The sequence below is a fragment of the Hibiscus syriacus genome, unplaced genomic scaffold (assembly GCF_006381635.1).
Source record: "Hibiscus syriacus cultivar Baekdansim isolate YM2019G1 unplaced genomic scaffold, ASM638163v2 tig00110777_pilon, whole genome shotgun sequence".
Classification (NCBI taxonomy): domain Eukaryota; kingdom Viridiplantae; phylum Streptophyta; class Magnoliopsida; order Malvales; family Malvaceae; genus Hibiscus; species Hibiscus syriacus.
Window position 1 is genome coordinate 1,519,138 of NW_024062858.1, and position 72,089 is coordinate 1,591,226.

At 35.7% G+C, this 72,089-nt stretch overlaps 3 protein-coding genes and 2 pseudogenes across 4 annotated transcripts; 3 read left to right on the forward strand and 2 right to left on the reverse strand.

Annotated features, from left to right (window-relative positions):
- The first annotated feature begins 9,158 nt into the window (after positions 1-9,158).
- LOC120139873 lies at positions 9,159-13,607 on the forward strand (annotated as a pseudogene).
- Positions 13,608-14,380: 773 nt separating this feature from the next.
- Positions 14,381-34,746, reverse strand: LOC120140038 (annotated as a pseudogene).
- Positions 34,747-37,252: 2,506 nt separating this feature from the next.
- On the forward strand, positions 37,253-41,656 carry LOC120140037 (oligopeptide transporter 7-like). 2 transcript variants are annotated; one of them, XM_039155098.1, is made up of 8 exons: positions 37,253-37,395; positions 37,506-38,038; positions 38,126-38,223; positions 39,617-40,186; positions 40,271-40,526; positions 40,603-40,785; positions 40,868-41,488; positions 41,523-41,656. In XM_039155098.1, the coding sequence occupies exons 1-7, from the start codon at positions 37,359-37,361 to the stop codon at positions 41,477-41,479; spliced, it is 2,289 nt and encodes a 762-aa protein (XP_039011029.1). In that variant the 5' UTR covers positions 37,253-37,358; the 3' UTR covers positions 41,480-41,488; positions 41,523-41,656. The 2 variants fall into 2 exon arrangements, with proteins under 2 accessions (XP_039011029.1, XP_039011028.1); XM_039155097.1 differs by having other exon boundaries at positions 40,868-41,656.
- A 16,296-nt stretch (positions 41,657-57,952) lies between these two features.
- Positions 57,953-63,512, reverse strand: LOC120140053 (protein HLB1-like). Its single transcript, XM_039155113.1, has 14 exons — positions 63,062-63,512; positions 62,330-62,452; positions 62,149-62,218; positions 61,855-61,968; positions 61,533-61,616; positions 61,098-61,148; positions 60,919-60,948; positions 60,723-60,785; positions 60,516-60,581; positions 60,217-60,342; positions 59,994-60,029; positions 58,911-59,030; positions 58,453-58,641; positions 57,953-58,266 (listed from the first exon to the last, which is right to left on the reverse strand). The coding sequence occupies exons 1-14, from the start codon at positions 63,397-63,399 to the stop codon at positions 58,156-58,158; spliced, it is 1,521 nt and encodes a 506-aa protein (XP_039011044.1). The 5' UTR covers positions 63,400-63,512; the 3' UTR covers positions 57,953-58,155.
- A 6,302-nt stretch (positions 63,513-69,814) lies between these two features.
- On the forward strand, positions 69,815-71,290 carry LOC120139999. The gene is made up of 2 exons (XM_039155075.1): positions 69,815-70,492; positions 70,577-71,290. The coding sequence occupies exons 1-2, from the start codon at positions 69,815-69,817 to the stop codon at positions 71,288-71,290; spliced, it is 1,392 nt and encodes a 463-aa protein (XP_039011006.1).
- Positions 71,291-72,089: the final 799 nt, after the last annotated feature.

The window sequence follows — 72,089 nt, forward strand, 5'->3', positions numbered from 1 at the left end:
AAATTCGCAATGCGATTTCCACATTCGCAACACTCAATTTCAAATTCGTAACTCAATTTCTGAATTCGCAACTCGATTTTCGAATTTGCAACACAAATTTTAATTTCGCAACAGGTTTTATTTTCGCAACACAAATATTTTGGGTATATAACTACGCAACAGCAACAACTCATAACCTAAATCCCTAAATCGCATCTCATTCCATCTCCATCTATCACTCTCTCTGGCGACATATGTTCCTATATCCAACGACATCCTTCCCCATCTCTGATTTTTTTATATAATTTTTCAATGATTTCTCTCCCAAATTATCAACTATCAACTTAATAAAGGTATGTTTTTCTCTAAGTTAGTGATGATATGTAGTTTATAGCTCGTTTGTTTAGTAAATTAATTTACAATTTGTAGAATGAAATCATCTAATGTTGATCATGTTTGGATAGATTTGTGTTTTGGAGGGTCATGGAAGAATGTTCATGGTGTTTTACAATATATGTCTTTACCCATGAATCTTCAACTAAAATTGTCATTAAAAAAAGTTAACTTATGAAACTCTAATGTTACGTGTTGTAAAGAAATTGAATTTAGAGCCTCTAAGTGGATTTAGGATATCTTATCAGAGAAAATGTAAAGTTTATTTGTTAACCGACAATGAAGATGTTGAATGATTCATTGCTTACATTAGTGTTTCGCAAGAAGATAATGTTACATTGTATATTGTTGAACCTAGAAGTAGTGAACTTGGGTCAGTAGCGGGTAGTAATCAACTAAGTTCTTCAACCCTAGTTTATGGTGCTCACAATGTACAACGTTGTTATCAACCTCAAAATTTAATGGTTCCACCATAATTTCATCACCAAGAAAATTTTGTTTCACCACATTTCTAATACCAAACACAATATCAAACAAAATCTCTAAACCCACAACATTTTCCTAATCCAAATCCCAATCAACTTTCAACACCAAATTCTGGTTTTCGTATTGACCAGTTAGACGATTATGAGCCAACAGAAAAAATTGTGAGTACTAGTCAGTATTCGAAATTTGATCTTGGCCAATACCCGGACTTTGATCTTGGTCAATACTCGGTTTTTGATGATGTTTCAGAAGAAGAAACATACCATGCGTGTAATGATTTTGATATTGGTCAATACCCAAATTTTGATGATGAAACAGCCGCTACCGAGGAAGATGTTGATAAAAATGAGAAGGAAGTTACGGCTGTGAATGAACATGTTGAACATCTATTGTGTAATTCATATAACCCTGAAGAAGAAGAAGAAGAAGTCCCCGAAGAAAAGAAAAAGAAGAAAATGCCACAGTAGTATAACTGGAATATACCAGAATTACTTCAGATACCAGAAGAAGAATTGGTAAAGATTCGTATCAAGAAAGATGATTATTTTGATAAAAAGGAAGACTTGAAGATAGCATTGTATACGAAATGTATGGAAGATGGCTATCAACAAAAAGGTTAACAAATCAAGCAAAGATCGTTTCGAAACAAAGTGTATGATTGACAAAAATTGTACATGGCGCATGATTGCAAAGAGGATAAAGATTACGAAATGTTTCAAGTTATGACTTTTATTGATAAACATACATGTTCAAGAACCCAAGTTTTTCCTCACCATAGACATGCAAACAAAAAGGTATTGGGTGGTTTTCTAGCTGAGTTAATGTTTTTGAATGGCAGGGTATATCGGGGACATGAAATTATGACTGATCGGTTCAAGATTAGTATCTCATATTCTCAAGCTTGGAGAGCCAAATGTTATGCCTTTGAATTGTTGAGGGGGTCTCCAAAAGCATCGTTTGCCCAACTGCAGGCTTATTGTCACAATTTAAAGCTAAAAAATCTTGGGTCGGTAACTCATATCAAAACAGATAGAGATGGACACTTTGAGTTGTTGTTTATTACCATTAGAGTTGCGGTTAGTAAATCAATATAATTTTGTTGACTCATTTTTGTTAGTTACATGCATTTCACATTTAAATGATTATATTTCTTGTGTATATTATTTTGTAGATTCATTCATTTATTACTTGCATACGCCCAGTTATTATAGTTGACGGAGCATATTTGAAAGGTCGATACCTTGGAGTAAACTTATTAGCAGTAGCCATGGATGCTAACAATGAGATACTGCCAATAGCTCACGGGGTTGGCAAATCTGAAACCTCTGATTCATGGACATGGTTTATGGGGCATCTTAGGGATTACATAGGTTCTATTAGCAATCTGAAAATCATATCCGATAGGGCAAACTCAATTGACAACGCTATTAGAACGTGTTTCCCATATGTTTTTCATGGACTTTGTGGTGTTCATTTGTACAGAAATCTAAAATCAAGGTCTGCTGGTATAAAAAATCACAAATGGACATACTGGAAGGCTGTAAAAGCTTATCAGGAAGTGGATTTTAATAAGCATATAAATTGTTTAAGACGTGTTTTGCCTTAATGTGCTCAAACACTAGAAGATGTCGGGTTTGAAAGATGGTTAAGAGTACATCAACTTGGAGAAAGATATGGTTTCATAACGTCTAATAGTGCAGAATCAATCAACGCTCTAAGTCGTCATTCCCGAAAATTACCCATTACTATGTTAATCGAGTTTTTTCGAGCCTCTATTCAACAGTGGTACTACATGAAAAGAAACCATTCAGGTATTATTTCTTTAAATTCGTAACTTATCATATTTATATATTTTACTAAGTATTATTTATTTAAATTTACATGAACATTGGAACGTCGTGTTACACCATGGACTAAAAAAAGGATAACGAAATGTGTTGTGAAGTCAACATCATGGAGAGTTGAACCATGTTCAAACACTTTGTTTGAAGTATTGGATAATAACTTAAATGGGCTTGTCGATCTAAATGCAAAGACGTGTAGTTGTATGAAATGGAAAACATATGGTTATCCGTGTGGCCATGTTATAAAAGTTGCTCTTCATCTAAACCAAGATGATTCAAGCACATACGCTATGGATTGCTACACTAAAGAAGTAAATCGGCATACTTATGTCGGGATTGTCTACCCTATTCCACATCCTTCTGAGTGTGACATACCAGATGACTTACAAATAGTTTTGCCACCAGTCATGGACAGCAGGCTACCTGGCCGAACAAAAAATCACGATCGTATACCCTCTAAGGGTGAAGAGAAGAGGATATCGACATGTAGTCGGTGCAAGGAAAATGGTCATATAAGGTTGACCTATGGATCACCAATGCCATCACAATCATCTTTTCCTCTACCAAAATATGGATCCTCATCAAAATCCAAAGCTAATATGGTGCCAAGCAAAAAGAAATCAAAATTTCAATCACAACTAACTTCACCTTTTGGGACTTATTAACTTAGGTGATTTTTAAATGCAAACATTGTATTATGTGTATTTTATGTGTGAATGCATACATTTTCAGTTAGACATGCATTAGTAACTTGAGTTTGAACATTGCTATGATATGTTCAGTTGTTATCACTTATCAGATTGTTGTTTGTTATCTTTTTGAAGGTGTTTTCCTTAAATTCGCAACGCAAAAGTCAAATTCACGTTGCGATTTTTTGTTGTGATTGTTGTGAAAGTCAAATTCGCAACGCGAATTTGACTTTCGCATTGCGGATTTAATTTTTACGTTGCAAAAGTGTACCTTCAACAGGTCTTTTTTTTAACTTCAACATAATGCAGATTGAAATTTTCTTAAACAACAAATCAACTTTTACAAATCAATTAAACAAGCAAAAAACAATTCTTATTTACACATCTAAAAAAACAAATCAACAACACATTAATACAATTAGCCCCAGACAGCAAATTTCACATAGCTCACTTCAGGATTAACCTGCATAAACCAAACATTTGCTCAAACAACACTTTCTACACATCTAAAAACCAACAAACAACAAATTATTGAATTCTAGGTACTTAACCAAACATTTTCAAACCAACAAATAGTACATATGTTAACAACTCAAACTTACCAATAACAAATGGTTGTTTATACACACTTTCAGCATATGGATGCAGGTAAGCAACGTCTCGAATGTATCGTTTTAGCCATAAAATGACGAAACCACAACCCTACTACACCTCTATCTCTATTTGTGGGAGGTAGAAATTGTTTACCTCCTATCATCAAACGTTCCAAGCTCATGCAAACAAGAGGACCATAATCCCCTCTGGCTCCCGTTGTTTGTTGTGGCGATGTCTCATCTCTCATCATTGTAACTTTGAACTTTTTTGGCTTCTTGTTTCCAGAATTAGTCCAATAATCAATCGCATCCAAGTATTTAGCCAAATGAACGCTCAATCCCTTACAAATAATATCTTTCAAATCAGACAATGATATGTAATTCAACACGCTGTCATATACTATCGTCTTCAGGGATGGGAGCTGAAGCTTGACGAGAAGCCAATGACGACGTTCCATAACAGGGATAAACACCTGCAATCACAAATAATAATTCAATTGCGCACATCAAATAAAATTTATGAACACCTTTAAAATATTCAAAAATAAATACTAACCTTATCGACCTCCCACCACGCAGGATAAAACTTAGTTTTTCCATTACCCAACGCATATGAAGCGTCTCTCTGATCCTTCAAGTGAGCTACGTGAAAAGACGAAGACATAATAGTCCATCACATCTTTTTTATTTTCTTCAATTTCCTTATAATCTGAAGACGTGACACCCATGCATCAATATGATGTGAATAAAAAATACATATATTAATGAATTTAATAAATTAAAAAAAATAATCAAAATGCAATATAAGAAGAATATAAGACTTACCCCCCATTCGAAATAACCATTCTCTTCAACCCCTAATAAAACACCCCACCAAGACCGATCAAGAAAAAAAATGCATACTATCATCGATTTTGTATATGTCAGCGTAACACCCCTGGCTCCGCTCATGTAGATAAAAATCAACTGCGGTCTTAGCCCAGAGGGTATTATCCATAATTGTGTATGGTAGTGTTCTCCTCTCCTGCTGAGGAATGGTACTGGCTGGTAACTCATACGAAAGCCAACTCTCATCCATCATATCGGGCACGTGAGGGGGTTTATCAATATGTCAACATAGTATGTCATGTGAATCGGGCTCTTGAACGGTGTGAGGGACCTCTTGAATGGTAGGAGGGGCCTCTTGAACGATGACAGGTGAATCGAGATTCTTCTTTCGGAGTCTTGACACTATTGGGGTGAAAAGAGACGTAATGGAACGTGCATGACATTTGATGCGTGAACCCCGTCGTATAAGAAAAACCCAACGTAAAGCATCTACCTTATTGGGCCGCTAAAAATAAAGTAATACATAAATCAGTAAATAAATAAATAAATAATGTCGAAAAAAGGTTATTTGCATTTTTAGTATAATATTAAACAAACTTATCTCATTGCGTAGAGTATGAACCTCATTTTGCAACGATGAAACACTCTCACGTAGAACGGCTACCTCATCACGTAAAGTAGATACCTCACCACGTAAAGCACCATTGTCATCGCGTAAAACATCTACTTCACCACGTAAAGACCGTACCTCATCACGCCATGCACCATTGTCGTCATGTAAAGTACCGACCTCATCACGCAAAGCACTGACCTCATCACGTAACTCCCCTAACTCATTTCGTGGAGGTGGAGAACGGGGAGATAAATGTCGTGGCATCTTTGCCGGTCGCCTATCATGAGGTGATGGTGGAGAAGAGACTCGATGATGTGATGGAATAGGTGATGGGGAGATAATTAATTATAATTTTGGAAACATTATATAGAAATTCTTACCTTAAAAGCCCAAATAAAGCCTACCAAAGTGTATTTGGAACCATCGCCACGCAAACTACGACGGTCCTCAAAGGCAGACGATAACTTTTTCCAGGTAGCTTTTCATATATATGAACCCCAGGGAAACACGTTCCATGCATTTAGGTCATTTACCAATAATATTAGGTCCTCATAAATAGGTTGTTTGACCTCTTTGCCTAAAAAGCCGACATTCAAAAGTAATAAAAGGCATACTCGGACAACATCAAGGTCATCCATCCGAGTAAAACCATCTTTAAGAAGTAATCTTTTCAAGTCGTCGACGTGTAAACTGGGCTTCGCCTTTGCCAACTCAGGAAAAACCGAGATAACCATGATGGGCGGGCGATATGACTAGTGTACCGACCTACTTCATCGTGTCCGAAACGTAGACCAGTGATTAAGCAAAACTCCTCCCGCCCAAAACAAGTATACGCTGGTGGAAAATGAAATCATATCTCTTCATCACCACGTTGTATCCTCTTGGGTAGATCGTTAGTCATGGTCTGAAGAAACAAATGGGTCAACATAGCATCTCCACCTGGATGTTGTACTTTCAGCCATGGCCCGAAGCAAGTATCCTCAAACAAATTTTTTTGTACAGGTGTAAGTGTCGACGCTATTGTAGTGGCTAGGCTTAATTTATTCCTTAGAGTCAATGGATCCAAAAAAATTTCTAACAAAAACAATAAACATATCAAGTTGGATATACCAAAAACTACAAATTATACACTATAAACAAACATGATATTAAACAGTGAAAACAAAGCCAAATATGTTTCAAACTAGCACGGTATTCACCCAAGTCATTATTCTATCATAGTTTTTTGGTTGAAGTAATGCAATTCATTCAAGTTTCAATTTGCAGAAGAAGAGTAGTTTCTGAAACTTAAATTCGCAACGCGAAAATGAAAATCACAACGCGAAACTAAAATTGTGTTGCGATTTTCATTTTCGCGTTGCAATTTTCGTGTTGCAAATTTAAGTTTCAAAATTCTTCTGCAAATTGAAACTTGAATGAATTGCATTACTTCAACCAAAAGACAAAACAAAGACAAATACTAACTTCACAGGGTTAAAGACTAAACAGTTTCACAGTATTGACAGCAACAAAATGAATTTACTAAGCTATCTAAGTGAAATGGTTAATCTATATATATTGAAATTACCAGTAAATTTATCATCAATTTAAATATGAAAAATCTAATAATAATAAAAAAAATTCAAAATAAAAATAATTAAAAAAAAACTAACCCTCGGTGGTTGATTTTTCATTTGTGGCCGTGAATGGTTGTGAGGGTTGCTCTAAGAGATGGAGATAGACGGATTTCACCAGAGATGGGGACGAATTTCGCCGGAGATGGGGACGGATGTCGTCGTAGAGAGTGAGAGATGGAGATGAGATTGAGTTGTGATTTTGGGTTTTAGGTTATGAGTTGCGATTATACTGTTTACATTTGTGTTGCGAAATTAATATTGTGTTTCGAATTCGAAAATAAAATTCGCGTTGCAAAAATAAACGCGCTTTGCAAATTTGGAAACTGTGTTGCGAAATTGGAGTTCGCGTTGCAAATTTGTTGGTCATTTTCGCAAATCCAAAAAAAGTTAGTTAAAATCGTATATTATAAGGCATTTTCGGTCACTTAAGTTATTTTCTCTTTTTTTTAAAAAAAATCAATTTAAAGTAGTTTGATTTTCTCAATTAGTGTCTATATAGACCCCATTAGCTTTTTACCAGTAAGGATTTCTCAATTTATTAGCATAAATTGAACCTTCCAAGAAAATGTTTAACCTTTACAACTCTATCTTTTACAATGACTGAAATGAAACCACTATATTTTTTTCTAACACTAAACTAGAAATATTTTCTTTTTCAAGGTTTGATTCGTGTAAACAAATGATATCTCACTAGGTGATTGTGTTATAAAGAATGGAGTGAATTTCTAACTGTTTATGGTTATTGAGAATGAATTACAACCATTATCTACAATGAAACAAAAATTTTAAAGCATGAAAAATCAATCCATTTTCAAATTATTTTGATTGTTGGAACCTAAAGTATTGAAAATTATAACGGAGCTTCAAAACTTTTGTATAAATATTGAAATTTTATAGAGAATTCTGAAACTGTGAATCTTTTTGAATTAGAAGTTTCAAAATTTTAGTGATAGTTTTAAAAACGGACTTAAAAAGATCAATTATTTAAAAAAAAGAGTGATCTTTTATACCTAAAAAAAGGAGGAAATTTGAATGGAAGATATGTGCATGTAACTAATTTATGATTAAGTTAAATTTAGGGACGGACGTAAGATTTTATATTGTAAGAGATAAACTTATAAATTTTAGGGGTAAAAATATTTTTTTAATAAAAAATATCTAAAATATACAATAATGCAAAAAATTTAGGACACAATCACTTCCACCCACTCTTTTCGCTCCATCCTGGTTGAATCTTTGAATAATATTGGTACGGTGTGGTTCAAACTGAAAAAGGAAAAAAAAAGAGGGGTTTGTGTTACGAGTGCCTCTAACCCCCATGTGCTAAGTCCACGTTGCTATATATCTACCGCACGCCTACAAGGCCTCGGGTGGCTCTATGCTCTCTCCCGCCGCTTAGGTTTGAGCCCTCGTCAGTTGCGCTACTTAAAACTATCTCATATTCGATGATTTGGGTATAAATATGCAATGTATTTATGAATAATATATGTCAAAGTTGATGTCATGATTAAGAATGAATTTTATTGAAATTTGTACTTTTTCTTCGTTATTTAAATAAAGCTAAATTCATTGAATAGTTTTATCGATAAAAAGAGAATATTTTGTAAATGACTCGAATTCGATCAATTATATTTGTAAGATATATACATATTGTAAGTGATTAAAAAATTCTGAATAAATATTATAATTACTCTACACTTTTCTAAAAAAATAATGTTAAAAATAAAATTTTGATTAATAACGGATCAATGGTTGTTCACTCGTTTTTCCCTTGATCCATCCCTGATATAAAATATGAAAAATATCTTCCACACCCATCTTGCACCACACACGTATCGTCATTTGTCATATGCCTTCGTACTCTCTCCACATTTGTGAGGAGGCATTCATGAACCACTAACCATAAGAAGGACATACACATTATAGCATATATTTATTGGAAGATATAGAGAGAGATCACAGTGAGACAAAAATTAAAATCCATCACCACCCATCGCTCTTTTTCCTTTGCCTCTATTATTATATATTTATATATTGAGCTCTTTATCTTAATATCTCTCACCGACTTTTCATTTCTCTTTGTATTGGTCTTTAGAGCAGAGAAACAAAGATTAACGAAATGCTTATTCTTTTGTACCCTTTTGCTCTTGTTTCTCGGAAGTTTTCTGGGTGTTGAATTTTGTCCAGGGTTTTGGTGGTTTTGTGTTTCTGTTGCAAGAAAAAGAAGAAGAGAGAGCTTAGTTTAACTGGAGTTTAAGTTTAGGTTTCTTTTTCTCAAGAGGACTGCAGTCATTTAATGAGGTTCAAGGAAATGAGTTTTGGATTGTGAAGTTTAGTCTTTTCGTGAAAATGGGTGAAGCAGTGATGGGTTCATCGTTAAAGCAAACACTAAAGAATCTTTGTTGCAGTAATGGGTGGTCTTATGGTGTTTTTTGGCGCTTCGATCACAGATATTCCATGTAAAGTTTTTTTGTTTCTTTTTATGGTTTGTTTGTTCTTGCAGTATTCGCTGGATCTTTCTTTTGTTCTTTCTTCCATTTCACCATGTTTTAGTTGCTAAAGCATGCATGGATTTTTCAATTCAGAAAACAAGTTTTCTTTGCTCTGAAAATTTTCTAAATGGAGGAGGTTTAAAAATGGTGATTTTCCTATGAAAATTTTATCTATTTTTGCCTTTCTAATTATAGGTTTTCATTCTTGGAATTTTAACAGGTTAACAATGGAAGATGCCTACTATGAACAGCAAATGGGTCCATTAGTTGACAATATGCTTCTAAAATTCCACATCCTTGGTGAAGGGTAATCATTTCCCCCCCAGCATTTGTGTTTTCCTGTTGTAAATCCAGTAACTGTAGTGAAAAATACATTAAAAAATTCTGTCAATTTGTTTTCTGTGGTTCAATTAGTTTCAAAACAATAAGAGTAAATTTGGAGTTATCACAAGATCTCTAACAGGGCCAACCTTGTTTTCTCAACTCTAGAATAATTGGCCAAGCCGCTTTAACGGGAAAACATCAATTGATTTTCTCAGACTCCATCGGTAAAGGTTCAGACTCCACTGGAAATGAAAATATATTTCAGGTACCTTTTTCCTATTAATAAAATATTCATATATATATATATATATATATATATATATATATATTGTTTCATTTAATATGAATGTTAGATTATCTTGTCTCTTGAATCCGGGAAATATGCTACTCAGAGAGGCATTATATTGTCTTTTTGCAGGATGAATCTGAGTTACAAGACCAATTTTCATCTGGGATCAAGGTACCTTTCAAATTAACCTGTTTCATCTAAGAATCTTTGCGTACGATCTGCATTTATTTACAGTCAAACATTATCTGCAGACAATTGCAGTAATCTCTGTAGGAAGACGGGGAGTGGTTCAGTTTGGATCCACACAGAAGGTTAGTACATATCAAAATGATTGATATATTTCATCCTTATGAAAATTGTGTTTAACTGAATTACAGCATCCTATTTAGTAGTGGCTGGAGCCATATGTTGAATTGCGAGATATTAAAGTAGTCATTCCTGTTAATCTTTAAAGTATTTAATTATTTGAACTAGTATACATGATTAGTGTTTTCAACGTTTAGATTTCTTCTTAAGAAAAGCATGATTAATCGATAAGTTAATCTGTAAGGGGAGTTGCTGAAGAATGCTAAATTGTTCTTTTGCTGCTCTTGCAGATTTTCGAGAGGCTCGAAATTTTGGCTGAAATGGAGAAATTGTTTTATGACATGGGAAGTTGTCATGAGTTTACGCCTTTGGAAACTGAAACTTGCAATCTTGATGGATCGTTTGCTTCCCTCACGTCAGGTGGCAATTTTTACAATGAGAATCTAACAATTGAGCAAGGTGACTCTTCTAACGAGCCAATAGGATGGTCGTGTTCCGTACAAAATCTATCCGATTCCTCATGCTTCATGCACGAGATTCAAGACCAGAATATAAACTTTGCTAAGAACTCTGGTATTAACTGCTTGGCTGCTAGTACCCCTTGCATAAGTCCCTGGAATAGTGAGGGTTCAATTTTGACTCCATATGAGACATCATTGCCATCTGACAGGGGTGTGTGGGATCCTTCCATTGCACTACCTAAAAAGGAAAATGGTCTTGAGCTTACCGGAAATACAGAACAAAATTTACAGGGTGGTTCAGCATTTACATCATTTTATTGCACAGGAGAATTGGTTGATGCGGGATTTCATACTCTAGATAGCTTTGGCAAAACAAAACAGATACATCGTTCTTTTTCTGCCAACGCTGGACTTGTGGATAGTGTAATTAGCCTACAGAGAAGCGCAGAGGAGGTTAACCTAGCAGACTTTACAACAGACATCTCCAGCTCCTTTACAATGGATGATCTCTCTCTGTGGTTTTCTCCTTTACCCCAGCGACACATTCATGGATCAGGAGCTACAATGACTAGTGATCCTCCGTGTTCGGTAGGGGTTATCTCTGTGCCATCCATTCATACAGGAGGTGATGCAGTTATCGACATTCCAGTCCGAAAAGCAGCTAATTCATCAGTAAGCTCCATCACTGATGCATTCATATGTAATATAGAGAAATCTTCAATTTTTCATGATAATGGAAAAGATCTGTTTAATGGCATTGGAATGGATTTTGGATTTCGAAAAGCTGGGGAGCCCTCAGAAGATATCGTTATGCCTTTGTTGCATGGTGATAACAAGGATGTTGCTTCTGTAATTTCTTCATTGACTTCAGAATTGGATGTTCATTCCATGACTGGCAAACGAAAAGGGTTACTCTCTGAACTTGGCCTTGAAGAGTTTCTAGGTGGTGTTAGTAATTCTTATTATGTTACCAAATCTAGTGTTGAAGATCAATTTTCCACTATTAAAAGAAGGAAAACTGAAAGCTGTTCGTCTAATTTTCATCAAGATCAGCCTGAAAGTCTGTCTTGCTCTGGTGGGAGCATGCATCTGGTACAACATTCACATACCTGGGACAAGAGTGATAATACTATTTTCAACAAAGAGATTCACCGAAAATCACATGTAGGTTTATGGATTGATGATAGCTATAGTGTAAACGCTGGAAATGCTGTTGTTGCAGCATTAAAGAAGCCCACCAGAAAAAGAGCTAAACCTGGTGAAAGTACTCGACCAAGACCGAAAGACCGTCAGCTGATCCAAGATCGTATCAAAGAGCTCAGAGGGATTATCCCTCATAGTGGAAAGGTACCAATGACAAGTCTTTGCTTTAATTGAGTATATACTGGGATAAATTGTGCTTTCTCTTGTTACAATGAAGCATCTGTTTCATTGAAAAACTGGCTTACATTATTTTCATAATGCAGCAGTTGAGCATTGATCATTTATTGGAGCGGACCATCAAATACCTGCTTTTCTTGCAAGGTGTGACAAAATATGCAGACAAGATTAAACAAGCTGATGAACCAAAGGTAACAATTTTGTTTCATCCAATGAAATATGATACTGAAGAAGCTCATAGTTTGGTGATTGCAGTTCACTAATGTATTAACAACTTGCTTGAACTTCAGCTTATTGGCCAGGAAAATGGAAAGCTTCACAATACAGTGAGTGGGGGTGCTACATGGGCATTTGAAGTTGGGGCTCAGAGTATCCCTATTGTAGTTAAGGACCTAAATCCCCCGGCCAAATTCTTATAGAGGTATGAAAAGGCACTTAGCCTTTTCCTTTTTAATGTAAAAGCCAAATAATGTCTCCTCAGAGATGGTTAATTGAATGATGTTGATGCTTTCGCTGAGCCTTCTATCATTTATTTGATACAGGTGCTTTGTGAAGATCAAGGATTCTTTCTTGAGATAGCTGAAGTTATTAGGGGCTTTCCATTGAATATCTTGAAGGGAGTGATGGAGCTCCAAGAAGATAAGATATGGGCACGATTCGTCGTTGAGGTAAATGCCAAAGTTAAGACTTGAAAGCAATTTACTGAGAAAACTAAAATATGATTTCAATGAATTGATCCTAAAATGAATGACAGGTGGACAAGCAAGTCGAAAGGATAGGTATAATTTGGTCTCTTCTCCCGCTTCTGCAGCAAAAGGAGAGCAGTGGGATTGATTCTGCAACTCAGCCGAGTGGCAACATGGATGGCGGAGTTCCATATTAAACAGTTACCAGCAACCTTTGCTGTCGCCTACTGTCGGCATCGCTGAGAGACTTCAATAATTAGAGCACACATGTAAGGGTTCCAGTAGTACCTTGAGCATTCACATCTAAAGGACCTGCTGCAGTTGGTGTTGTGGAAATCGAAGAGCCAAAACTGAAGATAGAGGAGGTTCTTCATTCCAGTTTCAACTGCCTTAGACACAGTACAACACAGTACGGGGTTGATAGGCTAGCAAATATAAATCTCAAAGGAGTAGCAAGTGATTCGTTTGCTCCCTATACAGTTTCTGGAAAGGGATGAGAAACTCCGCCCGCACAAAGAACCAAAATCTGATAGAAACTTGTCTCATCATACGGCGTGGGCCAATCTGCTTTGCATGTAAGACTGGTAACTGATGAAGATTAAACTCTAGTTCTTGGTTTTCCGATCCTTCCATGCTGATCCTGCAATAATTTTGTTTATAATCCAAAGCAGGTGGCATAGCTGTTGCCCAACCGTGAAATTGTTTCTTGATCCTTCGGTTGTTGTTTGATTAGCATAGCTTGCTTGCCATTCTAAATGTTACATCTCCCGGGCAATTCTTTTAAACCACCGAAATATATACTCCTTTTTGGAACAAAACAAGTCTTTACCATATAGTAAGGAAAATCCACTAGTAACCTTGTTGATTAAAAAGAAGGGTTATGGCGGCTATAGGCGATTTAACCCTTCTGATTTAGACGAAGAGTTGTAATTAGTGAAAAAAGGGTTGTTGGCTGAGGATTTTACCGATAAAGATGTGAGGGAGAAGGATGGATTTTGGAGATATCAGCACCGCCCATTCTCTTGATCTTGGTTGAGAGGTTTTATAGTGTTGGTATCAAGCATAGGTTACTATGACTGTTTATAGGTTGACAGATTTGATTGATGTTACCAACCGTCAATTGATTTTGATTATGACAGACCACGTCAATTAATTTTGATTCTGACAGATCACGTGTTGTCTGTTAGGAGTCATGTCAAAGGATCCTAACTTCCTAAGAGATGTAGAGGTCTTGCATTCGGAGATGTCCTTAAGTGGTGTAAACAAAGCTAATCAAATAGACTATCAAATAGACTATCTGTATCATGGATTTATCATTGTTTTTGCTTAACCATGCAGTAATGAGATTTCTCAAGTGTAAATTATAGCGAAACCAGAGACTAATGTATATTGCTTAACCATTCACAATTTTATTAACAAAATGAATAACATACCGTCAAGGAACATAACAAGAATGCACAGGGCAAAATTATGCATACAAAAATGTTTCAAACGGGAAGAAGAAAAACATAGAAAGGCATCCACATACTAGGTAGATGATCAGGAGAATCATCCATGAAAAAAAGGAGAAACATGGGTAATATTACCAGTTCTCTTTGACAATTTTTGACTTCTCAAGACTGAATTTCCCTTCCTTGTACTTCTGAGTTTCCTCATAAGCTCGCTCGTATTTGTTGGAAAATAAACGAGTAACAAGTAATTTTCCTATAACCAGATTAGTGAGAATGCGAAATAAAAGCGGAAAAATAATACCCGAAATTGATAACGGAGTTCAGCCAATTATGCCTACGTCTCCGGACTACTGCAGATCTTTTACTAAGAGAAAATTTACAGGCGTTTACAAAACACTCAATACTCACAAGAAATCTCTATAGTATTAGGAGAAAGAAATGATTTGGGATGATTTTGAAGCTAAATGAGCTAGGGTATTTATAGTTGAAGCTTAGAGACTAATCTTTGAAAATACCCTAAAGTGCAATGACTAAAGTGTAATTTAGCCATTACCAAATTTCAAAAATTGATGCTTTGCTGCCACCGAAAGTGGCCTCCAAATCCACCGAAAAATTGCCCACAAATTTTGACATTAAATTGCCCACCAATTTTGACTATTTTCCAACAATCTCCCACTTGAAGACTGATTTTAATCTGTCTTCACACCTCGATCAATCCAACAGCATTTATGGTCTTGTTAACCTAACATGCCAACTGAAGCTGAACACCTTCAGTTTGTCCGTGATCACCGTCTTTGTCAACATGTCTGCCGGATTTTGAGCTCCACTAATCTTTTCAAGTTTCAAAATCCCATCTTCCAGAAGAGATCGGATAAAATGATATCTCAATTGTATGTGTTTCGTCCTAGAATGAAAAGATAGATTCTTCGCTAGATGGATAGCACTTTGACTGTCGCAATACAAGACATTGTTTTCTTGTTTCTTGTCTAACTCTTCCAAGAAACTTTGGAGCCAAACCATCTCCTTGTTGGCTTCCGTAACAGCGACATATTCTGCTTCAGTTGTGGAGAGAGCAACTATCTTCTATAGTTGAGAAACTAAACTCATTGCAGTTCCTCCTAGAGTATAGACATACCCTGTAGTGCTCCTTCTGATATCAATATTTCCGGCTAAGTCAGCATCTACATAGCCTGTCAGTATTGTATCTCTACCTTTGAAACAAAGTGTTTTGTTTGTGGTACCTCGCAGATATCTGAGGATCCATTTGACTGCTTCCAGTGTACCTTGCCCAGATTATTCATGTACCTACTAACAACTCTCACTGCATGAGCAATATCTAGTCTGGTACAAACCATGGCATACATCAGACTTCCAATTGCTGAGGCATACGTCACATTCACCATGTGTGCACGTTCTTCCTTCGTCTTTGGTGACTGTTCTTTGGAGAGTCTAAAATGAACACCTAAAGGTGTACTTACTAGTTTAGCATCTTGCATGTTGAACCTAGAGAGTACTTTGTTGATGTACTCAGCCTGTGATAACATCAAAGTCCCTGACTTTGTGTCTCTGACTTTGTGTCTCTCTTGATCCTCATCCTAAGAATCTGCTTTACAGCGCCCAAATCCTTCATAGCAAACTGCTTCGATAATTTTTGCTTCAAGTGTATAATCTCTTGCATGTCTGAGCCTGCAACGAGCATGTCATCAACGTAAAATAATAAAATAATGAAGTTGTTGTCGAACCTCTTGATATAGCAACAATGGTCTGCTTGTCATCTGGTAAAACCACTGCTACTCATGAAACTATCGAACTTCTTGTACCACTGTTTAGGAGCTTGTTTTAAACCATACAAGCTCTTCTTCAACCTGCATACCAGGTTTAGGAATTCTGGAGGATCGTCTTAGTTCCGATGTGCCTGGTTCTTCTTGAACTGCTTCAGGATTAATCTGAACATCATTTCCAGAAATCTTCTCAAACTCAGCAAATTCCTTTATTTCAGCTTCGGTATTGGAGCTACTTGATTATACAGTTGACATGTCTTTGTACATCACATTCTCATTGAAAATGACATCTTTGCTTCTGATGATCTTTCGATTTTCGTAGTCCCAAAACCGGTAACCGAACTCATCACCACCATAACCAACAAAGACACATTTGTTGGACTTTGCGTCAAGTTTACTTCTTTCAGCAGAATTTATGTGTACATAAGAAATACAACCAAACACTCTTAAGTGTGAAAGGTTTATTTCTTTCTTGCTCCAAGCTTCCTTTGGTATTCCACCATCCAAGGGAACTGAGGGCCCATGGTTGACCAGGTAAGCTGCAGTGTTGATAGCTTCAGCACATATGTATCTTCATGCTTCTGGCACGTTCATTCAGAGTTCTGTTCATGCGCTTTGCTACGCCATTCTACTGTAGTGTCATGGGAACTGTTGTCTCCATCTTGATCCTATTGTTTGCGTAAAAATCTATGGATCTACTATTTCTGTACTCTCCTCCATTGTCAGACCTCAACTGCTTGACTTTCAAACCAGTCTCATTTTCCACTATGGTCTTCCATTTTCTGAATGTATCAAAGACTTCTGATTTCTTCTTCAGAAAATAAACCCACACCTTCCTTGTAGAATCATCGATGAAGGTGACATAATATAGTGAGCCTGCAAGAGTGTTATGATGACAGGGAAATTAGGGATTGATCGTGGAGATTTGAGGGAGAGTTCGAAGAGAAGATTGAGAGGCAACAACATAAATGGGGGAAAAAACGAATGAATTAGGATTGAGAAAGGGGGCTAGGGATTTATATTTTATCTGAAGAGTTAGGAATTGAAATGAAGAGTATGGGATACGGCTGAGGTTATATGCGGGGGAATGTTAGTGGGTTTATTATGATAACCCAAATTATATTATTGATGGGCTTGTTGTTGGGCTGGAGTCTGTGAGAACAGTATTAGGGGAGAAGTTTGGGGTGGTGAGTCAGCATTAGGCAGTTATTTTGTTAGATTTCTATTTTGACAACTGGTATTGTATATATATAATTTGTACCAATCCTTTAAGGATTATCTTATGAATGAAAGCACATTTTCTGTATCTAAGTCTCTCTATTTATGAAATCCCTAAATTTCTTCTATATTTCTAGCCTAAATCATAATAAATTGGTAATCAGAGCTGAGTTTTATTGATCCAAAAATCATTTTTCACGCCGGGAAAGACAAGAAAAATGAAGAAAACTGGAACAACATAGGCACCAAAACAATCAGCAGTGGAGGTTAAGGAGGAGACCTTACCTTCTTGGTGGGCTGGGCAGAAAGCAGAACTGGAAGGGAGGATACAAACCTTAGAAGAAGGAATGACTGAAAACAGAGGGTCTTTGCAGAGAATCTTACAGCTGGTCAATCAGGCAGCTGAGGAAAAAGATTCACCTCAGTCAGTGAAGAACCAACCACCACCAGCTGAAAAACAGAACAAAAGTGAAGGTAAAGCACCATGCTTAGTTACGGTTCTTAGTGAGAATGAGAAGTACAATTTTCAACCTAATGAACCAGGGATATTAGCTTCTAAACCTGAGGGGTTTATTGGTCCTCAACTTTTTAATCAGAAATTGCAAGAAGAAAAGTCTAGGGGTAGTTCTAGTGAGAGTAAGGGGGGAGGAGATGAACATATTGGAACTATAAGCTATTGTAAAAATCCTTTTAGGAACATTAGTTCGGTGTTACCTAGACCAAAAGTGGAGTTACCATTGTTTGAGGGTAATAACCCGAGGGGTTGGATTAGGAAATGTCAGAAGTTTTTTAATTTGTTTGGAATACATGAGGAGCATAAACTGGAAATGGCTGCTATGTATTTAGTTGGGAAGGCTGAAACTTGGTTTGATGGTTACATTATGCAGAAGTATAGAGTGACATGGCATGAATTTGAGGCTGATTTGTGTCACAGATTTGGTGATAGAAATTATTCTGATATTATTGAAGAATTCAATAAGTTGATGCATAAGGGGAGTGTGGAGGAATATCAAGAAAAGTTTGAGGAATTAAGGCTTTATTTATTGCAACAGAATATGCATTTGGGGGAGAATTATTTTGTTTCCAGCTTTATTAGGGGCCTCAAGGAGGAATTAAAACATAAAGTAAGTGTTGGAGCCTAAGAATTTATCTGAAGTTTACAGGCAAGCTAAATTATATGAGTTGGCTAATGAGATTGAAGGGAAGAAGTACAAATCTCCCAGTAAATTTTTTTCTCACACTCCTGCAAATAGTCAACAGAACAGTGCCAATAAGAACTTCTTGCCTAAGTCAGTTCCTTCTAATACTAATACAAAACAAAGTCTACTGGAATTTCAAAGAGCCAACAATTTGTGTTTTAAATGTGGGGACAAATTTACTCCTGGGCATCAGTGCAAAGTCAAGCAATTAAATTGTATGGAGGAAGAAGAGGAGTCTGCTGGAAAAGAGGTAACAGAAGATGAATCTGGTGAACTAGAAGAGGCAGAAAAGGAAGCTTTGAAGATTTCAATTAATGCTATCGCTGGTAGTATGGGGCATACAACTTTGAGAATACAAGGTGACATCAGAGGAAACCCCATTAATGTATTGATTGACAGTGGCAGCACTCATAGTTTTGTGACTCCTAGGTGGGCTAATGAAGGAGTGGAATTGATACACACTCAACCATTAGTCATCACAGTAGCTAATGGTGAGAAACTGTTCAGTACTGCTAGGGGTAATAAGGTGAGTTGGAAGATGCAAGGCTATGATTTTCAGCGTGACTTTAGAGTTTTAGCTTTGGGAGGTAGTGATATGGTTTTGGGGGTGGATTGGATGGAAGAATTCAGCCCTATAATGATGGAATTTAAAACTAAAACTATCAGCTTTGAAAAGGATGGGGAAACTGTGGTTATTAAGGGATCTAAAAAATTACCACTAATAAAAACCATCACAGGTGAGAAATTTCAGAAGCTAGCTGAAAAAGACACTGAATTGAGTGGAGAGATTTATTTGCTGAGTGCTGAAGTTGAAGAAAGTGTAACTCCTTCACAACTACATGACCTATTAGAAGAGTTTAAAGAAGTGTTTGAAGAGCCAAAAGGAATGCCTCCTAGAAGGAGACATGATCATGCAATTATCCTCAAACAGGGAACACAACCAGTAAATCTTAGACCTTATAGATTTGCTCATCATCATAAAGCTGAAGTTGAGAAGCAGATTGCTGAAATGATGTCCTCTTCTATTATTCAAGTAAGTAAAAGTCCTTTTGCTTCCCCATGTTTACTTATTAAAAAGAAAGATGAAAGTTGGAGATTTTGTGTGGATTATAGGAAACTTATTTCTGCTACAGTTAAAAATAAGTTTCCTATTCCTATAGTGGAAGATTTGTTAGATCAATTGATGCTTTCTTTTTAAAAATTGATTTGAGGTCTGGATATTGGCAAATTAGAATTAAAGATGAAGATATTCCTAAAACTGCCTTTAGGACTCACCAAGGTCACTATGAGTTTAAAGTGACGCCTTTTGGTCTTACTAATGCTCTAGCTACCTTTCAAGCTTTGATGAATGATTTGTTTGGGGCATATCTAAGGAAGTTTTTTCTTGTATTTTTTGATGATATCTTGGTTTACAGTCCTAGTTTGACAGAGCATAAACAACACCTAAGAACTGTATTAGAGATTTTGTGAAAAAACAGATTATATGCCAAAAGAAGTAAGTGTGTTTCTTTGGACAGCATCAAGTGGAATATTTAGGGCACTTAATTTCAGCGTATGGTGTGGAAAATGATCCTGCTAAGGTTCAAGTCATGTAACAGTGGCCTCTACCTAAAAATCTAAAAGCTTTGAGAGGATTTTTAGGTTTAACAGAGTATTACAGAAAATTTATAAGAGGATATGGGGAGTTGAGTAAGCCCTTAACAAATATGCTGAAAAACGATGGGTTTCATTGGTCTCAAGAAGCTATATAAGCTTTTGGAAAGTTAAAGGAAGTTATGTGTCATGCTCCAATTTTGGCTTTGCCTAATTTTGAGCAGAATTATTTTTAGAAACTGATGCCAGTTCAAAGGGTATTGGGGCTGTTCTTTCTCAAGATGGGAGACCTATAGCTTATTTGAGTAAAGCTTTGGGTCCTAAACATGCAGATCTTTCTATTTATGAGAATGAATATTTGGCTATATTGATGGCAGTTTCTCATTGGATGCATTATTTGGAGAGTGGTTCTTTTGTTATTAAAACAGATCATGAGACCTTAAAACATTTACTTGAACAAAAGTTAACTACAACTATACAGAAGAAAGGACTTATAAAATTATTGGGGTTGGATTATTCTATTCAGTACAGAAAGGGTAAGTCTAACAAAGCTACAGATGCACTCTCTAGACATCAAATGGATTCTGGTGAATTTGATCTAATGGGAGTTACTCTTATAACACCTACTTGGGTACAGGATATTGAAAAGAGTTATGAAGAAGATGTTATAGCCCAAGAAAAATCCCTATTCTGGTTATTAAGCCAGACCAATTACAGGACTGGAGATTAGTGAAAGGAGTTTTGTATTTCAAAAATAGGATTTATGTGGGCAGTAAAGGGGACCTTAGACATAATATAATTATGGCTTTGCATGATTCACCACAAGGAGGTCACTCAGGTATTCAAGCTACTTATCAGAAAATTAAATGTTATTTTTTCTGGCCAAGAATGAAAGTTTTAATTCAGGAGCATATACAACAGTGTGATGTGTGTCAGAGGACTAAAATGGAACATATTTCTAAGCCAGGATTGTTACTACCTATTCCAGTCCCAAATAATGCTTGGGAAGTGATTACAATGGACTTCATTGAAGGTTTGCCATCTTTAACAAAGTATAATTGCATTTTAGTGGTCATTGATAAATTCACCAAGTATGCTCATTTTATGCCATTATCTCTCCCTATATAGTAGTGGAAGTTGCTAGAGTTTATCCTGATTAGGTTTATAAGTTACATGGTCCTCTTAAAGTGGTTATTTCTGATAGGGACAAGTCCTTCACTAGTCTGTTTTGGCAGGAATTAATGAAGCAATTGGGATCAACTACATTATTTAGTACTGCCTATCATCCTGAGACAGATGGCCAGACAGAAAGATTGAATCAATGTTTAGAACAGTATTTGAGGTGTATGTGTTTCTTGAAACCTAAGACTTGGTCTAAATGGTTAGCTCAGGCGGAGTGGTGGTACAATACTAACTACCACTCTGCTATACAGATGACACCATTTGAAGCTTTATATTTTTTTTGATATGAATTTGAAGCTTTATATGGTATAAAGCTCCTAATGTGACATGGACAACAGATTCTAGAGTAGAGGCAGTGCAGGATGTCATGCAACACGGGGAACAGTTAAATTCATTATTGAGAGAGCAACTACTAAAGGCTAACAATAGAATGAAGCAGTTGAGTGACAAACATAGAACAGACAGAGAATTTTAAATAGGCGATGAAGTTTACCTGAAGCTCCAGCCATACAGACAAACAACGATGGCCATGCGAAGGAATTTGAAGCTTGTTGCCCGCTATTTTGGACCCTACAAAATTCAAAACAGAATTGGTCAGGTTGCTTATAAATTAGATTTGCCTACAAATTCGAAAATACATCCAGTCTTTCATGTGAGTTTACTTAAGAAGAAAGTAGGGAAAAATGACTTATCTCGATCGATCCTCCAGAGGTAACTTCAAATGGACAATTGAAGATTTACCCAGCCCTTGTTTTGGATCAACGAGTGATTACGAGGCAGAATCGAGCAATCATTCAATTGCTCATTCAGTGGACGAATATGGGACCAACAGATGCAACTTGGGAGGATTATATAGTATTGAAATAACAGTTTCCTCGGTTCGATCCTTGGGGACAAGAATCTTCTAGAGGATGAGGTATTGTTACGATGACAGGGAAATTAGGGATTAATCATGGAGATCTGGGGGAGAGTTCGAAGAGAATATTAGGAGGCAACAATAGAAATGTGGGGAAAATCGAATGAATTAGGGATTGTGAAAAGGGGGCTAGGGATTTACATTTTATCTTAAGAGTTAGGAATTGAAGTGAAGAGTATGGGATACGGCTGAGGATATATGCGGGGGGAATATTAGTGGGTTTATTATGATAACCCAAATTATATTACTGATGGGCTTGTTGTTGGGTTGGAGTCTGTGAGAACAGTATTAGGGGAGAAGTTTGGGGTGGTGAGTCAGCATTAGGCAGTTATTTTGTTAGATTTCTGTTTTGACAGCTGTTACTGTATATATATAATTTGTACCAATCCTTTAAGGATTATCTTATGAATGAAAGCACATTTTCTGTATCTAAGTCTCTCTATTTCTGAAATCCCTAAATTTCTTCTATATTTCTAGCCTAAATCATAACAAAGAGATGGAATTGGAGATGGTCCCCATACATCAGTATGAACCAACACTAAATTTTCTACCTTGGGTGTCTTGCCAATCTTTGCAAAACTGACTTTCTTTTGTTTGCCAAAGATGCAATTCTCACATAGTTCGACATCTATATTCTTTAGATCCGGCAGCTTCCCTTATGACAAAAGCGTCTTCATCCCTTTCTCGCTCATAAAGCTAAGCCTTTGGTGCCATAGGTTTGATTTTCCATCAGCATCTACGGTTGCAATGATATTCTCTAAATTTGAGGTTATATAGAGAGTACCGGTCTTCTTACCACGAGCAATGACAAGTGCTCCTTTGGTAATCTTCCATTCACAGCCTGAAAAGGTTGTGCTATATCCTTCTCCATCAAGCTGTCCTACAGAAATCAAATTTCTTTTGAGGCCAAAAATATGTCTCACACCTTTCAGCGTCCAAGTGGTCTAGTTTGGCAGCTTTAATCGGATGTCTCCTTTTCCGACGATCTTCAAGGTTTCATCATCAGTGTAACATCCTCCATGCCGGGTTAGTGATTAATTGGCAAAGTTTCAACAATTGGTGATTAAAGTAGAATAATAAATAAAATAATGGTTAGTAAATATGAAATAGATGTAAGGACCAAATGGTCATTTGTAAGGAAAAATTATAATTAAAAAAATGTTATGGGGATATATTAGAACCCACGTGGGGCATTAGGTTTCCAGAATTATCTCATTTCTTCTTCCTTCTTTCTTATCTTCTTCTCTTCCTTCTCCAAACGTAGAGCTTGCAAGTAAAGGTAAGAATCTGAACCTTGGTAGTTTCTTTGATTTTTAAGATTTGAAATGAAAGTTTGGATGTTATATAAGCTAAAGGAAAGCTTATATGACATTAAAACAACAAGATAAGTGTTTTAGAGATAGATTTGGAAAATGAGTTTTTAGATGAAATTTTGATATGGATGAGTTTTTGAAGTTTGAATAAGATTTTTGACTTGTCAATAAGTTAATTAAGAAGTATGAGGTAATAGAATTGAAATTAGAACAAGTTGGAATTTGAGTAAAATTCTTCAATTCTATATGGATGATTAGTTTCTTTAGCTTTAGAGGTATGGAATGGATAATAATTAGTTTAAGTGTATGAAAGCTAAGAGTATTAAAGGGAGTGAAATATGTATATTTGAGCTGAAAGGAGATGATTTTCGAGCTCAAAATAGGATTTTTGGGCTAGGGGAATCGGTACCCATTCAAGAGGAACCGATACCCCCTCAACGAATATGAATTTCCAGAATGCTAGAGGGGAATCGATACCCCCAAGGGGGGAACCGATTCCCCCATGAGAAAAAAAAAAGAGAAAAGAAATAAAGACTAAGCTATTAATTCCTTAAATTAGTAAGCTATTAAAGCTTAATTTCAAGACATAGACATCTGATGATCATCTTGAAAATTATGTTTATGTAGATACCGAGCCTACACGAGTTCGGGAACAATCTACAAGTAGGATCGATCGAGGAAAAGGCAAAGAAGTATAGGTGAGTGCATATGCATAGCATGATTATAGAAATATACTCCATTCTAGACTTGTGATAAGTCTAGATTTTATATCTTGGTACATGAGCATATTCTGTATTATGAGACATGACATGAGTTCATATAAAATGCATTATATGACATGACTATGTGGGAAAAGTTATGAGCTATGTGAAAAGGTAAAAATTTACATGTCTACGCGATATAGACTACGTGAAATGTAAAAGCCCATGTTATGTAGATGAGAACTATAGGTATAGTTGGCATGCCAAGGGTAGAGGGTCTACGCGGTCCTTCGGGACATATGTATATTCTTTGGAACATGTGTGAGGTCTTGAAAGACACATACTTGATCCTTAGTATATGTATATGATTCTTAAGGAATTCTATGTGGTCCTTATGGACATCATTATATGGCACTACGGTGCAATTCTACGCGGTCCTTCGGGATATATATATATTCTGTGGAACATGTGTGAAGTCTTGGAAAGACACATACTTGATCCCTAGTATATGTATATGATTCTTAAGGAATTATATGTGGTCCTTATGGACATCATTATATGGCACTACGGTGCAATTCTACGCGGCACTTCGGTGCATTTATATGAGCTATGGTGACAGTATAGTGCACAACCTCACATTACTCAGATACCTTAATTTCTCAATATGCTATCATGGGCCAATAAACTTATTAATACAGATTCATGAATGTTACAGTCATACGCTTACAGGTATGGATATTGATGATGTATACTACATTGATTAAGTACATGTTTGCATCTCATCTCATATGATCATGACATTTTCATTACATTGCCTTGTTATTATTATTGCCTCACTAAGTCGATGATTTAGCGTGTGAGTGTTTCACACGTAGGATCCGAGAAAATAGACGAGACAGGTGAAGCAGCTTGACAGCATTACTCCTGCAACCACCAGATCAGAAGCAACTTAATCAGTAGGTCATTTTGTTATGTAAATGGCAGTTGGCATGTAATTAAAGGGTTAAGTTGTGTATGCTCTGAACATTTTGATAAACTTATATTACAATATGTATATTATTGTATTTTCTTAATATAAGTTCAAATATTTTGCTATTATTTGTCAAGAGTTGTATTTTAAAGTCAATGTAGTATCTCTGACTCGTATCCGGGTCGGGTACGGGTTGGGGGTGTTACATTTAATGGTATCAGAGCTATGGTTTAGCCGATTCTAGGCCTAAACCAGAGTCTATAGAGTCTTTAAATGGAATACATGCCAACAAATAGTGAGAACTTCTGATCTGGTATAGTATGAATATGCTGTTTTGCTAATAGAACAATGTGTTTATTCTTATTAGATGTCCGGACATAATAGCTCCCGAAGTGAAGCGGGAGAAGATAGGCATGCTGAAAGCAGTAATTCACCTGCCCTGGCCAGGCAAGGTGAAGAACAAGCATCTCAAGGAGTGCCTGTGCAAGATCAAGATACGTTCTTCAGAACGTTAGACGCTATTCTGACGCGTCTTCAACCTTCTGCTCCACTAACTCAAAGAATTAATGTAGCAAAAGAGTTGAGAGGTTTAGGAGCTTCCGAATTTAAGGGAGAAGCTGAGGAAGGTCCAGTGTCAGCGGATCTTTGGTTGAATGATTTGAAAATCATGTTAGATGGTCTCCACTGTTCCGAAGTGGAGAAATTAGATGGAGTTGTATCTTTATTGAGGGGTCAGGCGAGGATATGGTGGACGAACGTCACCATGAGGATGTCAACCGACCAGTTGACTTGGTCTTTGTTTTTAGAAGAATTTAAAAAGAAGTATATTGGAGATCAGTTTATCCGACAAATGAAGCAGGAGTTTATGAATTTGAAGCAGATGAGCCGCTCTGTGTATGAGTACGAATGCGAGTTTAATAAGCTGAGCTTGTGCCTACTGAAAAAGATGCTTGCGAGTGGTTCGTGGAGGGCTTGCGCCCTAGACTTAAAGAAATGTTGATAGTATTAAACTTGTCCTCGTTCCAGGAGGTGATCAATCGTGCAAAAGCTCTTGAAAGGGCTCAGAATGAAAGATTTGGGGACTCAAGAGTTCAGACATCCAAGAGGACGACTACTTCTTCTAGCTCAGTACCAACAAAAAGGGGAAGAGACTCGGGATTTCGATCACAAACTAGATCAGAATCAGTTGCATCGTCTGCTAGGGGAGCAAGTCAGGCAAGACCTAGACAGACGCAGTCAGTGGAATCTGGTGCTGGGAGATCTACTTCGAGTCAAGGGAGACAGTGTCAGCACTGTGGGAAAAACCATTATGGGGCTTGTCGTATGGCTGCTGGGACTTGTTTTCGATGCGGAGATGCCGGACATTTTATTCGGGATTGCCCTTTGATTGTTGGTGAGCCTGCACCATCTGGAAGAGTTGGTTCTTCCTCACAAAGAGGACGAGGAAGAGGCAGAGGAAGGAACCCGTCTGAATTCTCTGCTCAACCTGAAGTTCGATCCACTGCTCGAGTATACAATCTAAAGATAAGTGAAGACCGTGATGACCCTGATGTTATAGCAGGTACTTTTCAGTTGTATGATAAATTAGTATTGGTGCTGATTGATCCGGGTTCTAATTATTCTTATATTACCAGTAAGTTAGTAAAGGAGTTGAGGATTCCTATAGAAGCTACGAGTAATGTGATGATAGTAACTAATCCGTTAGGGCATAATACTCAGGTGGACAAAGTCTATAAGGGGTGTCACATAAAGGTTCAGGGAATTGAATTCCCTGCTAATCTGATGGAATTACCCTTTGACGAGTTTGAAGTGATTCTGGGAATGGATTGGTTGTTTCATTATTATGGGAATGTCGACTGTAGATTGAAAAAGGTAACCCTGAAGAGTCCAGAAGGAATAGAAGTTAATGTGATCAGTGAAATGTGTAATCCTTTAGCAAATGTAATATCAGTGATGTCTGCCAAGAAATTATTGCTACAAGGATGTCAGGGTTTTCTTGCAAATGTGATTGATTCAAGAGCTCAAGAGAAAAGGTTAGAGGAGATTCCAATAGTTCAAGAGTTCCCTGATGTTTTTCCTGCTGAGTTGCCAGGATTACCTCCGGATAGAGAGGTAGAATTTTAAATCGAAGTGATGCCAGTAACCGCTCCAATTGCAATGGCACCTTATAGAATGGCTCCAAAAGAATTGCAAGAGTTAAAGAATCAATTGCAAGATTTGTTAGAAAAAGGATTTATTCGACCAAGTGTGTCACATTGGGGAGCTCCGGTGTTATTTGTTAAAAAGAAGGATGGATCAATGCGTCTCTGTATTGATTATCGACAGCTTAATAAGGTGACCATTAAGAACAAGTATCCCCTTCCGCGCATTGATGACTTGTTTGATCAACTAAAAGGAGCTTCGGTATTTTCGAAGATCGATCTACGTTCGGGTTATCATCAATTGAAGATCCAGGAGAAAGATATTCCGAAGACAGCTTTCAGAACGAGATATGGTCATTATGAATTCATCGTAATTCCATTCGGAGTAACGAATGCACCTGCTGCTTTCATGGATCTCATGAACAGGATTTTTCAGCCTTATCTGGACCAGTTTGTTGTTGTCTTTATTGATGACATATTGGTTTACTCGAAGTCCATTGAAGAGCACATCACACATTTGAGGCTAGTTTTGTAAATTCTCAGGGATAAAAATCTTTATGCGAAATTGTCTAAATGTGAATTTTGGCTAGACGAAGTAATTTTCTTAGGGCATGTGATCTCGGCAGTTGGGATTAGAGTAGACCCTCAGAAGGTTAAAGCTATAATGGATTGGGAAGTTCCTAAGAATGTGTCTGAAGTTCGGAGTTTTCTGGGACTTGCCGGTTACTATCGAAGATTCGTTAAGAATTTTTCGATGATTGTGCTGCCTCTAACAAAGCTAATGAGAAAGAATGTACCATTTGTTTGGACTTCTGAATGTCAAGAAAGCTTCGAAGCTTTAAAGAGAATTCTGACGGAAACTCCGATATTGGTTCAACCAGAATCTGGCAAGAATTTTGTAGTATACAGTGACGCATCCCATAACGGGTTGGGGTGTGTATTAATGCAAGAAGGAAAGGTGGTAGCGTATGCGACGAGACAGTTGAAACCACATGAAAGGAATTACCCCACTCATGATTTAGAAATGGCTGCTGTAGTATTCGCTCTCAGGATTTGGCGTCATTATCTTTATGGGGAGCGTTGTTACTTATATACGGATCATAAGAGCCTGAAGTACCTGATGACTCAAAAAGAATTGAATTTGAGGCAACGTAGATGGGTAGAGTTTTTAAAGGATTATGATGTGATAATTGACTATCATCCCGGAAAGGCTAATGTGGTAGCAGATGCTCTGAGTAGAAAGACGTTTGCAGCTTTACGAGCTATGGATGCAAGATTATCTTTAACGGGAGACGGTGGTCTTTGTGCAGAATTAACCCTTAAACCAGTATGGTTGGAACGGATAGGAGAATTGCAAAGTAAAGATGAAATGTGTTTGAAAAGAATTGAACAAGTAAAGAACAAAGAGATTAAAGACTTTGAGATTAAGTCAGATGGAAATCTATATTGTAAAGGAAGAATTGTAATACCCGACAATGACGACTTGAAGAAAGAAATTTTATTAGAGGCTCATTGCAGTCCGTTAACGATGCACCCGGGTGGAACCAAGATGTATATGGATTTGAAGGATCGATTTTTGTGGTCAGGGATGAAACGAAGCATCACCGAATTTGTGTCTAAATGTTTGATATGTCAACAAGTCAAAGCCGAGCATCAAGTTCCATCAGGATTATTGCAACCGCTTTTCATTCCTCAATGGAAATGGGAAAATGTTACGATGGATTTTGTTTCGGGGTTACCCTTGACCCCGAACAAAAGAGAATCAATCTGGGTAATTGTTGATCGATTAACTAAGTCAGCGCATTTTCTTCCGGTTAGAACGGATTTCTCTATGGAAAAGTATGCAGAGCTATATATTAGAGAAGTTATTAGATTGCATGGAGTACCTGTTTCCATAGTCTCGGATCGAGACCCTCGATTCACTTCTAGATTCTGGAAATCTTTGCATGGAGCGTTGGGGACTCGTTTAAACTTTAGTAAGCCTTTTCATCCTCAGACTGATGGGCAATCAGAGAGAACTATTCAGATATTGGAAGATATGTTGAGAGCATGCGTAATGGAATTTAAAGGATCATGGGAAAAGTATTTACCGCTGGCAGAGTTCGCTTACAACAATAGTTATCAGTCTAGTATAAAGATGGCCCCATATGAAGCATTATATGGAAGAAAATGTCGTACTCCATTAAATTGGTATGAACTCAAAGACCGAAGTGTTCTTGGTCCAGATTTAATTCAAGAAGTAGAACAGAAAGTTTGAGAAATTCAGCATAACCTCAAAGTGGCCTCTGATCGGCAAAAGTCCTATTCTGATCTTAAAAGGAAAGAAATTGAATTTCAAGTTGGAGATAAAGTGTTTTTAAAAGTGTCCCCATGGAAGAAGGTGTTGAGATTTGGTCGAAAAGGAAAATTGAGTCCTCAGTTTATTGGACCATATGAGATTGTAAAGAGAGTAGGACCTGTAGCATATCAGCTAGCTTTACCACTTGAGATGGAAAAGATACATGATGTCTTTCACGTTTCAATGCTTCGAAGATATCGATCGGATCCCTCCCATATCGTAAATCCAGAAGAGATCGAGGTACAACCAGATATGACTTATGAGGAAGAACCGATTCAAATTTTAGCACATGAAGTTAAGCAATTGAGGAACAAGACTATTCCTTTGGTCAAAGTGTTGTGGAGAAATCACAAAGTAGAAGAAGCAACATGGGAGCATGAAGAAGATATGCGACATCAATACCCTCATTTGTTCGTGCAATGAAAATTCGAGGATGAATTTTCTTAAGGGGGAGAGATTTGTAACATCCTCCATGCCGGGTTAGTGATTAATTGGCAAAGTTTCAACAATTGGTGATTAAAGTAGAATAATAAATAAAATAATGGTTAGTAAATATGAAATAGATGTAAGGACCAAATGGTCATTTGTAAGGAAAAATTATAATTAAAAAAAAAGTTATGGGGATATATTAGAACCCACGTGGGGCATTAGGTTTCCAGAATTCTCTCATTTCTTCTTCCTTCTTTCTTATCTTCTTCTCTTCCTTCTCCAAACGTAGAGCTTGCAAGTAAAGGTAAGAATCTGAACCTTGGTAGTTTCTTTGATTTTTAAGATTTGAAATGAAAGTTTGGATGTTATATAAGCTAAAGGAAAGCTTATATGACATTAAAACAACAAGATAAGTGTTTTAGAGATAGATTTGGAAAATGAGTTTTTAGATGAAATTTTGATATGGATGAGTTTTTGAAGTTTGAATAAGATTTTTGACTTTTCAATAAGTTAATTAAGAAGTATGAGGTAATAGAATTGAAATTAGAACAAGTTAGAATTTGAGTAAGATTCTTCAATTCTATATGGATGATTAGTTTCTTTAGCTTTAGAGGTATGGAATGGATAATAATTAGTTTAAGTAAGTGTATGAAAGCTAAGAGTATTAAAGGGAGTGAAATATGTATATTTGAGCTGAAAGGAGATGATTTTCGAGCTCAAAATAGGATTTTTGGGCTAGGGGAATCGGTACCCATTCAAGAGGAACCGATACCCCCTCAACGAATATGAATTTCCAGAATGCTAGAGGGGAATCGATACCCCCAGGGGGGGAAACGATTCCCCCATGAGAAAAAAAAAGAGAAAAGAAATAAAGACTAAGCTATTAATTCCTTAAATTAGTAAGCTATTAAAGCTTAATTTCAAGACATAGACATCTGATGATCATCTTGAAAATTATGTTTATGTAGATACCGAGCCTACACGAGTTCGGGAACAATCTACAAGTAGGATCGATCGAGGAAAAGGCAAAGAAGTATAGGTGAGTGCATATGCATAGCATGATTATAGAAATATACTCCATTCTAGACTTGTGATAAGTCTAGATTTTATATCTTGGTACATGAGCATATTTTGTATTATGAGACATGACATGAGTTCATATAAAATGCATTATATGACATGACTATGTGGGAAAAGTTATGAGCTATGTGAAAAGGTAAAAATTTACATGTCTACGCGATATAGACTACGTGAAATGTAAAAGCCCATGTTATGTAGATGAGAACTATAGGTATAGTTGGCATGCCAAGGGTAGAGGGTCTACGCGGTCCTTCGGGACATATGCATATTCTTTGGAACATGTGTGAGGTCTTGAAAGACACATACTTGATCCTTAGTATATGTATATGATTCTTAAGGAATTCTATGTGGTCCTTATGGACATCATTATATGGCACTACGGTATAATTCTACGCGGTCCTTCGGGATATATATATATTCTGTGGAACATGTGTGAAGTCTTGGAAAGACACATACTTGATCCCTAGTATATGTATATGATTCTTAAGGAATTATATGTGGTCCTTATGGACATCATTATATGGCACTACGGTGCAATTCTACGCGGTACTTCGGTGCATTTATATGAGCTGTGGTGACAGCATAGTGCACAACCTCACATTACTCAGATACCTTAGGTTCTCAATATGCTATCATGGGCCAATAAACTTATTAATACAGATTCATGAATGTTACAGTCATACGCTTACAGGTATGGATATTGATGATGTATACTACATTGATTAAGTACATGTTTGCATCTCATCTCATATGATCATGACATTTTCATTACATTGCCTTGTTATTATTATTGCCTCACTAAGTCGATGACTTAGCGTGTGAGTGTTTCACACGTAGGATCCGAGAAAATAGACGAGACAAGTGAAGCAGCTTGACAGCATTACTCCTGCAACCACCAGATCAGAAGCAACTTAATCAGTAGGTCATTTTGTTATGTAAATGGCAGTTGGCATGTAATTAAAGGGTTAAGTTGTGTATGCTCTGAACATTTTGATAAACTTATATTACAATATGTATATTATTGTATTTTCTTAATATAAGTTCAAATATTTTGCTATTATTTGTCAAGAGTTGTATTTTAAAGTCAATGTAGTATCTCTGACTCGTATCCGGGTCGGGTACGGGTTGGGGTGTTACAATCAGCTAGATGAACCTTCCCAAAATCACCACTGACATAGTTCTTTATGATTTCGTGGCATAGGGTGGAGTGAAAAGATACCCCTGAATCCAAGATCCATGATTCAATCGGACTGTTGACACTTAGAATCATGGCATCACCTGTCTCCTCTACCATGTTGGCAGATTCTTGTGCGCCGGTATCTTTCTTTAGTGCCCAACAATCTCTTTTAAAGTGACATTTCTTGCCACAATTGTAACACGTAAAATCTTTCTTTCCCGTTCTTGATTTTCCCCTTATGGATTTCGATCTGCCACGATTTGAATTTTTTTCTGAAGTTCTCCCTCTGGACTCCGTGTGCAAGGCTGGGGAGCTTGATGCTTCACTCGATTCTCTCCATCGAATTTTTTCACTCAATACCAGATCTCGAACATCGTCGAATTTCAATTTGTTGTTTCCCGACGAACTGCTGATTGCTGTAACAGTAGCATTCCAACTTTCTGGTAGAGATGATAAGAGAATTAAAGCTCGAACTTCATCATCAAATTCAATTTCCACGGAACTCAACTGGGTTGTGATTGTGTTGAGTTCATTTAGGTATTGAGCCACTGATGCCCCTTCCGCCATCCGCAAATTGAATAATCGTCTCATCAAGTGAACTTTGTTTGAGGCTGATGGCTTTTCATATATACTAAAGAGAGCTGCCATAAGATCTGCCGTGGTCTTTTCCTTTGATATATTGAAAGAACATTTCGGGACAACGTCAGTCGGATAACTCCGAGGGCTTGTTTGTCGAGAAGAGCCGAGTCTTCATTCTTCATGCCCTCTGGTTGCTTTCCTGATAGAGGTTGATATAGATTTTTCTGGTACAGAAAATCTTCAATCTGTATCTTCCAAAAGCCAAAGTCCACACTATCGAACTTCTCAATTTTCACATTCCCTTCGTCTGCAGCCATCGCTCCCACTCGAATCTGGCTTCGTTTGGATCGTTTCTGACAATTTTTGCGAACTGCCGTGTATTAGAACACCTACGTCGAAAAATTCGTATCGGTGCTAATTTTTTTTACTATTCACATTAATAGTAATGAATAATAACCTCGCAAAAAATTGACAAAATTCACAACCAAAAGCTCTGATTACCAGTTGTCAGGAAATAACCGATTACGAGTAATTTCCCTATAACCAGATTAGTGAGAATGCGAAATAAAAGCAAAAAAATAATACCCGAAATTGATAACGGATTTCAGCCAATTATGCCTACGTCTCCGGACTGTTGCAGATCTTTTACTAAGAGAGAAAATTTACAGGTGTTTACAAAACACTCAATACTCACAAGAAAGCTCTCTAGTATTGGGAGAAAGAAATGATTTGGGATGATTTTGAAGCTAAATGAGCTAGGGTATTTATAGTTGAAGCTTAGGGACTATTTTTTGAAAATACCCTAAAGTATAATGACTAAAGTATAATTTAGCCATTACCAAATTTCAAAAATTGTTGCTTTGCTACCACCGAAAGTGGCCTCCAAATCCACCGAAAATTGCCCACAAATTTTGACATTAAATTGCCCACCAATTTTGACTATTTTCCAACAGTATTTCCATCCCAAAACCTCACGGCAATCACATCAGTAGACGACGGTCATCAGTTGTCTATCCTCTTTAGGACCAACCGTTTTGTTCATTGAATGGGAGAAAAAAAAGGCCCGACCGTTTCTCCCCTGAAATTCACATTCTCAATCAACCTTTGCAACATATGATTATTATTCTAATGGAATGCTTTCAACAGAAGTGCTTTGCTTTACAAGATTGTTAAACCTACCAAAATCAATCCAAACATTTTAAGGGTAAAAAGTTTGTCAAGTTTGTCTCTTTAGATGGCGACAGTCCCATAATTGAACATCAGACAATTCTACATAATTCACCAGACACAAACTTGACAGTTATAGCCATCATAGGTCTTAACACCAACCATCTTATAACAAAGATATTTATACCCGTAGAATGACTAAAGACATAATCGTTTTTCTCTTTCCCTCCCTCTTATTAAACAAATAATGAACAACGATCATTGTCTCACCGACTTTTTTTTTCACTCAAACCAAAAAAGAATAAATTGTCAATGACAGATAAGACCAATTTAATCCCATCAACACCTATCATTATCTTTTAATCTATAAATGGAATCAGCAACAAAGAGTCCAGCAGAGGGGGCATAAATGCAACAAAATTAGTGAGAAGTTCATTACCTGAAAGGACTTGGATATAACATCATCGTGAAGGGCAATTGGGTTTCTGCAATGGCAGCAACTGTACAGCCTTGGTCCGCCCATTTCCGCCATTTAGCAACACTCTATTCGTCGCCGTTTCTGCACAAAATGAATCATCAATTTACAAAATCAGAAGAAAAGAAGCAAACCAGAGTTATCGATATTCAAATCAATGGCAATTAAATTAATCCAAAGCTCACCTTGTATACAATCTACGCTGCCAATCAACCTTTGTATGACAAAACAACTGCACCCACAACGAAAACAGTCAACTTGAATTGTGAAAGAACAAAAAGCGAAAGTAAACATTCAGGATACTAAACAATGATCTATTGATTTAAGATAAAATATACTAATAGACAAGATACTATACAAGTTATATAACGGATGCTATTACTGTTGTCATTATGAGTATCGCAGTCGTCAATAACTGTGTCGAATGACGTTGTTACCATTATATAACAACCTTTATTCCAATAGTGTACCTAATGAGACTGTTTAAAGACAGCAGCCGTTCGAGAAACAGCTAAAAGCTAAAAATCCAGTAATCAGGAACTAGATTTTGATACAACAAAGAAATGGATAATCAACGGAAATTATGAAAACCAACAACCAAAGAAAAGCTTAGATTCAATAAGTAAAAGATGTTAAACCCTGCAATTGAAAAATAGCTGAAGAAAGAGAATCGTACGAAAAGATCAACACTAACAAGAGCAAAAGAAACCCAGTTATCGGAAGAAAGCTGAAGAAAGACCCGTTATTGTTAGAGAATTAGTGATGGCGATGCAACGATCAAAAGAGAGAATGATAGAAAGAACACGGAAAGGGATCATGGAAAAAATGTTTTCTTTGTTACGTTTTTATTGAGTGTTGTCCGAACCTGGACAGAGCTCCTGCTTTTCCGTGTTGATAATTTGATTACAGTTCTCAATCCTCAGTTCTTTGATTCTCGACTGTGAAGTTGTGCGTGGGAGTTTGGTAGGTTTTTCACTTTTTCCGATTAAAAGACGGACAAAATATGTAGGAGGCTTCCATCCATTGTTCATCAGATTGACAATTTGTCATGGGTTATGGGACACTGTCGCTAATTACCAAACTACCATTTTTTTTCCTTTTCAAATTTTATCATCTATTATTATTAGTGGGTACGAATTTGAGTGATAGATGAAAGAATTATTATTATTATTTGTTAGTAGTTCTTATCATCTCATGGACACCCATGTCCTTTATGTCTTCTAGTTTTGTATCTTAATTTTAAAAATTAAATTTTAAATCTAGTTTTGTATCTTAAAATAAAAAAAAAAGAACATATTGTATAAAGTCATAAAATGTAGATTTTAAATCTGAATTTTTTGTTCAATTAAATTTTATGTTCAAATATGGATATCTAGATATCTAATTCGAAAATTTAAATATTTGATTTTTTTGAATTAGATATCGGGTCTTTACTACATATTGATGCATATTTGCCTCTAATATCATGAAAGTAATTTGCTTCTCAAGATTACTTATCTTCATCTTCTGAACGTCAAAGTTCTTTCTCGTTACAATGAACTTTAGGGTCTTCTATATTTATCAGGCAAAAGTGTTGTGATAATGGTTTGGAAAGAAAATTTATACGAGTATCGAAAAAAATATTTTTTTAAGTACGGTGAAATGAATAGTACATGGGGAAGCCAACCGGAGCATCTGACGTCTTCAGGAAACCAATCGGAGCACTCGACTCTTCAAGCTTTTTATCTCCGCCAACAAGCTCTGACTCTATTTTTTGTTGTTGTGGCAAATGGCAATACAACCCTTTGTTGCAGTCGCCGGTTTTAGCCATCTTAAACATGGCCCGAGACTCTGCCTCCGCCTTGGTTTTTTTTTTCTTCGTTGAATTACTTTTTCCGGTAAATCAACCCTCTTTTCACTTGAGTTTTCGATGAGAAGAAGATCGAGTGTTTCTTCCTTTGGAGGAATTCTCGAAGATGCCATTTCTTCCGGTCGACTTTCAAAAGACGCTAAGTATTCCGGTCAACTTCTCTCATACACTATTCATTCCATCCTAACTGAAAAAATAATTTTTTTCAATACCTCATATCAATATTTTTTTCAACCTTCATCACAACAATTTTTTCATATTTACCAGGTTCAACCTTAATAGTGCCTCTTAAGGATATCATTTTCTCTTCTTCATGGCTCATCATCGTTTGAGTACATTTTCTTTTTCTCCATTTCATCCAAATCATTTGTTCCTTTTTGAGTACATTTTCATCATAAAAAAAAAGCGGTTGCTTGCAAATATAAAAATATCATGTGGACAAGTCATGTGGGTTCTAATTTGGAAACAAAATAATAAAACAAGGTGTCCAGCTATTCAATGAAAGAAAAGCTTTTCATGGTTTGGTCCACGCAAACGCTGGCTCAGTTAATGATATTTCTACCGGTAGATTTTCCCCCACAAATTATTCATTAATTCCAACTTGAATCCACCAGTATGTAAAATGTATGTCAGGACAAGACAGTATTCTTGTTTCTGATTGAATCTCGGAATCAGATACTCTTTTAAGACAAACAGATATACCGGTTCTGTTTGCTTTTAAAAGCTGTTATTTCTGCTTTAAAAAATGCTATAATCATTAAGTTAGAATCCATCTGTTTTCTGGTCTTTGCTGAAGTCGAAAAGGACCAGAACGAAAGCCATGGAAGAATCCAGGGATGAGATAAAAGCTCCTTTAAGTGAGTCTCTTGTCTATTTTTCAATGTGTAAAACGAAATAAAACTTGATGTATTTGATCCTGTTTTGAAGCATTTTCCTTCTGTGTGCCTGTTTCTATGTCTCTGTGCAGTATCTAAGGATGAAGATGTTAGCAATTCATCTTCTTCAGAGGCCTTGGCATCAAAATCTGAAGCAAAAATCAAACAACTGCAACAACAACAACAAGAAGAGGAGGAGAATTCACCCGTCAGACAAGTGGCCTTAACCGTACCAACCACAGATGAGCCTTCTCTACCTGTCCTGACGTTTAGAATGTGGGTGTTAGGCACCATTTCATGTGTTCTCTTATCGTTTCTTAACCAGTTCTTCTGGTACCGCACTGAACCCTTGACAATCACGGCCATCTCGGCACAGATAGCCGTGGTTCCACTCGGCAAATTGATGGCTGCCAAGATCACAGACCGTGTTTTCTTCAAAGGAAGTCGATGGGAATTCAGCTTGAATCCAGGGCCATTCAATGTCAAAGAACATGTGCTTATTACAATCTTTGCCAACTCGGGAGCTGGAAGCGTTTATGCCATCCATGTTGTGACTGTTGTTAAGGTGTTTTACAAGCAGCATATCACTTTCTTTGTATCTTTGATTGTCATCTTAACGACTCAGGTCAGTTTTGTTTGTTTATTTCAGTGCTTTGGGTTAATTTGGATTTGTTTTGGTTTTAGAGTATTTTTGGTGGGGTTTGAATGTTAGGTGCTGGGGTTCGGATGGGCTGGTATATTCAGAAGGTACCTAGTGGAACCAGCAGCCATGTGGTGGCCTGCAAATCTTGTTCAAGTTTCTCTCTTTAGGTAATTCTATCATGATTTGTATTGCTTGCTGATTTAATGTTCTTCTTTGCGTGTAGCCGGGTATTCCCACGAATAGTCATGCTTAGCTTGAGTGTTCCGCCGGGAAACCTTAGCGTCAAGGATAGATATAAGGGAGTGTAAGAGTAATCATCATCTTCTGAAAATTTAAGATTATCATATATTTAAAAAAAATTATTTATTTTTTATTAAAAATATGTTTTCATTCTTTAAAATTTTATAAATTCATCATTTCTTAAAATTTTAAAAATTTATTTCTAACATCAAATTTTGTTTGAAACTCTTTTGAAGAGCTGTCAAGGCATATCCCTCTTGTTGTTTTGCATTCAATTAGGACCAATACCTCTCTCACGTAACATCTGAGTTGAGCACTGAAACCCAGCCGCCCAACTAGTAGATAGATTGATAGGTCTTTTTTTTTAAAAAAAATCACTTATTTAAAAATTAAAACTTATTCTAACATCTATTTTTATAATTATTTGAGTCGATATTATTTTATGTCATGTAAGTCGAGAGTACTTTTTGTAAGATGCATATTTTAGAAGGTACTTTTTTTTGTAAGATTCATCTTTTATTGATGTGATAGAAATTGATAAGGACTTTTAAATTTATAATGAAATGAAAAAAATAAGAATAAAAAATAAGAGAAAATATAAATTTTGTTCAAAAAGAATAAATATGTGCGGTGTATATCGACGACATATTTACACGAACATGAGTTAGATTGGATGACGACGAGCATATGGTAGCCTTATTTGCATTTACTAAATAAATGTATATTTAAAACTATATATTTAAATAATTGAAAACTCTCATGATCCTTTTAAATCTCACATTATTTAGGTATATGAGTTTTTCAAGTATTTAAATATAATCTTTTAAACATGCATTTATTAAATGATTGAACATATAACTAATACTGCATTTCACTGCCTAATTTGACCCTTGTGCAACAACCAACAAGTATCATGTTTGTTTTTCTAGACAAAGTTCGTATAATTTATTTTTCATATTTTTGGTTTTTTTTTCTTTCATTTCAACCCAACATATGCTTGTATTGTCGTCATGTAGGCAAAAAAAACTGCCCTACAAGCAGTGGAGGATCCATTACGGATTCAGGAGAAGCATATGCCCATCTGAAATCTGAATTTTCTTTGAATAATTACTTATTTTAATGGTTGTATTCACCCTGAAATTTTATGTGTCTAATTCGTATAAAATATTTTATATGATTACTATATATATATATATATGCCCACTCAAAAAAAATATTTTTCAATTTGTAACTGCCAACAAAACGTGCTTTCAAAGACGGTAATACTCATTTGTCCTCCATGAAAAAAAATGTATCAACATCTACATTTGATCATGACAGGGCTCTTCACGAGAAAGAAGAGAGGGCCAAGGGTGGTGTAACCAGAACCCAATTCTTCCTAATTGCCTTCATTTGCAGTTTTGCATACTATGTCTTCCCCGGCTACCTCTTTCAAATGCTAACTTCCCTGTCTTGGATATGTTGGATATTTCCCAAATCTGTGCTTGCCCAACAACTCGGTTCCGGCCTTTACGGTCTTGGAATTGGTGCTGTTGGTTTGGACTGGTCATCCATCTCCTCTTATCTTGGTAGTCCCCTTGCAAGCCCTTGGTTTGCCACTGCAAATGTTGCTGCTGGTTTTATCTTCGTCATGTATGTTTTGACACCCATGTCCTACTGGCTTAATGTCTACTCGGCCAAAACCTTCCCTGTTTTCTCCAATTCTCTCTTCACTTCCACAGGCCAAGAATACAACATCACATCTATCATTGATTCCGGTTTTCACCTCGATGTTGCAGCTTATGACCGACAAGGACCTCTTTACCTTAGCACATTTTTTGCAATGACTTATGGGGTTGGCTTCGCTTCACTCACTGCTACCATTGTTCATGTTGCCCTATTCCATGGGAGGTAAATCGATTTTATAATCAGTTGATTTGTACACCAAATGCGAATTAGGCTTGCTCAAGGTTGTATTTGCTGTCAAAAATGCAGAGAAATATGGGAGCAAAGCAAAGCTAGTTTCCAGGAGAAGAAGATGGACATTCATACCAAACTCATGAGCAAGTACAAGCAAGTCCCCGAGTGGTGGTTTGTGTGCATCCTTTTAGTAAACATTGCAGCCACCGTATTCGCCTGCGAGTATTACAATGATCAACTTCAGCTTCCATGGTGGGGAGTTCTATTAGCATGTGGCATTGCCATTGTATTCACACTTCCCATCGGCATTATTACCGCCATTACGAACCAGGTATTCCATCGTTTCTTATTCTGCTAGAATCACTCAACATATTTAACTTCGCATCACTGATAAATTTATGTTGCAGACACCAGGTTTGAACATCATCACCGAATATATAATTGGGTATATATATCCGGGATATCCGGTGGCTAATATGTGCTTCAAGGTGTATGGGTATATAAGCATGACACAGGCTATTGCCTTCCTGCAAGACTTCAAGCTTGGTCACTATATGAAAATTCCACCTAGAACAATGTTCATGGCACAGGTCTCAGCAAAAGTATTTTTCCCCTTCTGCAGAATGTGTTTTTTCCCGCACTAACTTTACAGTTCCTCCCTCTTTGTCTTAGATCGTCGGAACCCTCATTGCTTGCTTTGTGTACCTGGGAACTGCCTGGTGGCTGATGGAGACCATTCCCGACATTTGCAACACGACCGCCTCCAATAGCGTGTGGACATGTCCGAGTGATACTGTGTTTTATGATGCTTCTGTCATCTGGGGCTTAGTAGCACCTCGCAGAATTTTCGGAGACTTGGGAGTTTACGAAGCTGTCAATTGGTTCTTCCTTGCAGGAGCAATAGCTCCTGTTCTTGTCTGGTTCGCCTCCAAGGCCTTCCCTAGTCAAGAATGGATCAAGCTCATTAACATGCCAGTCCTGATAGCTGCAACAGGCAATATGCCACCAGCTACAGCAGTCAACTATACTACCTGGATCATTGTCGGCTTCCTCTCGGGCTTCGTTGTGTATAGGTATCGACCGGATTTATGGCAACGATACAATTATGTTCTTTCCGGGGCACTGGATGCTGGCCTTGCTTTTATGGGCGTGCTGCTATACCTGTGCTTGGGATTACAAAATATTAGTTTACATTGGTGGGGAAATGATCTGGATGGATGCCCACTGGCTAGCTGTCCAACAGCCGAAGGTATTAAGGTTGAAGGCTGCCCACTCTTCACCTAGGACTGTACAGTTTAAAGCTCTTTAAATCTTGAAAATGTATACGTTGGTTAAGAAGGAAATTGCAGATGACTGCAGCTGTATATATATTGGTTTCGAGAAGGAATTGGATTTAAACTTTCAACTGCTCTTGTATAGATTTGAGCATATTGTTCTATGCTTGGTGTGAAATAGAACTGGATGCAAATTGTAATAAAAAATGCTTTTATTCTTACATTCAGGATTCTCAATTTCGATAGCCATTTAGTTGCTAAATCTTTCCTGGAAATGTGGGCTCAAACAAGTTGCTCATAGGGATGTAAAAAGTTCACTCGGCCCGTAAAACTAACTAAAAACTACTTGAGTTAAAACTGTTTGTAATTTGAGCAGTGGTAATCCGAAACCGATTCGAGTCAGAACTGGTGTTAACCTGACCCTGAGTTGTACCTGAAAATTGTGGATCCGAACCCGACCTGCATCCAATTGATATGAACTCGAACCTGAGATTAACCCAATAAATAACATTATCAGACCCATTTTCAACTTGACATGTAATTGACTCAACCTGTAAATTCGACTTATTATTGAACTGATTTGATATTTACCTGACTTATAAATTACCATTGATGAAATTATAAGATTTTGATGAAGTAAAATAATATGATTAATTTTTAAATGTTATAATAAATTATTAATTATGATAATTAAATTAATAAATTTACTTACTATATTAATTATGATTCTTATATTATAAATCTTAAATATAATCATTAAATTAATTTTATTAAGTAATTTATTTATTGAACATGATTAATTAAATTAATTATAATCATTACAACTTAAAATAATTTATTGGAATTGAATATGAATAATTAAATTAATTATAATCATTAAAAGTTAAAACAATTTATTTATTGAATATGATGAATTAACTAATTAATTTAAATATTTATTAGTTTAATTTATGTTTTATGTAATAATTAATTAATAATGTAAAGATAATTTATCTTAAAATTTGAACATATATATACAAGATAATATAAAAGATGAATTTACTTGATATTAAAAATATGAATAAGATGAGATTGAAAATTTGAATAATATAAAACTTATAACAATTCAATATAATAAAATTACAATAAAATGAACAAAATAAATGTATTAAAATTTAAGCTCTCGGATCTTATAACAAAAGTTTTATAAGGCTAAAAGTCTTACTTTGCTATCAGAAATTTTTTTCATCAAGCTTTTATCTCAAAAAATCTAAATGTTGCTAACATTATTAAATTACGGGTAACTTTTCAGTTTTAAAAGCCAAAATGTCACCAACATAATTTAACATGAACAACTATTTAGAATTTTTTTACAAGTTACAACAATTTATTTCAGTTATACCAACAATAATTTACAAGGCAACAACAAACATTGCATCAATTCAGCATTCAACATTTATGCATTCAATAAACATCCAGTCAGTGATAAAGTCAAATGGAATATTATGGTCAATAGTGTCAAATGTTTCTGAATTTACCAAATTCTTACATAATTAAGCATTCAACAAACATTTCTAAATTAAACAATATCAAACAGAATCATGACATAATCATTTAAGAAGAATTTAGCATGATGCTTGTAGTAACTTGTAAGGCATCTTACAAAAAAAAACAAAAGCATTAATAAACAATTTGAAAAATTAATTTAATAAACATAAAAAAATAATTTTAAAGGAATAAACAAGACATAATCATTTACAAACTAAATCCAATGTTTTAACTTACTATAAAACACCTTACAAAATTAAAAATAAAATCATTAATAAGCAATTCAAAATATTAATGAAATTCAAATTAAAAATAAAATAAATTATTTACCTTTACAGAGCAGAATCATTAACTACAATTAGTTAATCTTCATCCCTTTCCTCCAGCTCAAAACCATACAACCAATTACGGGTTGTTACAAAAATCTCAACATTTTTAGGTAAGAGTTTAACTTTCAACTTATTCAAAATTCATCCCCCATACTAAATGACGATTCAGATGCAACTGAAGTAATTTGAATAGCTAATATATCTCTCGCCTTGCGAGAAAGTACCAAATAAAAAATACTTTGATTTTTCGAATACTCCAAAATATCAAAGTCAAATTCTCCAGTACGAGGAACAAGGAGCAAACTAATGTAAAAGTCAACATTTAATCGTTCACTCCTTGAAGCAGCTAAATTAGCATCAAAATTCTGGTGGAAAAAATAAAGAAAACAAAATAATTAAATTATGAAAACATAATAAAATAAATAAAATTGAATATGAAATTCTAAAAACTAACCTAAAATAAATCTGATTTTTTAAAGAGAAAATCGCCTCAGTGACCAAAAAAAAGTTATAATATACGATTTTAACCAACTTTTTTTGGATTTGCCAAAATGACCAACAAAATCGCAACGCGAAATAAAAATCGCAACGCGATCCCCAGAATCGCAAATCATTTTCCAAAATCGCAACGCGAATATGAAAATCACAACGCGAACACATAAATCGCAACGCGTATCCGTAAATCGCAACGCGTATCCGTAAATCGCAACGCGTATGGGTAAATCGCAATGCGTATCCGTATATCGCAACGCGTATCCGTATATCGCAACGCGTATCCGTAAATCGCAACGAGAATCTGTAAATCGCAACGATAATCCGTAAATCGCAACGAGAATCTGTAAATCGCAACGATAATCCGTAAATCGCAACGAGAATCTGTAAATCACAACACTGAAATTTTGGGTATATAACACTGAAATCATAAACTAAATCCCTAAATCGCAACTCATTCCATCTCCATCTATCACTCTCTCCGGCGACATCCGTTCCTATATCCAACGACATCCTTCCCAATCCGGCAACAGGTTTTAGTTTCGCAGCTCGTCTGTTTAGTAAATTAATTTACAACCATGAAATCATCTAATGTTGATCATGTTTGGATAGATTTGTGTTTTGGAGGGTCATGGGATAATGTTCATGGTGTTTTACAATATATGCCTTTACCCATGAATCTTCAACTAAAATTGTCTTTACAAAAGTTAACTTATGAAACTCTAATGCTACGTGTTTCAAATAAATTGAATTTAGAGCCCCTAAGTGGATTTAGGCTATCTTATCAGAGAAATGGTAAAGTTTATTTGTTAACCGACAATGAAGATGTTGAACGATTCATTGCTTACATTAGTGTTTCACAAGATGATGTTACATTGTATGTTGTTGAACCTAGAAGTAGTATTGTTGGGTCAGTAGCGGGTAGTAATCAACTAAGTTTTTCTCAAAACCCACAACCTTTCTCTAATCCAAATCCCAATCAACTTCAGCACCAAATTCCGGTTTTCGTATTGACCAGTTAGACGATGATGAGCCAACAGAAAAAATTGTGAGTACTAGTCAGTATTCGAAATTTGGTCTTGGTCAATATCCAGACTTTGATATTGGTCAATACACGGATTTTGATGATGTTTCAGAAGAAGAAACAGACCATGTGTGTAATGATTTTCATATTGGTCAATACCCGAATTTGATGATGAAACCCGTTGCCGAGGAAGATGTGTTGATGATAATGAGGAGGAAGTTACGACTGTGAATGAACATGTTGAACATCCATTCTGTAATTCATATAATCCTGAAGAAGAAAAAGAAGAAGAAAAAGTCCCCGAAGAAAAGAAAATGCCACGGGAGTATAACTGGAATATGCCAGAATTACTTCAGTTACCGGAAGAAGAGTTGGCAAAGAAAGCAGTTGATTGTTACACAAAAGTTATTCGTGTCAAGAAAGATGATTGTTTTGATACAAAGGAAGACTTGAAGATAGCTTTGTATACGAAATGTGTGGAAGATGGCTATCAACTAAAAGTTAACAAATCAAGCAAAGATCGTTTCGAAACAAGGTGTATGATTGACAAAAACTGTACGTGGCGTATGATTGCAAAGAGAATAAAAGATTGCAAAATGTTTCAAGTTAGGACTTTTATTGATAAACATACATGTTCAAGAACCCAAGTTTTTCCTCACCATAGACAGGCAAACAAAAAGGTGTTGGGTGGTTTTCTGGCTGAGTTAATGTTTTTGAATGGCAGGGTATATCGGGGACATGAAATTATGACTGACATGAATGCTCGGTTCAAGATTAGTATATCATATTCTCAAGCTTGGAGAGCCAAATGTTATGCCTTGGAATTGTTGAGGGGGTCGCCAGAAGCATCGTTTGCCCAACTGCCGGCTTATTGTCACAATTTAAAGCTGAAAAATCCTGGGTCGGTAACTCATATCAAAACAGATAGAGATGGACGCTTTGAGTTGTTGTTTATCGCCATTGGTGCTACGGTTAGTAAATCAATATAATTTTGTTGACTCATTTTTGTTAGTTACATGCATTTCACATTTAAATGATTATATTCTTGTGTATATTATTTTGTAGATTCGTTCGTTTATTACTTGCATGCGCCCAGTTATTATAGTTGACGGAGCACATTTGAAAGGTCGATACCTTGGAGTAAACTTATTAGCAGTAGCCATGGATGCTAACAATGGGATATTGCCAATAGCTTACGGGGTTGGCAAATCTGAAACCTCTGATTCATGGACATGGTTTATGGGGCATCTTAGGGATTGCATAGGTCCTATTAGCAATCTGACAATCATATCCGATAGGGCAAACTCAATTGACAACGCTGTTAGAAGGTGTTTCCCAGATGCTTTTCATGGACTTTGTGGTGTTCATTTGTATAGAAATCTAAAATCAAGGTCTGCTGGTATAAAAAAGCACAAATGGACATACTGGAAGGCTGTAAAAGCTTATCGGGAAGTGGATTTCAATAAGCATATAAATTGTTTAAGACGTGTTTTGCCTCAGTGTGCTCAAACACTAGAAGATGTCGGGTTTGAAAGATGGTCAAGAGTACATCAACTTGGAGCAAGATATGGTTTCATGACGTCTAATAGTGCAGAATCAATCAACGCTCTAAGTCGTCATTCCCGGAAATTACCCATTACTATGTTAATGGAGTTTTTTCGAGCCTCTATTCAACAGTGGTACTACAAGAAAAGAAACCATGCAGGTATTATTTCTTTGAATTCGTAACTTATCATATTTATATATTTTACTAAGTATTGTTATTTAAATTTACAGGAACATTGGAACATCGTGTTACACCATGGACTGAAAAAAAGATAACGAAACGTGTTGTGAAGTCAACGTCATGGAGAGTTGAACCATGTTCAAACACTTTGTTTCAAGTACTGGATAATAACTTAAATGGGCTAGTCGATCTAAATGCAAAGACGTGTAGTTGTATGAAATGGCAAACATCTGGTTATCCGTGTGGCCATGTTATAAAAGTTGCTCTTCATTTAAACCAAGATGATTCAAGCACATACGCTATGGATTGCTACACTACAGAAGTTTATCGACAGACTTATGCCGAGATTGTCTACCCTATTCCACATCCTTCTGAGTGGGACATACCAGATGACTTACAAACAGTTTTGCCACCAGCCATGGACAGAAGGCTACCTGGCCGACCAAAAAGTCACGATCGTATACCGTCTAAGGGTGAAGAGAAGAAGAGATCGACATGTAGTCGGTGCAAGGAAAGTGGTCATACAAGGTTGACATGTGGATCACCAGTGCCATCAAAATCATCTTTTCCTCTACCAAAATATGGATCCTCATCAAAATCCAAAGCTCATATGGTGTCAAGCAAAAGGCAACCATCTTTAAAATCCCAATCACAATTGGCTTCACCTTTTGGGACTGTTAACTTAGGTGATTTTTAAATGCAAACGTTGTATTATGTGGATTTTATGTGTGAACTTTTAACATTTTCAGTTGAATTAATGACTCAGGCCAACCATTTTGACTTAACCAACTCTTGTTATTCAGTTGTTATCACTATTAGGCATGCATTTGACTATCGCAACACGGAAATTACAATCGCAACGAGAGAATCGCAATGCGAAATGAAAATCGCATTGCGATTCTCTCGTTGCGATTTTCATTTCCGCATTGCGATTTTCATTTCGCATTGCGATTCTCTCGTTGCGATTTTCATTTCGCATTGCGATTTTCATTTCGCATTGCGATAGTCAATTTTGCCTTCAACATAATGCAGATTGAAATCAACAAAATCAACCATTACATTTCGCAATGCGGAAATGAAAATCGCAACGAGAGAATCGCAATGCGAAATGAAAATCGCAACGAGAGAATCGCAATGCGAAATGAAAATCGCAATGCGAAATGAAAATCGCAACGAGATAATCGCAATGCGAAATTAAAATCGCATTGCGATTCTCCCATTGCGATTTCATTTCCGCATTGCGATTTCATTTCGCATTGCGATTCTCTCGTTGCGATTTTCATTTCGCATTGCGATTTTCATTTCGCATTGCGATAGTCAATTTTGCCTTCAACATAATGCAGATTGAAATCAACAAAATCAACCATTACATTTCAATCAATTAAACAAGCACAAATAAGAATTATATTCGCATCAATTACACAAATCAACTTTTACAAATCATCTTTACAAATCAATTAAACAATCAAAAAATAAGCAATAATTCTTATTTCCGATCATCTACTATTGAATCAACTTTTACAAATCAATTAAACAATCAAAAACAATCAATTAAACTATTGAATCAACTTTGCAGCTCGACATCATTTTCACGCAGTTCACTTCTGAGATTAACCTGCAGAAACCAAACATTGTTCAAACAACACTTTCTACACATCTAAAACCTACAAACAGCAAATTATTGAATTCTAGGTACTTAACCAAACATTTTCAAACCAAAAGTATATAAACTTACCAATTGTTTATGGACATTTTTATAACGCGGATGCATGTAGGCAGCGTCTCGTATATATCGATTTAGCCATATAATGCCGAAACCACAAGCCTACTGCAGCTTTATCTCTATCGGTGGGAGGTAGATACTTGATGCTTCCCGTCGTCAAACGCTCCACGCCAAGCATACGAGAGGACCACAATCTCCTCTGGCTCCGCTCGTTTGTTGTGGCGCGGTCTCGTCTCTAATAACTGTAATATTGAGCTTCTTTGGCTTCTTGTTTCCAGAACGAGTCCAATAATTGATCGCATCCAAGAATTTAGCCAAATGAGAGCTCCATCCCTTAATAACATCTCTTAAATCAGCCAATGATATGTAATTTATCATGCTGTCATACACTATTGTCTTAAGGGATGGGAGCTGAAGCTCGACGAGAATCCAATGTTACGTTCCAAAACAGGGATAAACACCTGCAATCATAAGTAATAATTCATTCATTTGCGCACTTATTTCATAAAACCTTTAAACTCAATCTAAAATAAATACTAACCTTATCGACCTCCCACCATGCAGGATAAAGTTTAGCTTGTCCATTGCCCAAATCAAATGATTCATTTCGTGCATTCTTCAAGTGAACGGCGTGAAAAGACGTCGGCATAATTGTATATCGTATATTTTTATTTTTCTTAAGTTTTCTTATTATTAGAAGACGTGTCACCCACGCATCGATATGCTGTTTTACAAAAAAGACATATATTAGTGACTTACATAAATTTAAAAAAAAATTAATCAAATTGAAATATAAGAAAAATATAACTTACCCCCCATCGAAATAGCCATTGTCTTCGACCCTAATAATACGCCCCACCAAGACCGATCAAGCAACAAATAGATATCATCGGTGAGCTTGCATATGTCAGTGAAACACCCCTGGCTCCGCTCATGTAGATAAAAATCAACAGCGGTCTTAGCCCAAAGGGTGTTATCCAGAATTGTGTCCGGTAGTTGTTCCCTCTCCTCTTCAGATACCGGTATGGTACTGGCCGGTAACTCATACAAGAGCCAACTTGAATCATCATGTCCGGCACGTCAGAGGGTTTCTCAAGAAGCCTACATATGACGCCATGTGAATCGGGCTCTTGAATGGTGGGAGGGACCTCTTCAATGATGACAGTGGCCTCTTGAACGGTGGGAGGGGACTCTCGAGGAATGATAGGGGGGGCCTCTTCAACGATAAGAGTGGACTCTTGAGGGATGACAGGCGAGTCGGGCTTCTTCTTGCGGTGTCTTCGCACTATTGGGGTGTACGGAGATTAATAGCACGTGCACGCTGTCTGATGCGTGAACTCCGTCGTGCAAGCATAACCCGACGTAAAGCATCCACTCTATCGGGCCGCTAAATAATTAAATACAAAAATCAGTAAATAAACAGACATGATATTTAAACAGTGAAAACAAAGACAAATATGTTTCAAACTTGCATTGTATTCACCCAAGTCATTATTCTATCATAGTTCACAAAATGCATCAGATAACAAAGAAAAATATGTTTCAAACTAATACCCTGAAGTTAGTATTTGTCTTTGTTTTGTCTTTGGTTGAAAGTAAATTTATCCATTCAAGTTTCAATTGCAGAAGAAGAAATAGTTTACTTTCGCAACACGAAACTTAAAATCGCAACGCGAAACCAAAATCGCAACGCAAAATGAAAATCGCAACGACAGAATCGCAATGCGAAATGAAAATCGCAACGAAAGAATCGCAACGCGAAATGAAAATCGCAATGCGATTTTGGTTTCGCGTTGCGATCTTGTCGTTGCGATTTTGGTTTCGCGTTGCGATTCTGTCGTTGCGATTTTCATTTCGCGTTGCGATTTTGGTTTCGCGTTGCGATTTTAAGTTTCGTGTTGCGAAAGTAAACTATTTCTTCTTCTGCAAATTGAAACTTGAATGGATAAATTTACTTTCAACCAAAAGACAAAACAAAGACAAATACTATTTCACAGTGTTAAAGAATACACAGTTTAGCAGAATTGGCAGCAACCGAACAAATTTACTTTCAACCAAAAGACAAAACAAAGACAAATACTATTTCACAGTGTTATAGAATACACAGTTTAGCAGAATTGGCAGCAACCGAACAAATTTACTTTCAACCAAAAGACAAAACAAAGACAAAACAAAGACAAATACTATTTCACAGTGTTAAAGAATACACAGTTTAGCAGAATTGGCAGCAACCGAACAAATTTACTTTCAACCAAAAGACAAAACAAAGACAAATACTATTTCACAGTGTTATAGAATACACAGTTTAGCAGAATTGGCAGCAACCGAACAAATTTACTTTCAACCAAAAGACAAAACAAAGACAAATACTATTTCACAGTGTTAAAGAATACACAGTTTAGCAGAATTGGCAGCAACCGAACAAATTTACTTTCAACCAAAAGACAAAACAAAGACAAATACTATTTCACAGTGTTAAAGAATACACAGTTTAGCAGAATTGGCAGCAACCGAATAAATTACTAAGCAATCTAAGTGAAATGGCTAATCTAAGTGAAATTACGAGTAAATTTATCATTAAGTTAAATATGGAAAATCTTAAACTTACCTCGTTGCGTAGAGTATGAACCTCATTCTGCAACGATACTATCATCTCACGTAGAGCGGCAACCTCACCACGTAAGTTGACACCTCCACATGCCATGCACCATCGTTATCGCGTAGAGTACCGATCTCCTCACGCAAGGCATTGACCTCATCACGTAACTCCCTTGACTCATCCCGTTGAGGTGGAGGTGGAGAACAGGGAGATAGGAGTCGTGGCATCTTTGCCGGTCGCCTATCATGAGGTGATGGTGGAGAAGAGGCTCGATGATGTGACGGGATAGGTGATGGCTCTCGTTCTAGAGGTGTATAGTCGGGTCGATCGGGTGATGGCTCTAGGTGAGGTGATGGCTCTCGAATTGGAGGAAGTGGATGCTGCTCATCATCCGTGCCATCAAAAAAATTCTGACTAGCTTGCCACCAATCAGTGGCAAGCTCTTCCTCCGTGGGTGTCAGTCTTTGTAATGGAATGTTAGCCTCCTAAAATATAAAAACTCAAACAAAGTTAAACGTCTACTATTAATAACTTGTTTATATATTATATGAAAGTATTTGTGTTAACTTACATTATTTATTGTGGCATATGGTATTAAGTCTTCCCAATCCAACAGAGTTTTCCTCTTCCAGGAAATAGCCCTGGGAATATCATTTGACGTTTTTATTGCATATGTACGCATGCTGGGGAAAGCCTCGAATATCCAAATCTACAAACAATATAATAACAAAATTAGTAATTGTTAAATAATTAATTATAATTTTAGAAACATTATATAGAAATTCTTACCTTAAAGGCCCAAACAAAGCCTGACAAAGTGTATTTGGACCCATCGCCCCGCAAACTTTTGCGGTCATCAAAGGCAGACGACAACTTAGTCCAGGTAGCTTTCCATATATACGAACCCCACGGAAATAGATTCCATGCATTCAGGTCCTCTACCAATATTATTAGCTCCCGATGAATAGGTTGTCTGGCCTCTCTGCCTAAAAAGCCGGCATACACAAGTAGTAGAAGGCATACTCGGACAACATCGACGTCATCCATCCGAGTGAAACCAGCTTTCTTATTAAACAATTTCTTCAGGTCGTCGACATGTAGGTTCGGCTTCTCCATTGACTCATCCGGAAAAACCCGGGATAACCATGATGGGCGGGCGATATGACGAGTGTACCGGCCTACATCATCGTGTCCGAATCGTAGACCAGTGATTAAGCAGAACTCCTTCCGCCCAAAAAGTATACGCTGGTGGAAAATGAAACCATATCTCTTCCTCACCACGTTGTATACTGTCGGGTAGATTTGATGTCATGGTCTGAAGCCACAAATGGGTCAAATTAGCATCTCCACCCGGATGCTGTACTCTCAGCCATGGCCCGAAGCAGGTTTCCTCAAACAATTGTCTTTGAGCAGGTGAAAGCTTCTTTGCAATTGTAGTGGCCAGGCTGACTTTATTTCTCAAGGTCAATTGAGCCGAAAAAAATTTCTACAAAAACAATAAAATACCAAGTTAGATATACCAAAAACTACACTGTGAAGATATACCAAAACAATAAACATAAAAAGTAGTAGTTTATTCTTGAAACTAAAATTTGCAACACTGTTTTGTCTTTTGGTTGAAATGAAAATCGCAACGAGAGAATCGCAACGCGAGATGACAATCGCAACGAGAGAATCGCAACGCGAAATGAAAATCGCAACGAGAGAATCGCAACGCGAAATGAAAATCGCAATGCGATTTTGGTTTCGCGTTGCGATTCTCTCGTTGCGATTTTCATTTCGCGTTGCGATTCTCTCGTTGCGCTTTTCATTTCTCTCGTTGCGACAGTCATTCTCTCGTTGCGATTTCATTTATCTCGTTGCGACTCTTCTGCAAATTGAAACTTGAATGGATTGCATTACTTCAACCAAAAGACAGAACAAAGACAAAGACAAATACTAACTTGAAAATCGGAACGAGAGAATAGCAACGCGAAATGAAAATCGCAACGACAGAATCGTAACTCGAAATGAAATCTAAGTGAAATGGTTAATCTATTATTGAAATGACCAGTAAACTTATCATCAGTTTCAATATGAAAAACCTACAATAATGCAAACATTTCAAAATAAAAATAATTAAAAAAACTAACCCTCGGAGGTTGATTTTCCATTTCTGAATATTGTGAGGGATTTCTGACCGTGAATGGTTGTGAGGGATTTCGCCGGAGATGGGGACGGAAATCTTCGGAGATGGATTTCTTCGCCGTAGAGAGTGAGAGATGGAGATGGGACTGAGTTGTGATTTTAGGTTTTAGGTTATGAGTTGCGATTACGGGATTTTGTCTTAATATTCTTTTTGTAATTTGAAAATAAAATACGCGTAGCGATTATAATGGCGCTTTAAATATCGCGTTGCGATTTACGGATACGCGTTGCGATTTTATGTATTATCGTTGCGATTTACGGATACGCGTTGCGATATACGGATACGCATTGCGATTTACCCATACGCGTTGCGATTTACGGATACACGTTGCGATTTACGGATACGCGTTGCGATTTATGTGTTCGCGTTGCGATTTTCATATTCGCGTTGCGATTTTGGCAAAACGCAATGCGAATTTGTACTATCGCATTGCGATTTTCAAGAATCGCGTTGCGATTTTGGAAACTGATTTGCGATTCTGGGGATCGCGTTGCGATTTTGTTGGTCATTTTGGCAAATCCAAAAAAAGTTGGTTAAAATCGTATATTATAACTTTTTTTTGGTCACTGAGGCGATTTTCTCTTTTTTAAATGATCAAAGCCCATTGGAAATTGACCTACTTCTATTTAAAGATGTATTGCTTTAGACAAAAGAAGAAAAAAACCACAAGGTGTATTTTTTTTGAATAAAATACATATAACTCAAGAAACTCATTATAAATGAGATTTACCCTCCGTTGAATTAATATTATATGTATATATATACATTAATGTATTCAACTATATAATATATACTTTGAATTTATATAATATATAAATATAAACTATAGTTTATATATATATATATATAGTATATACTATATAGTATATAAATAATTTATATAGTTTATATTAATAAACTATATATTATATATATAGTTCATATGTAAACTATATAGTATATATAGATTATATATAGTATATAGAGAAAATAACCTCAGTGACCGAAAATGTCTTATAATATACGATTTTAACCAACTTTTGTTCGATTTGCCAAAATGACCAACAAAATCGCAATGCGATCTCTAAATCGCAACGCGATCTCCAGTATCGCAAATCAGTTTCCAGATTCGCAACGCGATTTTGACTATCGCATTGCGATTTTCCAAATTCGTGTTGCGATTTTAGAAAATCGATGCGAATATGTAAATCGCAATGCGAATATGTAAATCGCAATGCGATTCTGACTATCACAACGCGATAATACAAAATCGAAACGCGATTCTGACTATCGCAACGCGATAATACAATTCCAAATTTACGTTAGTCCAAATTCGTTGCGATAGTCCAAGTTCACATTGCGATTTCTTAAGAATTTTCTCTAAAAAGATAGTATCAACGCGGACGTGTCGAAGACACGTATTACCACGACCACGACCCAAGACGGGACGGGACGATGGCGGCAGTGCGCGAGAGTCCCCCTTGTTCTCTTCCACTCAACAAGAAAGTGGGAAATCCAAGCCTTAAATACCCATTCCCAATAGTGTTTCCAATACTATGTAGGATTGAGCATTGCAAACACTTGGGAATCTTTTACACTATCGCAACACATTCTTTATTGTTTCAAACTAAGATCTTACAAATGGCTTGGGAATCTTTTACACTATCGCAACACATTCTTTATTGTTTCAAACTCTACGTGAATTTGGAATAGTTAAAATGTAAACTTATTTTGGATTTTTCACTATCGCAACACTTTTTCACTATCGCAACAACACGTTTTTCAAACTCTCGCAATACATTTTAACTATCGCAACATATTTTTCAAAATCGCGTTGCGAATCTAGATATTCGCATTGCGAATTTGGAAACTGAGTTAAAAAATTAGAGTTCGCGTTGTGATTTTGTTGGTCATTTTAGCAAATCCAAAAATGGTTGGTTAAAATCGTATATTATAAGGCATTTTCGATCACTGAGGTTATTTTCTCTAGTATATATGGTTTATATACTACTATGTATAAACTATATAATTTATAAACACTATATAGTTTATACATAGTAGTATATAAATATAAACTATATAATTTATACATAGTATATATAATTTATAATTATACATAATATATAAATATAGTATATATAGTTTATATATAGTTCATATATACAATATATAGTTTATATATGTAGTTTATATATATATTATATATACTTTATATATACTTTATATATAAATTATATAGTTTATACATAGTATATATAGTTTGTACATAATATATATACTTTCCATGACTTTTACTTTTTATACGTTTCTGTTATTGGTATTTATGAAGGCTTAGAACTGAGCTTGCTATCGTTGACTTCTGCGTATCATTCTCTTCATGTTTCCTCCTTTAAATTTAGTCGGGTCTTACGTTTCTGTCTATATGCAGAGAATTTTTTCTTAGTGATTTATTTGCAGAGATTACTTCCCATTACAGACACGCATATGCTATTAATGACTACATATGAATACTGTTCAACTATGTATTTATGTATTTATTTATACATGCATTGCATTTTATCTATATTTTTAATTTTCTGACTGTCGGAGGTCTTCCACGGAAGCTACTCTCAACCTGGCGTTGGGGGCAGCCTACTACCCTATCTCCCCCTTACCCCATTGCATATGGGAATTGGGTTTTGTTGTTGTTGTTGTTTCAATTTTGTTCTCAATTTTTGAAATGAATGCAATTTAGTCTATTTTACATATTTTATTCTCATTTTATAATTATTTTGATTTAATCCCTTTTTGTTGTTTAATTTACTTAAATTTTGTAATTTTATATTTGTTCAATTTAGTCCTTAAAATTATATTTGCATATGAAATTGGCCCATACTTATTACTTATTTATAATTTTGTAATTGACCCATAACTTTTTTAATGGGTATAATTTAGTACTTTTTTTATATAAATTTGAACCTCACATTTTAAAATTATTTTGATTTGGTCCCTCATCAATGTGTGTTGTTTAATTAAATTAAATTTTTACTTGTAATTTCATATTTGTTCAATTTAATCCTTAAACATATTTTTTTATCAAAATTGATCCAAAATTATTTATATTTTTAGTAATTTACTCTAAATCATATACAATTACAAATTGCAATTCAACGTTCACGAAAGGCGAAAAATAATTAATCCAAAAATAAAAAATGATCTGACCTGAAGTCAATATGTATATGGTAAAGATACGAACTCAATTTTATCTATCAATGATGTAACCCGATCTAAACGAGATCTGACTGAAGTCCATCCGAACCTAAATTAATCTGGTGTTTAACTGCTCCGAACCTAAACCGTTTTGACCTGAACTGACATCGATCCAAACTGAAATTAACCTGACCTAAACCCAAATGGAATTTGATGTCAAATCAATCTGAAAATGACCCGAACTGATTTGACCTAGATCCGAATCGAACCATCAAAATAACTTGACACGATCTGTATCCAGTGGCGGATGCACTAAGCCCCCATAGAGGCCAAGTGCATCCCCATTATTTTGGAAATATGGTTAAATTTAGCTTAATGTGTTAAGGAAAAAAGAAAATAAATTACAATTTTTGCATACCCATTATTTTTAAGAAAAGAAAATTAAAATTTTGGACCCCATTTTTAAATTTCTGGATATACCACTGTATGTATCCAATTTTACCTGACCTGACAGGATCTGACTGAAACCTACACGATTACCTAATTTTACATCCGTACTTGCTGAAAGTTAGATTTGGGTTGTTTTTGCATGCTTACCATAACAAAAATAAGGTGAGAAAAATGAAAGCTCAAAAAAAAGACTATAATGAAAGCTCAAAGTTAGAACTTGTGTTGGTAATGTAAACAATCTTATTATATTGGATACGAATCGTTTCACGTGGTTCAATTTGATTTGTGATTCGTTTCAGATAATATCTTCTTGATAAAACATTATTTTATCGAGATTTATATTTTACTGCTTTTAACCGTTACAAAATATTTTGATATAATTTATGATAATTAAAATAATATTTATGACAATTAATTATTTTGTAATTGCTATTAGATCTTTTACCACTTTACCTTTATTTTGAGCCAATAAATAAAGGTTGATTTTTCATTTTAATACACAACAAAATTCCTCTTTTTTTCTCTCCTACAAAATTCCTTCATTTTATTTTTGGAATATTATTTTCCAATTGACAAATTATAATCGAAGGAGTTCAATCTCAATTCTTATCTTTTCGAGAAGAGCAATACCGATAGATTCTGACTTTGACATTCAAGTATACGAATATTGACGAATCATGTTAACCTCATTAGATAACATCTATTTCAATGATTACACTAATCAAGACGAATTTATTTCTAGGAAAATAATTCTTCTACAGCACAACTATGACGATTTATTTCGTTTAAATTATTTTTTCAGTTAATACTAGTGTTTTGAGCAGTCAGCAGAACTGAATATAATAATAATACGAAGAAGAAGAGGAGGGGAGGGGGTTATTTTAGCCTCATCGATGTTCTGCTATAACAATTCCAAATCATGGGTTGCCAGCAAAAAATTGCAGCTACCTCATGGTAACAGAAAAAATCATGCTCGTAAAATGTCACCCATGAGGTGGAAACAAACTAAATTTTAGAGAAGAATCCGTGTTAGTAAAGAAGATGCGTTCTACTTTGTGTAAAAAAAAAACTTCGAACTAGATGAGTAGGATTCGTGTTTCTGATAAAATTCAACACCATTTTTTTAAAAAGTTTACTGTAACATATTCTTTTATGATCTTCATATTTATATATTATATAATTGTTTCGCAATTTATATAGATCGACACATTTATATTATCTTTTATACGACGTTTGAAGTAACTAAATCAAATAGAGTTGTGTAAAACTAGTTCAGAGTTTCATAGCGTAGCATATCAGCTGAGATGCCAACAAAATAATTTGACAGAGAAGTTAGCATAACCGTACATTATTAATTTTTTTTTTGATAATATACAGGGCAACCAAATTAGATCCGACGAAATCTGAAGGCATGCAAATAAACTCGACAGAAGATGAAAGCTCAATACCTAAAGCATTATTTAGCTCGTAATGATACCCGCCAGAACATCGGTCTTACCTCGTGCATAAATTGTGTAAACTAAGCGGATGGCATCAAGCCATCCATCTAGTGATTCCCATGAGTCGGCTACCTGGAAGAGACGGCACAAAAATACTCGCTAAAGCACATGTATATATTACTAAGATTGCGTCCAAATCATAAACACAGGTATATCTACCTAACAATTATCAGGTTTTCCATATGTATGAAAGAAAATCATTCATTCAGTAAGATTTATGGACATTTTTAGAACGAAAATCTAGAGCGTAATACTTACCAAGTAAACTGGACCAGAGTTGGTATCGATGCAAAGGCCTGCACCTGGTGGTAAAGTCAGATCAGCACATGCGGATACAGAAACAATATCTGGAATCTCAACTCTTATAGACTTTTTTTCGATATCTGTTACATCTATAGTTCTTCCAGAGAGGCTTCGGGAAACTTGTTTGTGATCAACTCTGATGACCTGCTCAGTCGGAAAAGGGAAGAGAAGAACACGGAGAAATAAAATGAAAGTCCGAACAGATGTGGTCTTTAACTAGTCTCAGTTATGTTGACTACCAAAGTAGCACAGAGTAGAGATCAAGCAGTATAACTCAATCCAAATTCAAAAGGAACTTAAGAAAACATAATCACAAATATTAATGATCAACATTCATTTGAAGAAATTAATCTCCATTACAGGAAACAAATGAAAATTAAGTAATTGAATTTCCTACTGAACAAGTTATTTACCTGTTGAAGAGCTTCATGATTTAAGAAAAACTCTGTTCTCTTCCAATCACTATGAGGAGCAATTGAATTTCCTACTGGTGGTGCAGTAAGATACCCATCTTTAAGATGCGGTAAAGGCAACTGTCAAAATTTGATTTTATTTAGACATAATATAAAATGTATTGTGCAGCTAATTCAATTAAGAATAACCAGAGTGATGACGCCACAATCATTTGCTCTGTAACCACTCAATAGTTCTCTTATTAACCAGGTTAGCTGTCTGGTTTAAACATGAAATGAGAAATTGAGAAAAATAATCTTACAAAGAAACAGACAAGCTCGAAAAAGAAGAAGGTTAAAGCATATGATAACAGTAGCTTGCCATTGCATTTTTAAATTATTATGTTTCTACCGATTTGAACACAAGAGTAGGTATTGCTAGGCCATATTAGTATGCTATGCTTGGGTACATAGATTTAAAATTTTGGATTGCATCTGTATATATATTTTGAGAACGAAGTTTATATATTATGTATAATTTAATTAAGATTCAACATTATATTATATATTGGGAATATATAAAAGCAGGAATTTCAAAATCACACACCTCAATAGGAATCTTAAATTCACACGGCTTTTTTAAAATCAAAATTTCCAATCATAACCTAAAAGTTTTCACAATTAAGTGTCCTTGCTTATGTTGTCACAAAAAAGAAATGAACATTGTTGCGGGGTCAGTATGAACTGCCAATCACTGAGTAGGCTGACATCCATGCCAAAGGACTATTATTTTAAAAAAAAGTATTGGATTACCGTGTAACTCTTTATACTGAAAGGATATCTTGCATCAAAACAACAGTTTCTAATGCAGCTCAAAGAGTCAGTTGTGGCGGATGGATAATGACAGTTAAAAACAACACTGAGGGCTGACATGAAAGAACTGTAGAACTTCAAGGACAAAAAATACTCCTATAATATTAAAATAATCCTGGAAAGGTACTAGAGATCGTTCTCATTGCTAATAGACTCAACATTGATTATGGAAGACTCGATCAATTTAGAAAAAAATAAACCGAAAAAAATGGTGAAAGATTAACTACTGACCATTGAACGGACAAGCCTCATGGCACTGCTGTAAACCTGTATGATTTTAGAACATCAAATAAGAACATATACGCAAAACAAGGATGGGAATCAAATTGCACAACTCTGAAACTTTAAATTAAGGAGAAAGTTGAGAAGCCAAATTCATGCAATAATTGTGCCACATAGATAGCCTGTCGTACAGTAAACCTCCGTAGTCCAGAACAACACACAGATCTCTTACCGAGTAATTTGGTTTCAGCGCATGAGCAGCAGCAATATATATAGCAGACTGGCTATACAGCTCATTTGGGGAAACTTCTTTCAGATTTGGGGAGCCTGTTCTTAAAGTATCCTCAGCTAGTCCATACTGCATTTAAAAATAAGATATTTCAAGTTACAAATCGATGCTTCACTTGTATGAAATGTTCACATAATGAGGTCATTATCTAATCTCATTAATAGCATAAAGAAATGTATCACAGGTGAGAATAGGATCATGTCATCCAGTTTAAGAACTAGTGCAATAACCAACAAACTCACCAAAACAGTTCCTAGGTTGTATATTGCTCGATGGAAATCAAATTGCAACTGTATTGCTGCGCGGAACTGCATAAGAAATAAAGAGTACTGTAAGAATACATATGCAATGAGAGCTTATTCTTTTAGGACTCCTCAGATATCAAATTACTTTGCTGCTAGTTACTATAGTCATCTGAGCACCCTGATAGTTCCAAATTACTTGTGTACCTTACTAATTGCAGTCCTCACAATTTTTTGCTTCTCTCGAGCTGGAACAATTGCACTGAGTTCCTAAAATGTACATTAGAAGGCATGAAAGTAAGCATAGTATTCAAGGACTCCATAGAAGTGAACTTAGAAATTTGAAAGTTATGGAGATAAATGAAGCTGATTATAATATCAACATTACTAAAACATAGTTCACCTGAAGAGCCAGTCCCCAATTGTTTAGTGCCTGAAAGAGAGATAAGAATCCTCAAAATCAGCAACAGGTATAATAAAGTGGAAGGCGGAGTTATTCTAGTTAGCAAAACTACAAGACTAAAAGAAACATTCTACTTAGCAAAATTTCAAGACTAAAAGAAATGGTTACTTAAAGCATACCTGGGGGCTATTCCAGTTGAGTTGGACAGCTTTTTCATAGTTTTTTGTTGCCTGAACAACCATAACAGTAAGATTAGGCTCTATCAAGACAAAGGAAATGGTTTTTATCAAAGGAAATGGTTTTTATTACTACAAGGCATTTCTTAGAGAAGGCCAAGGACTTCCATGCAGCACTACCAAAAGGACAATGTGTTTCAAAACTGAATTCTAGAACGAATACATACTAAAATTCCACAGAAAAAAACACTTCCATGGTTCTTGGGCCTTATTAAAATGGGTTTTATAACAGCATGTAGCTAACATGAAACATAAACAGGAATAAGACCTTATCCACACATGGAAAAGGTTTTCCATAACAAGATACTAAGATTTGCCTACAAAGGGCTAGTATTACTCATACAAAAATGCTAACTACCAAAATTACATAGTAAGAACCTGATCCCAGAGTTCTTCGGCCTCTTTGGTTCGACCGCGCATTTTTGCTCGATCAGATATTGCTATTGCCCAGTTGTAGAAAGCCTGTCGAGCAGCGGCATTGCATCAAAGTCATAGCAATGAATATCAGTAAAAAGTATATATCATACGGATTCCTCCATATGTGGGTATATATATGCATTATACAGCTCTACACTTATTTATGTTGTCTATCCAGTTTCTTATCTTGCTTATGCATTCTGAGCAGTCATCATGTCCTTTGTAATTGAAATCGAACTAAAAAGAACACAAATCTCTCAGTGACTTGAGCAAGAACACGTACATCATGAAGTGTTGAGCAGAGACAAGTAGCCTCATCATACTTTTTACAAGCCTCCTCTAGCAAGGCATCTTTAGAAGGTGAAGTAGAATCTGGACTAACATTATCTGCACTTTCCTGCAAGCCAAATAAGAACCGATTGGACATCATGAGAAATCTGTAACATTTTGTGGCATTTACTATATGTTTAAATTGACAAAATTAAGCAGACTGTTCTAGGAGTACAAGAATAGAGCATGATATATCATTTTGAATGACATTAAGATAACAAAATCAAAATGAACCATTATCTCAAACCTGAAGAACCAATGCCCAATTGTAAAGAGCATCATAATCTTCTGGGTTTCTCTCTAGTGCAGTAGCATACCTATAAAATTTGACTGAAAATTAGTAATACAGAATAGCAGACTCTAAAGAAGCAACATATCAAGCCCAATATGAATAGTAAGTGTGAAAAGTGTAAACAAGATGATAGCACCTCCTAGCAGCATATATAAGAATTCGTTGGCGAGACCTGCCTTCCTCATCAGTTCCAGTGACACTATTTATCAACTCCATTGCAGCATTGTTTTGGTAGGATTGTCGTTGCGAGTTTTCTTGACTGAAGTATATATAAATGATGGATTAGAAAATGATATCATTGACAACCAGAAGAAACAAGATGATATCATATTTACTCCGAAAAGACCAAGAAACCTTTACAGATGAATGCCGGCATATGAAAAATATTATAAACTGAATTCTATAAAGTTAAAGCCAAACTTGAAATTCAGAACTAACTGAAAGGCTCCAATACGGCAAAACATACATGGTTGCATCTAAAGTTCAAAGATATTGAGTTTCTAACGAGAAGGTTCAAGAGAAATGAAGACCGTGATCGAAGAACACTTGCTTATCCATGCAATAAATGAAATGAACACCCAATCAAACAGGAAGAGTACGCCTTAATTGCATCTAGTAGTTCGCCGATGGATATTCAAGAATCAAAGTACTCTGAATTCACTATTCAGGATTTTAAAGTAAAACAGCTTAATTTTAGGCCCAGTTGAAACGTGAATGATTCTCCACATTTAGTTAAGGAGACGAATTAACAGAGAATTCCAAAGATCCAGAGGTTGCTACATCGAAATCTCGTTAAATCCAATAACAAATAAAAGAGAGTAATTTTTTTATCAACTGAGACTCGAAATGGATGAGGAAAGAAAGGTACCTGTAAGGAGAACCTGCATCGTCTTCGCTTTTCAATTCACTTATCAATTCTCTCATCGTGAAAGCCCGGTTCTCTTCATCTTTACCCGGTCCCGGACGAGCAACTTGGTCGGTGGATGCTTGTTTGGCCGTCTCAATCGACTGGATCGAGCTCTCTGTGTCCTTTTGCGGTTCTGGCTCCGGCTCGGCATCAGTTACCACTGGTTCCGCTTTCAATTCCTCATCCGGTTTCGTTTCCGGTCGAAGTTCAGGTTGAGATTCCACTTTCAATTCCGATTCCGGTTCGGGTTGTGGTTGGAAACCATTCTGAAGTTCGGATCCCTGAGTCGTTTCGGACATAGCGTTGAACGAGAGATTTCCGTGCTACGCCAAAACGGAATAGAGGAAGATCTGAGAGCAATCCGAAGAGAGAGAAAATAAAATAATAAAATATAGTGTGCCGAAGCTAAGGTTAAGTGTGTTCAGATCCAATCCGAACCAAAAAAATAACCGAAAACCGATTCAAAAAATCGATAATCGAAAAAAACCGAAACCGATTTGGTGTGTTTGGTTTTTTTTACAAAATAGATCGGTTCGGTTCGATTTCGGTTTAGACATCCAGAACCGATCTAAATCGAACTGAACCGATATTTAGTTATCTAGCAGAACGACACCGTTTGATGTTCTGACCAAAAACTAAAACCTAGCCCACTTTTCCCAATTTACTCCGCCTCTTCGCTCCATCGCATATCTTCTTCTATCTTACACGCTACGATACTGTTTCGCTTCCTCTTCTCTCTCTGTCTCTCTTATTTTCAGCAACGGTGCTCGAATCTTTTTCTTCTTTGTGGGGGTCTTGGCTTTCAGGTATAGCATCTTCTCTTTGTTCAATTAAATGCTATTTCTTTCTTTACTTGTTCATATTTTAATCAATTTTTTTGACAATTCGTTAGAATTTGGATTTTAATTTCGGTACTTTTCGATTATCTTTTTTTATTTGTGCGAAATAGTGGTAGGTTTTATCTGAAAGTGGAGCAACATCGGTTATATTTGTTTCTTAATAGGAATTTTCTTCTTGTTTTCAAATCCTTCTGGGTTTTGGGATTAACGAGTTGTTGAAGTAAATTAGAAGTATGATTATCTGTGATGATGAAATTCAATCGATTCAGATTTCAGAGCAAATGGTTTCGTCTTCATAGTTGTACCATGTGCTTTGTTTATTTATTTATGTTTCTCTTTCGCTCTTTTTGCAAAATTGCTTTGTTATGAGCCTATTTATAACAGAGCAAGATCCTTTTTTGTGCTACTGCATCCTGTTATCTGTAAAGTTGGAACTTGATAGCAGTGTAGTGGTAATATGCTTCTTTGTTTAATTACATTGAATGTTATGATCTATTTTTTTAGGTGTTGGTGAATGTTTATAGTATTGGAAATGGAATGCATAATTGCATAGAAGGGAACCTTTTATGCATATTTAATTATGTTCCATAGAAATGATCTGTTTATAGTACTGGAAATATGGAATGCCTAATTGCAGGTCACGGCATTGAAACATGGGGAGAATTTGGAAAGCAAAACCATTTGTGTTGGGATGATATAATTTTGAAAATTAGAATTCAAAAACCGCACAAATCCAAACCGAATTAAACCGCACTTAATTGGATCGGATCAGATCGGATATTTTTTTTAGAAACATCCAAACCGATCCAAACCGTAAATTTTTATACTTTCGGATCGAATGAAATTTTAGCCAAAAACCGATCCAAACCGACCGCGAACACCCCTAGTTAAGGTAAATGGTGGACTGTACTTACTATTAAAAGTTATAATATTATTCTTTAATTATAATAAATTATTTTATTTAGTATTTTTATTAAGAAAAATTATAAAATGATCATCTAAGTATTCATTATGTTTTAAATTTGTCTTTTTATTAAAAAATTAACGTTCGTCTAAGCTGTATATTAACATGTTGATTGCGATATGATAATCGTTTGAGATTATGATATTATATTTTATCATATCACAATTAGCAAGTTAATATCTAGCTCAGACCGTCGTTAATTTTTTAATGAAAAAAGACGAGTTTGAAACACAATGAATAATCGAGTGACCATTTTATAATTTATAATATTCGAATGACTCAACAAAGTAACTCACTATAGTCGAAAGACCATTTTATAACTTTTAATAGTCGACATATTCAACAAAATAGTGTTAGTCATAAGATCATTTGTATACTTTATAAAAAAAATACATCAACCGAGCAGTGTCTGTACAAATGATAATATAATTATATTATTGTATTTTTATTTTAATCATCAGATTATATTTTTAGTATTCATATATGTCGCAAGTAATATTTGGGTTGTGATAACTTTAGATCATCTTGTTTTTTTCTGAACGAATAACGCAGTTGGTATTTCATGGTGATATGTAGACTATCAATATCTTTTGGTTCTTAAAAAATATTAAGTTGAAAATAAGGGGGACGATGAAGTTTTCTTTTTTCATCTCGGTTGAAGGATTTTATAGTGATCTTTGATGTCAATATTAAACATAAATATTCATAGATTAACGGTGATGAATCTAGAGATTTAAAAATAAAAGTAAAATTTTAATAATTTTTTTCAAAATAACGTCCTGTAAGCTGGTCACTTGAATATATATTAACTGTTTAACAACTTATTTGATCCTGACAGATCATGTTTGTTTGCTGGTAGTTAGGTTGAGGGAAGATGAATAGTTAGAGAGTATGAGAATTTAACATAAGAAAATAACTTCAGTGACCGAAAATATTTTATAATATACGATTTTAATCAATTTTTTTTTGGATTTACAAAAATAACCAACAAATTCGCAACACTGTTTCGCAACACAGTTTCCAAATTCGCAACTCGAATATGGAAATTTTCGCAACGTTAATTATCGATATAGGTAAACACAACTATTCGCAACGCGAATTTCGCAAATCGAATTCGCCAATTTCGTAACTCAATTACCGATATAGGTAAACACGATAGAAAAAATCTGGTGAAAAATCCGAATTCGACAATTTGAAAACTGAGTTCCGAATTCGACAAATTCGTGTTACGAAATGTAAAATCTCGCCTCTTAAAAAAAAAATTAAAGGACATAAAATGCACTGTAGTAGTTTTTAACCTGGGACATCCCAGTTGCTAAGTCCACGTATAAATCACTCAGCTAAACCTACGCCTGTAAATGAATTGAACAAACACGAACGAGGGTATGTTCATGTTCGTCCGTTCGTTTAACTTTAACCAAACAAACGAACTGTCGAAATGATTTTGACGAGATTTTACATTTCACAACACGAATTTGTCAAATTCACAACTCAGTTTTCAAATTGGCGAATTCAGATTTTTGATCGGATTTTTTCTACCTTGTTTACCTATATCAGTAATTGAGTTGCGAAATTGGCGAATTCGTTTTGCGAAAACGAAATTCTCGTTGCGAATAGTTGTGTTTACCTATATTGATAATTAGCGTTGCGAAAATTTTCATGTTCGAGTTACGAATTTAAAAATTGTGTTGTGAAACAGAAGTCCGCGTTGTAAATTTGTTGATTATTTTTGTAAATAAAAAAAATGATTAAAATTATATATTATAAAATATTTTCGATCACTGAAGTTATTTTCTACATTTGTGATTGGCTGAGAAAGGTCCTTCGAAAATCTCATCAATGGTCCTTGTTGGCGTGGCTATCGACCTGGCCGCGACATTAGACGGGAGAGGCTTTTGAAGTCCTTGACAACGGTGGTAACTGGGCACTTAGGGTTAGAATTAATCAACCTTGATTTAAAATTTGAACTTATTAGATCATGGTTTAGTTTAGACGGAATGAAACTAAGTTTGGGCTTAAATCGATTGTAGATTAGGCATCACATTTGGATTATTTGTAAATGGGTTAAGGGTTACCGAGTTAAGTTGGTTTGGCACATATTTTAGGTCCCACGTTTAACTTATAATGTCTTTGGATAAACTAATAAATATATGAATTTTTATACGAGCTTCCAAATTGGGTTTTTAAGGCCCGGACAAAATACGAACATTACGGTCCTTTTGTTTTTCGTAATTGATATAAAGTTGTAATCAATAAAAAGAAGTGGTATAAATCAAACATATACTATAATTAGACTAATTTATTTATTTATTTTGACCTTTCAGTTTTAAGGTTTCACTTTAATTAATTCGGACCGATATACGCTGCACATTTGATTTTGATGAGTGAGTCTCTCAGTAAGTATTTTCTGCACAGACCTTGACTAATTTATTTAATCTATTATAAAAGTGACTATTTCAATCCGGTTTATTTTATTTGTAAATATCAAGGTCCAAAACTCTAAACTTATTTAAAAAATTTAATATTTTTCTCACAAAATCAACTGGATGTTAATATTGATTATAATTTTTGAGAGAGATATATATATATATATTCAAACATCAAATGAAAGAGATTGAGCAGTTGCAATGTAAAATCAAAGAAAGCAACAGATTGTAGGGCGAAGAAATACATGCTAATTTAAAACAAAATGGTCCACATTAGGGTGAAATAATAATATTTTAGGTATAAATAATAATATTTTAAGTATTTTTTATTAGTTTTGTTAAAAAAATAATAACAAAATCAATAGCGCCTTTCCTTAGTCATATATTAAGGGTGCCACACTGTAGAATTTCCCCATGTACGACAGCCTTAATATACGGCTAAAAAAAGACGATATTGATTTTGTAATTATTTTTTAACAAAATCGGTGAAAATTACAGGAAATATTATTATTTATACTGATTTTATTATTATTGGACACTTTACCGGAATTGTTAAAAACTAATAATATTTTAAGTAAAAATAATAATGTTTTAGGTAATTTTTTTACTGATTTTATTAAAAAAATAACAAGACCGATAACACATTTCCTTAATCGTATATTAAGAGTGTCGCACTGTAGAAATTCCCCATCCAACATCATATATTGGAAGTCAATAGAAGTGCTTTTTTTTGGGCAATTTTAGTTACCATCTTTCCAAACCACAATACAACCCGTGGCCATTTCAAATCCATGCAACTAATATATATACAAATAGAATTGGCTAATTTTATTAAAAAATATTTAAAATTATAATAAAAGTTTATAGTTATAAGGGTAATATAAACGTATAATTATGATATTTTTCTATAACTATTCTTGGTATATAATAACTATACAAGGTAAATGTTAAAAACGCATTCAAAATACTTGAATAAATTATCGAAATGAACATACCTAACTGCATCGGCAAACGAATCATAATAAAGTACAAAAATATTGAAAGATTATTATCAATCGTAAGTTAGAGTCGAGCTTTGTGAGACAACTTTTTCTGAATGTAAATCGTGTATCTAAATCTAATTTAAGGGTCCAAATCAAAAAATATCATCAAGATAACAAATTAACGTCATCTTAATCAGTCAAGACGTTATCAAATCCAACTCTAAGAAATGACCAAAACAACCAATAAAAAGACGGAAAATAAAAAATATCAACTATCGCTATCCAGCTCTAAGATTATCGTCGCCTGCCTGTTAACAAAAATAAAAGATGAGAGCAAACGAGCAACGCTGACAAATTGAGAGAGAACGTGGCCCATGGCATGTCTTGAACAAACCACTAATTCTGAGAAAATGGGAGCCAAACCTTAATAAGCTTAGTTTCGATCTCTCAAGTATCCCTATTTGGGTTCACCTTTACAATATTCCTCTTGAGCTTTACTCTAGAATAGGTCTCAGTTATATAGCAAGTGCCATCGAAAAACCCCTTTCCATGGACACTATCACTGCTACAAAATCCCATTTAGAGTATGCTAAGCTTTGTATTGAAATAGGGATAAACGAAAAAATTCTTAAAACTATTGAGGTGGTTCTTTCTGAGGGAAAAACAGTCTCGATTGTTGTAGATGTTCCTTGGATGCCAGCTAGGTGTTTGAACTACAAAGCTTTCGGTCACAATTCAAAGGTCTGTTCTTCTAAGACCCCTGTTACTGTAAATACCCAAGTCTGGAGGAAAAAATGAACTTCTCCTAATTCTGATGATGTTGAACCCTTGGTAGGAGGTGCGGAGCTGCTTCAAGAAAAATCTAATTCCCCCTCCAGTTTAGTTAATAGTAAGATTGTTGTTGTTTGTGGTAATTCACCTAATGATAAAGTAGACAAAATTAGACAATTCCAGAAATTGGTACTGCAGAACCTGAACCTAAAGAACCGGCTCTTGACCCAGCTGAGGCTAAACAGGATTTATCTAATCCTGCCTCCAATACCTCTTCCTCAAAAAGCAAAGGTGATCCTATCCCTAAAAAAGGAATGGAAAGATCTGCTAAAGTCAAATCTGACTCAGGATTTTCTAATTCGTTCCAGGCTCTTCAAGACGTTGAGGAAATCCCTCCTGCTCCCGTAGACCTTAAAACAATTCCTCGCAAATCATCACTAGGTGTGGTTGTCCTAGTAAAAGACCTAAAATCCAAAAAGAAAGAAAAAATTGATAAGGCAAAGTCCAATGTAGCCGAGGGTGGAGGGAGTACTTCTGTTTTCCCTTCTCAATGATCATAGCATTTTGGAATGTTAGAGGACTCAATAGTCCTCTAAAACAAGATAGGGTTTTAAGAAGAACTTCCCAAATAAAAGTTGATATATTTTGTTTACTTGAGACTAGAGTGAAAGATGACAAGGCAACTGTCTTAATTGGTTCTAAGTTTGCTGATTGGATTGTCCACTCGAATTATGGCCATACTCCTAATGGAAGGATATGAATTTTATGAAAAAAAAAACATTCCCTTCTCCGTAATTCGTTCTTCTGACCAGAATATTTCTATTCAATGCCTCTTCCAAAGTGTCCCTTTAGTAATCTCAGCAATCTATGTCAGTAACAATGGTACTACTAGAAGGCTCATTTGGCAGCATATTCATGATCTTGAAGCTAACATAGGTCATCTCCCATGGATCCTTGGAGGTGACTTCAACATCATCCTCCACTCTAATGAAAGTTTTGACAATGATCTCATTGGCCCTTTGACTTCTCCAGATATGAGAGAGTTCCAAAATGTCCTCCATGATCTGTATTTATTTGACCACCCTTTCTTTGGTCCTTTGTTTACCTTGAGCAATAAACAACAAAGTTCTTTTCTGGCTAGGAAGCTCGATAGAGTCCTTATAAACTCTTCTTGGGCGACAACGTTCAAAGACTCTCATGTTGAGTTCCTTTCCCCCGGAATTTCTGACCATTGTCTTGCACAAGTTTGGCTCAGTAAAGAACTGCAAGCTAATAGGCCTAAGCCTTTTAAATTTTTTAACTATTGGACTCATCACCCTAATTTCCTTGATGTGGTTAACCAGTCCTGGTCAAAACCTGCCCTTGGAAATCCTATACAGATCCTGTTCTCCAAGCTTAAGCGTGTAAAAGTCAGTTTGAAGGATCTAAACCAGTCTTGTTATAGTGACATTCCTGCAAAGGTGACCAAACTTAAAGTTGACCTTGAACTGTAGCAAATTAAAACCCTTAGAGGGGAGGACTCTTTTGATAAAGAGTTATTTATCCAAAATGAAGTGAAAAAATTAGAAGAAGCTGAAGCTTTATATTTCAGACAAAAAGCAAAAGTCCAATGGTTAAAAGAGGGAGACAAGTGTACCATATTCTTCCACTCTGCTGTAGCTCTCAAAAATAAAAGAGACATTATTAGAATTCTTATTGATGAGCAAGGCAATCAACTGGAAACCTATGACCTTATGTCTGCTGAGGTAGTCAATTTTTTTACAAACCTGTTAGGGTTGGCAGACTCTGTTGTTAAGGGAATTAACCCTAATCTATTGAAACACTTAATTAATTACTCTTTGACTGCTAAAAAATCTGTTGCTCTTGTTAAAGATGTTACAAAAGAAGAAATCAAAGAGGCAATTTTCTCCCAAGGGAATGAAAAATCCTCAGGTTCAGATGGATTTTCTCCCTTCTTCTTTAAAACTTCCTGGCACATCATCGAAAGTGATGTTATTGCTGCAGTCTCTCACTTTTTTTCTGACTCTTTCCTTCTTCCTGCCTTCAACGTAACTGTTATTGCTTTGGTCCCAAAGGTTCCTAATCAAAGTAAGGTTAAGGATTTCAGAACAATCTCATGTTGTTCTGTGATCTACAAAGCTATCTCTAAGATCCTAGTAAGGCGATTGACTCTCCTCCTTCCTGACTTGGTTGCACTAAATCAATAAGCTTTTGTTAAAGGAAGAAACATCATCGATAACACTTTACTTGCTCAGGAACTGGTTAGAGGATAAAATAGGTTAAACATTTCTCCAAGATGCTCACTGAAGATTGATCTTCACAAGGCTTTTGATTCTATCAACTGGAACTTCATTTTATCCATCTTGAAAGCTATAGGTCTGCCTCCTATTTTTTCTTCTTGGCTGGAAATTTGTTTTACCACTGCTAGCTACTCTATTTCCTTTAATGGAAGTTTGTCTGGGTTCTTCAAGGGTGCTAAAGGACTAAGACAATGAGACCATCTCTCTTCTTTGCTTTTTGTCATCTCCATTAATGTTCTTTCTAAACTTCTCAACCTAGCTGTTACTAAAGGTATTTTTGGATTTCACCCCAAGTGCAAAAGAATTGGTTTGACTCACTTATCATTTGTTGACGACCTCCTAATTTTTTGCAAAGGAAATGTACAATATGTTATTGGTGTCTCGAGTGTATTAGATTATTTCTATGAGATGTCTGGACTTAAACTCAACGTCTCAAAAACTGAAGTATTTTCTGCTGGAATGTCCTCTGCTGCAAAAGAAAAAATTAAAGAGATTTTTGGCTTTAACCTTGGCTCCCTTCCAGTTAGATATCTCGGTATTCCACTGACTACTAAAATAATTACTGATAGGGATTGTGTGATCCTTATTGAAAATATCAAAACTAGATTGAATCACTGGTCCACTAAACTTCTGAGCTACACTGGCAGACTGGAACTGATTAGAACAATCCTCACTTCTATTTCTAATTTCTAGTGCAGGCAATTCT

Excerpts from the sequence above, each read along its gene's own strand:
- LOC120140053 (XM_039155113.1), bottom strand. The coding sequence starts at position 63,399 with ATGTCCGAAACGACTCAGGGATCCGAACTTCAGAATGGTTTCCAACCA. Across the intron at positions 61,617-61,854 it reads TCTGCTCAACACTTCATGAT|GCTTTCTACAACTGGGCAAT; the intron begins GTACGTGTTCTT and ends GCTGCTCGACAG. Across the intron at positions 58,642-58,910 it reads ATCATGAAGCTCTTCAACAG|GTCATCAGAGTTGATCACAA; the intron begins GTAAATAACTTG and ends CCGACTGAGCAG.
- LOC120140037 (XM_039155097.1), top strand. The coding sequence starts at position 37,359 with ATGGAAGAATCCAGGGATGAGATAAAAGCTCCTTTAA. Across the intron at positions 38,039-38,125 it reads TTGTCATCTTAACGACTCAG|GTGCTGGGGTTCGGATGGGC; the intron begins GTCAGTTTTGTT and ends TTTGAATGTTAG. Across the intron at positions 40,187-40,270 it reads GTTGCCCTATTCCATGGGAG|AGAAATATGGGAGCAAAGCA; the intron begins GTAAATCGATTT and ends TCAAAAATGCAG.
- LOC120139999 (XM_039155075.1), top strand. The coding sequence starts at position 69,815 with ATGGCCATACTCCTAATGGAAGGATATGAATTTTATGAAAAAAAAAAC. Across the intron at positions 70,493-70,576 it reads CCAAGCTTAAGCGTGTAAAA|CAAATTAAAACCCTTAGAGG; the intron begins GTCAGTTTGAAG and ends CTTGAACTGTAG.